General features: G+C 44.3%; 3 protein-coding genes and 5 non-coding genes across 8 annotated transcripts; 6 read left to right on the plus strand and 2 right to left on the minus strand.

The window, feature by feature from the left end:
* The first annotated feature begins 16,857 nt into the window (after window positions 1-16,857).
* On the plus strand, window positions 16,858-20,364 carry LOC123427203. The gene is made up of 4 exons (XM_045111194.1): window positions 16,858-17,039; window positions 19,537-19,598; window positions 19,936-19,994; window positions 20,084-20,364. The coding sequence occupies exons 1-4, from the start codon at window positions 16,963-16,965 to the stop codon at window positions 20,096-20,098; spliced, it is 213 nt and encodes a 70-aa protein (XP_044967129.1). The 5' UTR covers window positions 16,858-16,962; the 3' UTR covers window positions 20,099-20,364.
* LOC123433679 lies at window positions 17,460-17,546 on the plus strand. Its single transcript, XR_006625008.1, has one exon. It is a non-coding gene; the product is annotated as a small nucleolar RNA SNORD25 (small nucleolar RNA).
* Window positions 17,776-17,864, plus strand: LOC123433678. Its single transcript, XR_006625007.1, has one exon. It is a non-coding gene; the product is annotated as a small nucleolar RNA SNORD25 (small nucleolar RNA).
* On the plus strand, window positions 17,990-18,076 carry LOC123433680. Its single transcript, XR_006625009.1, has one exon. It is a non-coding gene; the product is annotated as a small nucleolar RNA SNORD25 (small nucleolar RNA).
* Window positions 18,629-18,723, plus strand: LOC123433729. The gene has a single exon (XR_006625056.1). It is a non-coding gene; the product is annotated as a small nucleolar RNA snR60/Z15/Z230/Z193/J17 (small nucleolar RNA).
* Window positions 19,183-19,267, plus strand: LOC123433840. The gene has a single exon (XR_006625144.1). It is a non-coding gene; the product is annotated as a small nucleolar RNA U31b (small nucleolar RNA).
* A 736-nt stretch (window positions 20,365-21,100) lies between the features above and the next one.
* Window positions 21,101-22,594, minus strand: LOC123427204 (probable carboxylesterase 12). Its single transcript, XM_045111195.1, has one exon. The coding sequence runs from the start codon at window positions 22,420-22,422 to the stop codon at window positions 21,292-21,294; it is 1,131 nt and encodes a 376-aa protein (XP_044967130.1). The 5' UTR covers window positions 22,423-22,594; the 3' UTR covers window positions 21,101-21,291.
* A 25,637-nt stretch (window positions 22,595-48,231) lies between these two features.
* On the minus strand, window positions 48,232-50,968 carry LOC123430497 (serine/threonine-protein kinase STY13-like). Its single transcript, XM_045114365.1, has 6 exons — window positions 50,563-50,968; window positions 49,567-49,688; window positions 49,133-49,341; window positions 48,880-49,054; window positions 48,648-48,785; window positions 48,232-48,513 (listed from the first exon to the last, which is right to left on the minus strand). Exons 1-6 carry the CDS (start codon window positions 50,897-50,899, stop codon window positions 48,301-48,303), a joined length of 1,194 nt encoding a protein of 397 aa, XP_044970300.1. The 5' UTR covers window positions 50,900-50,968; the 3' UTR covers window positions 48,232-48,300.
* Between the last annotated feature and the right edge of the window lie 21,121 nt (window positions 50,969-72,089).

The raw sequence follows: 72,089 nt of genomic DNA on the forward strand, positions 1-72,089 counted from the left end.
CATCCGCGTCAGTCTTCTTCTTAAAGATCCATTTATTTTCTATGGCTCACCGATCATCGGGCAAGTCCACCAAAGTCCATACTTTGTTCTCATACATGGATCCTATCTCCGATTTCATGGATTCAAGCCAATTGTTGGAATCCGGGCCTGCCATCGCTTCTTCATAGTTTGAAGGTTCACTGTTGTCCAACAACATGATTTCCATGACAGGGTTGCCGTACCACTCTGGTGTGCAACGTCTCCTTGTGGACCTTCGAGGTTCAGTAGCAACTTGATCCGAAGTTTCATGATCATCATCATTAACTTCTTCTCTAGCCGGTGCACGCACCTCAGAAACATTTGCTTGTGCTGCGCTACTCTTCGGTTCGAGAGGAGGTACAATTACCTCATAAAGTTCTACTTTCCTCCCACTTACTTCTTTCGAGAGAAACTCTTTCTCTAGAAAGGATCCATTCTTGGCAACAAAGATTTTGCCTTCGGATCTAAGATAGAAGGTATACCCAATAGTTTCCTTAGGGTATCCTATGGAGACGCATTTTTCCGCTTTGGGTTCGAGCTTCTCAGGTTGAAGTTTCTTCACATAAGCATCGCCGCCTCAAACTTTCAGAAATGACAGCTTAGGTTTCTTTCCAAACCATAATTCATACGGTGTCGTCTCAACGGATTTAGACGGTGCCCTATTTAAAGTGAATGCAGCAGTTCCCAATGCATATCCCCAAAATGAAAGCGGTAGATTAGTAAGAGACATCATAGATCGTACCATATCCAATAAAGTGTGATTACGATGTTCAGACAGGCCGTTACGCTGAGGTGTGCCGGGCGGCTTGAGTTGTGAAACAATTGCACATTTTCTGAAGTGTGTGCCAAACTCGTGATTCAAATATTCTCTTCCATGATCAGATCGTAGGAACTTTATTTTCTTGTCGCGTTGATTCTCTACCTCACTCTGAAATTCCTTGAACCTTTCAAAGGTTTCAGATTTGTGTTTCGTTAAGTAGACATACCAATATCTGCTTAAGTCATCAGTGAGGGTGATAACATAACGATAGCCACCGCGAGCCTCAACGCTCATTTGACCGCATACATCGGTATGTATTATTTCCAATAAGTTAGTTGCTCGCTCCATTGTCCCGGAGAACGGAGTCTTGGTAATCTTGCCCATGAGGCACGGTTCGCATGTGTCAAATGATTCAAAATCAAGAGACTCCAACAGTCCATCTGTATGGAGTTTCTTGATGCGCTTGACACCGATATGACCAAGGCGACAGTGCCACAAGTATGAGGGACTATCGTTATCAACCTTACATCTTTTGGTGCTCACACTATGAATATGTGTAACATCACGTTCGAGATTCATCAAGAATAAACCATTGACCAGCGGGGCATGACCATAAAACATATCACTCATATAAATGGAACAACCATTATTCTCATATTCAAATAAGTAGCCATCTTGCATCAAGCGAGATCCCGATACAATGTTCATGCTCAAAGATGGTACTAAATAACAATTATTAAGGTTTAAAACTACTCCCGAAGGTAGATGTAGAGGTAGCGTGCCGACGGCGATCACATCGACCTTGGAACCATTCCCGATGCGCACCGTCACCTTGTCCTTTGCGAGCCTCCGCTTATTCCGCAGTTCCTGTTTTGAGTTGCAAATGTGAGCAACAACACTAGTATAAAATACCCAGGAGCTACTACGAGCATTGGTAAGGCACACATCAATAACATTATATCATATATACCTTTGACGTTGTCGGCCTTCTTATCCGATAAGTACTTGGTGCAGTTCCGCTTCTAGAGACCGGTTCCCTTGCAATAATAGTACTCAGTCTCAAACTTGGGTCCTTTCTTTGGCTTCTCCCCAGCAACTGGTTTACCGGGCGCGGCAACTGCTTTGTCGTCCTTCTTGAAATTCTTTTTACCCTTGCCTTTCTTGAAACTGGTGGTCTTATTCACCATCAACACTTGATGTTCTTTCTTGATTTCCACCTCTGTTGATTTCAGCATTGAATACAACTCGGGAAAGATCTTCTCCATCCCTTGCATGTTGTAGTTCATCACAAAGCCCTTATATCTAGGTGGAAGCGACTGGAGGATCTGTCAATAACGGCGTCATCCGGAAGTTCAACTCCGAGCTGAGACAAGCGGTTGTGCAACCCACACATTCTGAGTATGTGCTCACTGACAGAATTATTTTCCTCCATCTTACAACTGAAGAACTTGTCAGAGACTTCATGTATCTCGACCCGGGCATGAGCTTGGAAAGCTTGTTTCAGCTCCTCGAACATCTCATATGCTCAATGTTGCTCAAAACACTTTTGAAGCCCCGATCCTAAATTGTAAAGCATGCCGCACTGAACCAAAGAGTAGTCATCACTTCGCGACTACCAGGCGTTCTGAACGTCCTGGGCTGCCGCGAGAACGGGAGGGTCACCTAGCGGCGCATCAAGGGCATATGCCTGTTGGGGAACGTTGCATGGGAAACAAAAAATTTCCTACGCGCACGAAGACCTATCATGGTGATGTCCATCTATGAGAGGGGATTTCCGATCTACGTACCTTTGTAGATCGCACAGCAGAAGGGTTAATAAACGCGGTTGATGTAGTGGAACGTCCTCACGTCCCTCGATCCGCCCCGCGAACCGTCCCACGAACCGTCCCGCGATCCGTCCCACGATCCGCTCCGATCTAGTGCCGAACGGATGGCACCTCCGCGTTCAGCACACGTACAGCTCGACGATGATCTCGGCCTTCTTGATCCAGCAAGAGAGATGGAGAGGTAGATGAGTTCTCCGGCAGCGTGATGGCGCTCCGGAGGTTGGTGGCGATCTAATCTTAGCAGGGCTCCGCCCTAGCTCCGCAGAAACGCGATCTAGAGGAAAAATCGTGGAGGTATGTGGTGGGGCTGCCGTGGAAAAGTTGTCTCAAATCAGCCCTAAAACCTCCGTATATATAGGTGGGAGGGGAGGAGATTTGCCTTGGGGCTCAAGAGGCCCCAAGGGGTTCGGCCGATGGGGGGAGGAGGATTCCTCCTCCAATCCTAGTCCAACTAGGATTGGAAGGTGGAGTCCTTCCCTTCCTTCCCACTTCCCCCTTTTTTTCTTTTCTCTTTGATTTTCTTATCTCCTCCGCAGGGGCCTCTCTGGGCTTGCCCACCATCCCACTAAGGGCTGGTGTGGCACCCCTAAGGCCTATGGGCTTCCCCGGGGTGGGTTGCCCCCCGGTGAACTCCCGGAACCCATACGTCATTCCCTGTACATTCCCCATAACTCCGAAAACCTTCCGGTAATCAAATGAGGTCATCCTATATATCAATCTTCGTTTCCGGACCATTCCGGAAACCCTCGTGACGTCCGTGATCTCATCCGGGACTCCGAACAACATCCGGGACTCAACGGACACCTTCGGAGATACCTGTAGAGCATCTTTATAGTCACCCAGTTACGTTGTGACGTTTGATACACACAAAGCATTCCTCCGGTGTCAGTGAGTTATATGATCTCATGGTCATAGGAATAAATACTTGACACGCAGAAAGAAGTAGCAACAAAATGACACGATCAACATGCTACGTCTATTAGTTTGGGTCTAGTCCATCACATGATTCTCCTAATGATGTGATCCCGTTATCAAGTGACAACACTTGCATATGGTCAGGAAACCTTGACCATCTTTGATCAACGAGCTAGTCAACTAGAGGCTTACTAGGGACAGTGTTTTGTCTATGTATCCACACAAGTATTGTGTTTCCAATCAATACAATTATATCATGGATAATAAACGGTTATCATGAACAAAGAAATATAACAATAACTAATTTATTATTGCCTCTAGGGCATATTTCCAACAGTCTCCCACTTGCACTAGAGTCAATAATCTAGTTCACATGACCATGTGATTCTAACGAATCTAACACCCATATAGTTCTGGGGACTGATCACGTGTTGCTCGCGAGAGAGGTTTTAGTCAACGGCTGTGAAACTTTCAGATCCGTGTGTTCTTTACAAATCTTTATGTCATCTTATAGATGCTGCTACTACGTGCTATTCGGAAATACTCCAAATATCTACTCTACTATACGAATCCGTTTCACTACTCATAGTTATTCGGATTAGTGTCAAAGCTTGCATCGACGTAACCCTTTACGACAAACTCTTTAACCACCTCCATAATCGATAAAAATTCCTTCGTCCATTAGTTACTAAGGATAACTTTTACTGCTGCTAGTGATTCAATCATGGATCACTCTCTGTACCTCTCAACGGACTTGAGGCAAGGCACACATCAGGTGCGGTACTCAGCATGGCATACTTCAGATTCTACGGCCAAGGCATAGAAGACGACCTTCGTCTATTCTCTTTATTCTGTCGGGGTCGGGTCTTGAGTCTTACTAAAATTCACACCTTACAACACAACCAAGAACTCCTTCTTTGTTGATCTATTTTGAACTCCTTCAAAAACTTGTCAAGGCATGCATCTTGTTGAAACTTCTATTAAGCGTTTTGATCTATCTCCATAGATCTTGATGCTCAACGTTCAAGTAGCTCAATCCAGGTATTCCTTTGAAAAACTCGTTTCAAACAACCTTGTATGCTTTACAGAAATTCTACATTACTTCTAATCAACAATATGTCAACCACATATACCTATCAGAAATTCTATAGTGCTCCCACTCACTTCTTTGGAAATACAAGTTTCCCATAAACCTTGTACAAACCCAAAAGCTTTGATCATCTTATCAAAGCGTATATTCCAACTCCGAGATGCTTGCACCAGTACATAAAAGGATCGCTGGAGCTTGCATACTTGTTAGTATCCTTAGGATCGACAAAACCTTCTGATTGTATCACATACAATCTTTCCTCAAGGAAACCGTCGAGGAAACAATGTTTTGTCTTCCTATGTGCAATATTTCACAAATAATGCAGAAACTACTAACATAATTCCAACAGACTTTTTAGCATCGCTGCGAGTGAGAAAGTCACATCATAGTCAACTCTTTGATCATGTCGAAAACATCTTTGCGACAAGTCGAGCTTTTCTTAATAGTGACTTATCACCATCATCGTCTGTCTTCCTTTTAAAGATCCATCCTTACTTAATAGTCTTACTACTATCAAGTAGTTCTTCCAAAGTCTACACTTTGTTTTTATACATGGATACTCTCTCGGATTTCATGGCCTCCAGCCATTTGTCGGAATCCGGGCCCACCATTGCTTCTCCATAACTCGTAGGTTCATTATTTCTCAACAACATGACCTCCAAGACAGGGTTACCGTACCACTCTGTAGCAGTACGCGACCTTTATCGACCTACGAGGTTTGTAGTAACTTGATCCGAAGCTCTAATGATCACTATCATCAGCTTCCACTTCAATTGGTGTAGGCGCCACAGGAACAACTTCTTGCACCCTGCTACACACTGGTTGAAGTGACGGTTCAATAACCTCATCAAGTTCCACCACCCTCCCACTCAATTCTTTCGAGAGAAACCTTTCCTCGAGAAAGGATCTGTTTCTAGAAACAAACACTTTGCTTTCGGGTCTGAGATAGGAGATGTATCCGACTGTTTTGGATATCCTATGAAGATGCTTTCATCCGCTTTGGGTTCGAGCTTATCAGACTGAAACCTTTTTCACATAAGCATCGCAGCCCCAAACTTTCAAGAAACGACAGCTTAGATTTCTCTAAACCTTAGTCTATACTGTGTCATCTCAACGGAAATACGCGGTGCCCTATTTAAAGTGAATGCGGTTGTCTCTAATGCATAACCCATAATCGATAGTGGTAATTCGATAAGAGACATCATAGTATGCACCATATCAAATAGGGCGTGGCTATGACGTTCAGACACATCATCACACTATGGTGTTCCAGGTGGCATGAACTGCGAAACAATTTCCACATTGTCTTAACTGCGTACCAAAACTCGTAACTCAGATATTCATTTCTATGATCATATCGTAGATAGTTTATCCTCTTGTTACGACGAACTTCACTCTGAAACAGAATTGAACTTTTCAATATTTCAGACCTTGTGATTCATCAAGTAAATACTCCTGTATCTAATCAAATCGTCAGTGAAGTAAGAACATAACGATATCCATTGCGTGCCTTAGCACTCATTGGACTACACACATCAAAATGTATTACTTCCAACAAGTTACTATCTTGTCTCATCTCAATGAAAACAAGGCCTTTCTCATGTGGTATGATCTGCATTTCTCAAGTGATTCGAAATCAAGTGAGTATAAAGATCCATCAGTATAGAGCCTCTTCATGCAATTCATACCAACACGACTCAAGCGGCAGTGCCACAAGTAAGTGGTACTATCATCATTACCTTTTATCTTTTGGCACCAATATCATGAACATGTGTAACACTACGATCGAGATTCAATAAACCATTGAAGGTAATTATTCAAGTAAATAGAGTAACTATTATTCTCTTTAAATGAATAACCGTATTGCAATAAACACGATCCAATCATGTTCATGCTGAACACAAACACCAAATAACAATTATTTAGGTTTTACCACCAATCCTGATGATAGAGGGAGCGTGCGACGTTTGATCACATCAACCTTGGAAACACTTCCAACACTTATCGTCACCTCGCCTTTAGCTACTCTCCATTTATACCGTAGCTTTCATTTCGTGTTACTAATCACTTAGCAACCAAACCGGTATCCAATACCCTCGCGCTACTAGGAGTACTAGTAAAGTACACATCAACATCATGTATATCAAATATACTTCTTTCGACTTTGCCAGCCTTCTTATCTACAAAGCATATAGGGTAGCTCTGCCTCAGTGACCGTTCCCCTCATAACAGAAGCACTTAGTCTTGGGTTTGGGTTTAATCTTGGGTCTCTTCATTAGTGCAGCAACTGTTTTACCGTTTCAGGAAGTATCCCTTCTAGCCCTTGCCTCTCTTGAAACTTAGTGGTTTTACTAACCATCAACTATTGATGCTCCTTCTTGATTTCTACTTTCGCAATGTCAAACATCGTGAATTGCTCAAGGATCATTGTATCTACCTTTGATATGTTTATAGTTCATCACGAAGCTCTCACAGCTTGGTGGCAGTGACTTTGGAGAACCATCACTATCTCATCTGGAAGATTAACTCCCACTTGATTCAAGCGATTGTCGTACTCAGGCAATCTGAGTACACGCTCAATGATTGAGCTTTTCTCCTTTACTTCATGGACAAAGAATCTTGTCGGAGGTCTCATACCTCTTAACAATGGCACAATCATGAAATCACAATTTCATCTCTTTAGAACATCTCTTATGTTCCGTGACATTTCAAAACTTCTTCGGCGCCTTGCTTCTAAGCCATTAAGTATTTTGCACTGAACTATCGCGTAGTCATGAGAAACGTGTATGTCGGATGTTCACAACATCCACAGACGACGCTCGAGGTGCAGCACACTGAGTGGTGCATTAAGGACATAAGCCTTCTACGCAGCAACGGGGACAATCCTCAGTTTTATAGACTTAGTCCGCAAAGTTTGCTACTATTAACTTTCAACTAAATTTTCTCTAGGAACATATAAAAACAGTAGAGCTATAGCGCAAGCTGCATCATAATTCGCAAAGACCATTAGACTATGTTCATGACAATTAGTTCAATTAATCATATTACTTAAGAACTCCCACTCAAAAAGTACATCTCTCTAGTCATTTGAGTGGTACGTGATCAAAATCCACTATCTCAAGTCCGATCATCACGTGAGTCGAGAGTAGTTTCAGTGGTAAGCATCTCTATGCTAATCATATCAACTATACGATTCATGCTCGACCTTTCGGTCTCATGTGTTCCGAGGCCATGTCTGCACATGCTAGGCTCGTCAAGCTTAACCCGAGTGTTCCGCGTGTGCAACTGTTTTGCACCCGTTGTATGTGAACGTTGAGTCTATCACACCCGATCATCACGTGGTGTCTCGAAACGACGAACTGTCGCAACGGTGCACAGTCGAGGAGAACACAATTTGAGCTTGAAATTTTAGTGAGAGATCACTTCATAATGCTACCGTCGTTTTAAGCATAATAAGGTGCATAAAGGATTAACATCACATGCAATTCATAAGTGACATGATATGGCCATCATCATGTGCTTCTTGATTTCCATCACCAAAGCACCGGCACGATCTTCTTGTCACTGGCACCACACCATGATCTCCACCATCATGATCTCCATCAACATGTCGCCATCGGGGTTGTCGTGCTACTCATGCTATTACTACTAAAGCTACGTCCTAGCAATATAGTAAACGCATCTGCAAGCACAAACGTTAGTTTAAAGACAACCCTATGGCTCCTGCCGGTTGCCGTACCATCGACGTGCAAGTTGATATTAACTATTACAACATGATCATCTCATACATCCAATATATCACATCACATCGTTGGCCATATCATATCACAAGCATACCCTGCAAAAACAAGTTAGACGTCCTCTAATTGTTGTTGCATGTTTTACGTGGTGACCATGGGTATCTAGTAGGATCGCATCTTACTTACGCAAACACCACAACAGAGATATATGAATTGCTATTTAACCTCATCCAAGGACCTCCTCGGTCAAATCCGATTCAACTAAAGTTGGAGAAACCGACACTCGCCAGTCATCTTTGAGCAACGGAGTTACTCGTAGCGATGAAACCAGTCTCTCGTAAGCGTACGAGTAATGTCGGTCCGAGCCGCTTCGATCCAACAATACCGCGGAATCAAGAAAAGACTAAGGAGGGCAGAAAATCGCACATCACCGCCCACAAAAACTTTTGTGTTCTACACGAGATAACATCTACGCATGAACCTAGCTCATGATGCCACTGTTGGGGAACGTCGCATGGGAAACAAAAAATTTCCTACGCGCACGAAGACCTATCATGGTGATGTCCATCTACGAGAGGGGTTTCCGATCTACGTACCTTTGTAGATCCCACAGCAGAAGCGTTAATAAACGTGGTTGATGTAGTGGAACGTCCTCACGTCCCTCGATCCGCTCCGTGAACCGTCCCACGGACCGTCCCGCTATCCGTCCCACGATCCGCTCTGATCTAGTGCCGAACGGACGGCACCTCCGCGTTCAGCACATGTACAACTCGACGATGATCTCGGCCTTCTTGATCCCGCAAGAGAGATGGAGAGGTAGATGAGTTCTCCGGCAGCGTGACGGTGCTCCGAAGGTTGGTGGTGATCTAATCTCAGCAGGGCTCCGCCCGAGCTCCGCAGAAACGCGATCTAGAGGAAAAACCGTGGAGGTATGTGGTCGGGCTGTCGTGGAAAAATTGTCTCAAATCAGCCCTAAAACCTCCGTATATATAGGTGGGAGGGGAGGAGCCTTGCCTTGGGGCTCAAGAGGCCACAAGGGGTTCGGCCGATGGGGGGGAGGAGGATTCCTCCTCCAATCCTAGTCCAAGTAGGATTGGAAGGTGGAGTCCTTCCCTTCCTTCCCACTTCCCCTTTTTTCTTTTCTCTTTGATTTTATTATCTCCTGCGCAGGAGCCTCTTTGGGCTTGCCCACCAGCCCACTAAGGGCTGGTGCGGCACCCCTAAGGCCTATGGGCTTCCCTGGGGTGGGCTGCCCCCCCCGGTGAACTCCCGGAACCCATTCGTCATTCCCGGTACATCCCCCGTAACTCCGAAAACCTTCCGGTAATCAAATGAGGTCATACTATATATCAATCTTCGTTTCCGGACCATTCCGGAAACCCTCGCGACGTCTGTGGTCTCATCCGGGACTCCGAACAACATTCGGTAACCAACCATATAACTCAAATACGCATAAACACAACGTCGAACCTTAAGTGTGCAAACCCTGCGGGTTCGAGAACTATGTAGACATGACCCGAGGGACTCCTCGGTCAATATCCAATAGTGGGACCTGGATGCCCATATTGGATCCTACATATTCTACGAAGATCTTATTGTTTGAACCTCAGTGCCAAGGATTCATATAATCCCATATGTCATTCCCTTTGTCCTTCGGTATGTTACTTGCCCGAGATTCGATCGTCACTATCCGCATACCTATTTCAGTCTCGTTTACCGGCAAGTCTCTTTACTCGTTCCGTAATACAAGATCCCGCAACTTACACTAAGTCACATTGCTTGCAAGGCTTGTGTGTGATGTTGTATTACCGAGTGGGCGCCGAGATACCTCTCCGTCACACGGAGTGACAAATCCCAGTCTTGATCCATACTAACTCAACGGACACCTTCGGAGATACCTGTAGAGCATCTCTATAGTCACCCAGTTACGTTGTGACGTTTGATACACACAAAGCATTCCTCCGGTGTCAGTGAGTTATATGATCTCATGGTCATAGGAATAAATACTTGACACGCAGAAAGCAGTAGCAACAAAATGACATGATCAACATGCTACGTCTATTAGTTTGGGTCTATTCCATCACATGATTCTCCTAATGATGTGATCCCGTTATCAAGTGACAACACTTGCCTATGGTCAGGAAACCTTGACCATCTTTGATCAACGAGCTAGTCAACTAGAGGCTTACTAGGGACAGTGTTTTGTCTATGTATCCACACAAGTATTGTGTTTCCAATCAATACAATTATAGCATGGATAATAAACGGTTATCATGAACAAAGAAATATAACAATAACTAATTTATTCTAGGGCATATTTCCAACAATGCCTTCTTGGAATCCATGAGGATGAGCTTCAAATTACGAGCCGAGTCCGCATAGTTGCTACCAGCATTTTTCAGCTTAGTTTTCTCTAGGAACGCGTTGAAATTGAATGGGACATGTGAGTTGGCCATTGGATCTACAATATAGATTGTAAAGACCAATTTTAGACTAAGTTCATGATAATTAAGTTCATCTAATCAAATTATTTAATGAACTACCACTTAGATAGACATCCCTCTAGTCATCCAAGTGATACATGATCCACGTCGACTAGCCCGTGTCCGATCATCACGTGAGATGGACTAGTCATCAATGGTGAGCATCTCCATGCTGATCGTATCATCCATACGACTCATGTTCGACCTTTCGGTCTCTCGTATTCCGAGGCCATGTTTGTACATGCTAGGCTCGTCAAGTCATCCTAAGTGTTTTGTGTGTGTAAATCTGGCTTACACCCATTGTATGCGAAGTTAGAATCTATCACACCCGATCATCACATGGTGCTTCGAAACAACGACCCTTTGCAACGGTGCACACTTAGGGAAATACTTATCTCGAAATTTAATGAGAGATCATCTTATCTTTTCTACTGTCGTTCTAAGCAATAAGATGAAAAACATGATAAACATCACATGCAAATCATATAGTGACATGATATGGCCAATATCATCTTGCTCCTTTGATCTCCATCTTCGGGGCACGACATGATCATCATTGTCACCGGCATGACACCATGATCTCCATCATCATGATCTTCATCATTGTGTCTCCGTGAAGTCGTCTCGCCAACTATTACTTCTACTACTATGGCTAACGGTTAGCAATAAAGTAAAGTAATCACAGGGCGTTGCATCTCATACAATAAATTAAGACAACTCCTATGGCTCCTGCCGGTTGTCATACTCATCGACATGCAAGTCGTGAATCCTATTACAAGAACATGATCAATCTCATACACCACATATGTAACATCACATCCTTTTGGCCATATCACATCACATAGCATACCCTGCAAAAACAAGTTAGACGTCCTCTAATTGTTGTTGCAAGTTTTACGTGGCTGATTCAGGTTTCTAGCAAGAACGCTTCTTACTTACGTGACATCCACAACGTTGATATGCCAATGTTATTTACCCTTCATAAGGACCCTTTTCATCAAATCCAATTCGACTAAAGTGGGAGAGACAAACACCCGCTAGCCACCTTATGCACCAAGTGCATGTCAGGCGGTGGAACGAGTCTCACGTAAGCGTACTTGTAAAGTCGGTCGGGGCCACTTCATCTACAATACCGCCGAAAAAATATTGGACTAGTAACGACAAGCAATTGACAAAATCATCGCCCACAACTTTTGTGTTCTACTCGTGCATAGAATCTGCGCATAGAACCTGGCTCGGATGCCACTATTGGGAACGTAGTAGTAATTCAAAATTTTCCTACGTCACACCAAGATCTATCTAGGAGAAACTAGCAACAAGCAATGGGTAGAGCATCTTCATACCTTTGAAGACCGCTAAGCGGAAGCGTTACTACGAACGTGGTTGATGGAGTCATACTCGTAGCGATTCAGATCGCGGAAGATTCCGATCTAAGCACCGAACAACGGTGCCTCCGCGTTCAACACACGTGCAGTCCGGTTACATCTCCTTCACCTTGATCCAGCAAGGAGAGAGGAGAAGTTGAGGGAGAGCTCCGGCAGCACGACGGTGTGGTGGCGGTGGAGCTATGCAGTTCTCCGGCAGGGCTTCGCCAAGCACCGTGGAGGAGGAGAAGAGGGAGAGGTAGGGCTGCGTCGAGAGGTGGTGTTTCACGTGTGTGCAGCCCTCCCAAACCCTCCAATATATATAGTAGTAGGAGGAGGAGGGCCGGCCACCCTAGGGTTTCCCCTAGGTGGTGTGGCGACCAAGAGGAGAAGGGGTGACACCCTAGGGGGTGGCTTGCCACCCAAGGCAGCCACCACGCCCTAAGGTTTGTTGCCCTATGTGCCTTGGGCCAAGGTGGGTGGTGCACCAGCTCATCTAGGGGCTGGTTCCCATCCACTTTTGGCCCACGTGGCTCTTTGGGGCTTGTGGCCCCTCCTGGTGGACCCCCGGAACCCTTCCGGTGGTCCCGGTACAATATCGACGATTTCCCAAACATTTCCGGCGATCAAATCTCCACATCCTATATATGAATCTTTACCTCTGAACCATTTAGGAACTCCTCGTGATGTCCGGGATCTCATGCGGGACTCCGAACATCCTTCGGTAACCACATACTATTCCCATTACAACTCTAGCGTCATCGAACCTTAAGTATGTAGACCCTACGGGTTCAGGAACCATGCAAACATGATCGAGACACATCTTAGGTCAATAACCAACAACGGGATCTGGATACCCATGTTGGCTCCCACATGTTCCACGATGATCTCATCGGATGAGCCACCATGTCGGGGATTCAATCAATGTCGCATGCAATTCCCTTTGTCTACCGGTATGACACTTGCCCGAGATTCGATCGTCGGTATCCCTATACCTTGTTCAATCTCGCTACCGGCAAGTCTCTTTACTCGTTCCGTAACACATCACCCCGTGGCTAACTCCGTAGTCACATCCAGCTCAGTATGATGATGCATTACCGAGTGGGCCCAGAGATACCTCTCTGTCACACGAAGTGAAAAATCCCAATCTCGATTCGTACCAACCCAACAGACACTTTCGGAGATACCTTTAGTGCACCTTTATAAACACCCAGCTACGTTGTGACGTTTGATACACCCAAAGCACTCCTGCGGTATCCGGGATTTGCACAATCTCATGGTCTAAGGAAATGATACTTGACATTAGAAAAGCTTTAGCACACGAACTACATGATCTTGTGATATGCTTAGGATTGGGTCTTGTCCATCACATCATTCTCCTAATTATGTGATCCCGTTATCAATGACATCCAATGTCCATGATCAGGAAACCATGACCATCTATTGATCAACGAGCTAGCCAACTAGAGGCTCACTAGGGGCATATTGTGGTCTACTTATTCACACATGTATTAAGGTTTCCGGTTAATACAATTATAGTATGAATAATAAACAATTATCATGAACTAGGAAATATAACAATAATCACTTTATTATTGCCTCTAGGGCATATTTCCAACACTTCCCTCTTCAAGGGAAAACCAACGCAAACTCAAGAAATAGCAGCCTCCAGCGCTCGTGGATGGCCAGCTCGCTCGCCCCTTCAGCGAGTCCGAAGCCAGACCAAAATCATTAACCGAAGAGTATATCTTTGAAAGACCACACCCACCTCTCAAGGTTGCGACAAGTGATGCACTGCATGCGTGACACTTATCATAACCTAGGAGGTTTCCCTTTTTCATATATTCGTATTTTCAAAACATATTTATCTCCTAAACCATGCGTCCAAATCTTGAACCGTTTTTACCGTTGGTTTCTTCCATCAAAATCTTCAAAACTAGATCCCATGTGTGATAGGTTTTGATGAAACTTTTTTTCACGAAAAAACCGTGTCTCTCACAACAGAAAAATAAAAAAACGCATTTTTTTCGTTTTCAAGAGGCACGACCGTGCCTCTTGCAGGAAAAAAATGGAAAACGCGTTTTTCCCTTTCTGAGAGGCTCTTGCGAAGACAAAACCGTGCCTCTCACGGAAGCAAAATCATGACTCCCACGAAAAAACCAGAAAACACATGTTTTTACGTGAGAGCGCGTGCGAAATCGTGTCTCACGCGAAAACAAACCCGTGCCACTCGCGAGAAAAAAAACAGAAAACACATTTTTTCATGCAATAATAATTGATTTTTTTTCGTTCAAAAGCTAAGAAAGACCGGTGAAAAACCGGAACACCAAAAAACCCTGCAAAACTCCAATCTAAAAAACCAAAAACGCGTGCGAAAAAATAAAAAATCTAAATGAAACGTTCTAAACATGACATGTGGTGTCGGTTGAAAACGCGCTGAGTGACGACATAGAAAGTGATGGTTAAAAGGCTTTTAAGAAAGTACTCCTTAACTAGTTACTCTCAAGGCAGACTAGGTGATGGCGAGATATAGGCGTGCCCATCATAAACACGTGGGGTAGACCCAGAAGGATCGGGTAAGACAAACCAATCCATGGTTGGATGGTTAGGAGGACTGTGGTATCTCCTGTCTATAAGAGTTTAAGTCCGAGACTTGACGTTGGTGCTTGCATTTTCCTGAATTTATTCCAGGTCTTCCGACGATGTGCTTTCAGTGGGAGGAGACGTTTCCGTTAATAACGAAGGCGTTAGTGACGACTTCGTCAATCTCAAGATGATGTGTCGGTTTAATCTTTCGAAGGTGCTCATAGAGATAGGGTGTGCGTGCGTGCGTTTATACCAGTCTCGATTCGTACCAACCCAACAGACACTTTCGAAGATACCTTTAGTGCACCTTTATAAACACCCAGCTACGTTGTGACGTTTGATACACCCAAAGCACTCTTGCGGTATTCGGGATTTGCACAATCTCATGGTCTAAGGAAATGATACTTGACCTTAGAAAAGCTTTAGCACACGAACTACATGATCTTGTGATATGCTTAGGATTGGGTCTTGTCCATCATATCATTCTCCTAATTATGTGATCCCGTTATCAATGACATCCAATGTCCATGATCAGGAAACCATGACCATCTATTGATCAACGAGCTAGCCAACTAGAGGCTCACTAGGGGCATATTGTGGTCTACTTATTCACACATGTATTAAGGTTTCCGGTTAATACAATTATAGCATGAATAATAAACAATTATCATGAACTAGGAAATATAACAATAATCACTTTATTATTGCCTCTAGGGCATATTTCCAACACTTCCCTCTTCAAGGAAAAACCAACGCAAACTCAAGAAATAGCAGCCTCCAGCGCTCGTGGACGGCCAGCTCGCTCGCCCCTTCAGCGAGTCCGAAGCCAGACCAAAATCATTAACCGAAGAGTATATCTTTGAAAGACCACACCCACCTCTCAAGGTTGCGACAAGTGATGCACTGCATGCGTGACACTTATCATAACCTAGGAGGTTTCCCTTTTTCATATATTCGTATTTTCAAAACATATTTATCTCCTAAACCATGCGTCCAAATCTTGAACCGTTTTTACCGTTGGTTTCTTTCATCAAAATCTTCAAAACTAGATCCCATGTGTGATAGGTTTTGATGAAACTTTTTTTCACGAAAAAACCGTGTCTCTCACAACAGAAAAATAAAAAAACGCATTTTTTTCGTTTCCAAGAGGCACGACCGTGCCTCTTGCAGGAAAAAAATGGAAAACACGTTTTTCCCTTTCTGAGAGGCTCTTGCGAAGACAAAACCGTGCCTCTCACGGAAGCAAAATCATGACTCCCACGAAAAAACCAGAAAACACGTGTTTTTACGTGAGAGCGCATGCGAAATCGTGTCTCACGCGAAAACAAACCCGTGCCGCTCGCGAGAAAAAAAAACAGAAAACACATTTTTTCATGCAATAATAATTGATTTTTTTTTCGTTCAAAAGCTAAGAAAGACCGGTGAAAAACTGGAACACCAAAAAACCCTGCAAAACTCCAATCTAAAAAACCAAAAACGCGTGCGAAAAAATAAAAAATCTAAATGAAACGTTCTAAACATGACATGTGGTGTCGGTTGAAAACGCGCTGAGTGACGACATAGAAAGTGATGGTTAAAAGGCTTTTAAGAAAGTACTCCTTAACTAGTTACTCTCAAGGCAGACTAGGTGATGGCGAGATATAGGCGTGCCCATCATAAACACGTGGGGTAGACCCAGAAGGACCGGATAAGACAAACCAATCCATGGTTGGATGGTTAGGAGGACTGTGGTATCCCCTGTCTATAAGAGTTTAAGTCCGAGACTTGACGTTGGTGCTTGCATTTTCCTGAATTTATTCCAGGTCTTCCGACGATGTGCTTTCAGTGGGAGGAGACGTTTCCGTTAACAACGAAGGCGTTAGTGACGACTTCGTCAATCTCAAGATGATGTGCCGGCTTAATCTTTCGAAGGTGCTCATAGAGATAGGATGTGCGTGCGTGCGTTTATAGGGGTGAGTGTACGCTTATGTATGTGAACGACTTCGATTATACTATATGCTAAAAAAGAAAAAAAGACCGGGCAAGTGGGCAATTGGGTTAACACGCCAGGAACGGCCCATTTGGCACCTTGTTTGGTTAAAATTGCCATTCTTACGAGTGTGGCATCACATCGCCGTTCCAATTGACCAGTCGCCTGCCTCCGCCCCCTTCGCGAAGTTTCCCCGCTCCACAATTCCGCCATGGCCGGCGGCGGCATCTTCAGCAGGGCGCTGAGCTACGTCGTCAACGAGTTCCTCGTGGAGGGCCTCGCAAACAAGTATGCTTGCCTCCCCCTTCCCTCCACCCCTCCCCCCAGAACTTAGGTTAGATCTACCCGTCGTCCTCTCGCGAGGGTTTCGTCGTTGATTTGGTTTGATTGATGTCATGCGGATTGGTAGCGCTTCGTCATCTGATCCTTGGGAGGATCGGCTCCCCGGTCGGTTCCCAGCGGATTCGTTCCCTTGAAGCCACATCATCTCGTTGTATCTTGGGCTTGCCAGTTCATCTGCCCTCGTAGGGTTTCCCCATGACGCATGGTGCAGCACAGCTCATACATACGTACATGCTACCGGTAGTGATTTTTTCTAGGATGCGTGCGGTCTGTTCATATTTTTGGGATTTGGGTTTAAATCATGTTAGGAAAAAGGTTAATTTTTTTTTACTTTGGTCTGAAATCTCCCAAATCCCACAAGTTGAAAGCGATGGTGTGAGCATTTGCAGACCTGTAATGGTTCTTGCGAGCATGATCGCTTGATTCAAAGAACATCTAAGGGACTGAGTCGGCATAGAGATTTCCCAAGAAGCAAGGGCATCTGGATTCATCCTCAATTTTGTTTCTTTAGAAATTTGTTAGCTTCATATGGAATGGCCATCTGGATTCTGGTGGATAGTTTCCCCTATATTGAATTAAACCAATGGGGTCCAGTTGAGGTGTCATGTGAATTCTGTTGCTAGAGCTATTTGCTTTGATTGGCTCATTTTGTTTAATGGTTTCATTGAAACGATGTATTCATGGTAGCAGTGATTGAGTTCTTACAGACCTGTAATGATTCTTGCGGAAATGATTGCACAGTTCAAAGAACATCTAAGGGACTGAGTTGTTATGCAACATTTGCATTACATTTGTGTGTTGTGTTTCATTCCCTGTTTGCCGAACAGTTAGTGTATGTGTTTGTGTCCTTTCTCTTGTTTGACGATTATGAGCTGGTAATCAATTTGATTTTTCATGACAATGAAGATGTGTTCTAGCAGACCTTAATGATTCTTGCGGGAATGATAAGACGATTCAAAGAACATCTAATGGACTGAGTGTACATGTAGCATTTGCACTAGGTTTTTGGTATATTATGTCTTAATTTTGTCTGACGTATATTTATGGTTTTGTTGTCCCTTATTAGAACAAAAATAGTATTCCCTTCGTCCCACAATATATGACGCTTTTGCAAGCTATGGTAGCTTTTTAAAACGTCTTATATTATGAGACGGAGGGAGTATTTTGCCCCTATCTGATGACCTTGGACACACCTCTTTTCTGGAGAATGAACACTTTCTCTTTTGCCGCTGTTCAAGAAAATTGTCAGAATTGCCATGAAGGATGGTGAAGATTGATATTTGGTCTTGTTCGTGGTAACTGACATTTGTTTGCCTTGCTGACTACCCAAATTCTTAGTCCTGCTATCACATTATGTTCTTTGTTTGCCCTTTTGTTTGTTTGTGTGGCCGATGATTAAACTAAAATGATAGATTATCTTGTCCCTCAACTCTCTTCAGGAATCTCTCTCTCTCAAAAGAAAACTCTCTTCAGGAAAGCATAATTATCAATGAGGCCGAACTCTATTTGTTTTTGTACTTCCTTCTATCGGTCTGCAAGCTCGAATGATAATTACAAGTGCATAGTTCAGATGACCAAACTGTGATTACTTGAACAAAATAGTCTTGCACTCCTAGCTGATATGTGCTGATTGACATACTTCTGCATCTGACTCTGTAAATCAATTGTTTTGATTTTTTATTTTAAAATTATGATTGCCTTAGCTCATCACGAGTTGGTGTGAGTTTGTGCCCTGTACTTTGGATGAGGCGGAGCTTGTTGAGTTTATCTTGTGCCGTCTTGTTAAATCAGGAACCACACTCTTGCAGCCTTCTGAAATATTTTTATCTGCTTTGTTGAGATACCACAGTTTCCGTTGTTCTTGGTTTCTGTTTTACCTGCCCTGTCGCTGTTCTTTCTGAGTAAGATGTTTTTGTATCTGCTTTATTTAGGTACAACTCTCTTGCATGTTGCTGATATCTACGTATGTGAACAAATCCATGCGAGGTGTGGCACTTAGCCAATAATTCATTTGGCCGATCTGCCTTAAACTTCTGCTGCTTATAACCATTGTATTAAACATGCCTTAGTGTCAGCAATGAATGTCCAAGAGGATGATGATTTCATATGTCGCCCCAGTCTTAGTGCCCGCTTTGGTGGATCTGTGCTGATTGACTTACTTCTGAATCTCACTCTGTAAATGATTTTTTAGACATTTCTTTTAAAATTATGATTGATTGATGTCCTTGAGCTGGTATCTGAGTTTGTTTCCTATGCTTTGGATGAGGTGGAGCTTATTCTTGTGCCATCTTGTTATATTTTACTCTGATGTCCAGTAACCACCCGGGGGTATTATTAACCGCTTTGTTTAGACACCATGTGTTTCCCTTGATATCCGTTAGTTTCTGTTTTACTTGCCCTGGTGCTGTTTGTTCTGAGCAAGCTGTTTGTTTTTACTGTGCAGCCGTGCCTTCCAGAGGTTTGCTGTGAGGACCAACAAGACTTTGGAGAATCTCTCAACCAAAGGTAGGGTCACTATACCGATTTCTTAATGCTTGAGTGTTGCTCATTTAATGTTTAACCAATTTTGGTGATTATTGGTTTGAGAATATCTTGTCTGAATGTTATGTAAAATCATTTTGTTTGTGGTAGAAAATGTGTCATATATCATTCATACTACACCACTTGCAGTTTATGTATTGAGTCTAGTTTATTTTCCTGTTATGAAGATGCTATACAGTATGAAGATATTATTTATGCACATTTGTGTTTCATTGTTTATCACATTATGTGAAACTATGGTTTTGATTTTAATGGCTCATTTGTGCTAAAAAGCCGACAACTTTTGCTTCTGTATCTTCAGCTAAACAAGTGAGGGAGGAGGTGTCGGAGCAATTTAAGGATGCTCGCGGACCCGATGATGTGAGTTAAACCAAACCTTTATGTGGTCCATTGGGAGTAGCTGTTGTTGGAAATGCAACAGTTAACTGAATAAATCTTTGTTCTTGCAGCGCTTCAAGCAGTGATACCTGCTATCAGCGCTCCTGGTTGTCTGTTCTTGTTCTGGTTTTGGATGCCATCCGCAAGCGTCCATTGTATAAAATCCGGATCTAAATTATCTTATTTTCTATTTAGAAATTGAGAACTAGACGCAGAGCACTGTTAGATTTCTGTAGCCTGCCCAACGGAACTAATTCTAGAGGAGAGACTCTCCTTGGCTGGGCCTTGGTTTTACAAATTTCTATGATGCTTAATGTTGTTTTATGAGTAATGCCATGTACCATTCGCAGTCTATCTGTTGTTATGCCCTTGCTTGGCAAATCTGTGTAACTGACTGCGTTCATAACCTGGAAAGTTTTTGACGCTCAGTTTGTCGTTTGTTCTTCTTGCGACCCATGAGTGTGCTTAAGTTTGAAAAGGGGCAATATAGGGATAATAATACGACCGCTCAAGTATAGAGATGGCAATGGGTTGGGTTTGGAGCGGGTGGAGCTGGTCCAAATCCAACCCATGACCCATATTCCTACCCTCTGCCCATCCACCAAAGTATCCATGGGCACAAACTGTGCCATGCCCAAACCCATTGACTTGGGGTTGTGGGGGATTAGGGAACATGGGTCACACTTTGAGCTCCATGGGCACAAAAAAATCAACATGAAGCCTTCCCAAAGATTAAATTAACTCATCATCGTTTGTTAACTAAGATTAGGTTTAGTAATTATGTTAGTGGAGTTGTGGGGATTAGGAAACATGGGTCATACTTTGACCTTCTCTGACTACGAATGAGTTGGGGTTGGACATTTTCTTAGTTTAATGTTACTATCATAGGGGCCTATTTGTCATATGGGTATCCACTAGATATCGGATATCCATGGAGCAAAAATTAAAACCGTGTCCAACTCAACTGTTCATAGGTATCCATATCCACGGATCCATGGACAGAAATGCGCTCTATACCCTTGCCCAACCGGATCGGGTATCCACGGGTATCCAGATACATGGATAAAATTGCCATCCCTACTCAAGTATTTAGTGAAAGCAAAGCGGAGTGCCTTCCATAAAAGTAAAAACTCATACTCCTACAATGGAAACGAGAACCATAGATCAAAACATGAACTATCACAATGAGAATTTAACCGTGTATGCCTGCTAATTTTACTTGCAACTGGATTTCCTTTTCTCGTTGTTCTTCTCCTGTCCTCCAGTCGTGCGAGAGTTCTTAAGAAATTTCTGTATATTCGGCCGAACCCTCGGGCTTCGTGCTCCCGACTGACCGGTCGCCGTTGATGAAGGCCACCACCGCATCCATCTCCTTGGCCGCCTTCTCCCCGTCTGGCTTCAACAGAAAGTAGACGTGGTACTCGCCGGGCGTCTCGTACAGCCGCACCTCGCCGCCCCACCCGCTCGCCCTGAGCGCCTCCACATAGGCGCGTCCCCTGGCGCTCAGCACGTCCAGCCCCGCCACGGTCACCAGCACGCGCGCGCACCCCAGCCGCTGCCACTCGTCTCCCGCCATGGCCACCGGGTTCACCACCGGGTCGTCCAGGCCGTACCTTCCCGCGCAGACGAAGCTCCATATACGGTCGTTCCGCCGCCGCTCCGCCGGGTCCCGCGTCTCCGACGGCACCGGGCGCTTCCCCCAGAAGTACGGGTCCAGCAGCGCTATGCCCCGGACGGCCGCGCCGCCGTCCAGGCCCTCCCTGCCGGCGCGCATCGCCATGTTGTGCGCCATGTTGCCCCCGGCGCTGTCGCCGGCCAGGAACAGCCGCGTCAGGTCGGCGCGGCGCGACAGCCAGGGCTCCGCCCCGGACCGCGCGCTCCGGAGCACCCATGTCAGCGCCGTCCACGCGTCGTCGTAGGCCGCCGGGAGGGGGTGCTCCGGCGAGAGGTGGTAGTCCACCGACACGACGACCGCCCCGGCCTTGGACACGAGCGCGTTGAGGTACCGCTGGTACGTCGGCGAGAAGGCGGACTCCGTGACGAACCCGCCGCCGTGGTAGAACACGACGAGCGGCAGCCTGCCGCCGCGCCCGCTCCTCGTGCCGTTGCCGGGGCTCGGCAGGTAGATGCGGACGGCCAGCCCCGCGGCGGCGTCGATGACCACGTCCTTGGAGGCCACGCCGGTGGCGGGGTCCACGGAGGCCGGCACGGTGTCCGTGCCCACGAACCGCTCGACGCGGCCGCTCTTGTAGCGCACCAGGAAAGGGAAGAAGAAGAAGTCGACGTCCCCGTCGTCATCGCCGGCGCCGGCGGAGGCCGGCAGGCTGTGGGGAGCGCGGGGAGAGGGGGCGAGCAGCGCACCCGCCATGTTAAGCAGGAGCAACAGCGCGGACGGGATGCTCCCGGCCATGATCAAATTACCTCACTACCAAGATGATCGAGCAGAGCCAACCCTTTTATGTAACAAGTGCTCCTGCTAGACTCGCTCCGGCGGGGACGGCAGCGACGTTGGGGAAGTTAATTAGGAACAGTGTAGGTCGACAAAGTTTAATGTATTTTTCATGGTGCCGACAGTGAATCAGCTCGTGCCACAGGCTACGTGTGTCTGTCAGAGAGCCCCACGTCCCGGTCGGAACGCGACGCAGCCACGTACCTTCCGCGGATCCATTGGAGATTACTGAAAATGCTGCGGCCGGGGCGGAGCTCGTGAGCTCGAGACAGCGTTGCACTGGCCGGCAAGCTCGAGAATCTCAACGCCGTGGCACGAAGAATACTCACTCCGTTTCTAAATTTAAGCTATTTTAACGGTTGGGAAACCACGTATGAATATACATACTAACATACACATATTTTAGAATATAGATTTACTTTTTATTTTATTTTATGTGTAGTCATCTCGTAAAATTTTAAAAAGACTTATATTTAGGAATGAAGAAGTATACAACACTTGGAATCGGGATCTGAAGATTTGTTGACTTTTGTGCTTTCTTTGAAAGCAAACGTAGAAAATTAGTGTTTCAACTCCTGTTTTGTGTTTTAATTTCCCCGAGTATCTTTCGAACGTCATTACACGTCGACAGTAAATTCTCCATATCCGACAAGACTGTCGTATTGTCATCTTGATAGCTTCTTCCAAGATTTGTGTTAGGGTGAGCAACTTGAAAATTGGATGCGACATATAGGCCGGTCGTACAATTTGAAGGCCCGGGACAAAACTAAAACTCAGGACCCCTTGACTAATATCCACATTCTAACACTGATAATGGATACGAGAATTACAATAACCACAATTACACTTGTATATTCGCCACCATAATATGGCTTTTGCCGTTGCGTGAGGGTGATCCTCTTGTGAAATCCACAAGTTTGGGATCAGGATGAGTCCTCATAATTTTGGCACTATGTGCTTGACATGGTACTTTCATTGTCTAGGTTTATTAGTCCCCTTGGAGTTTTGAGCCTATTCTTGACCTAGAATTTGACAAATAAACCATGTGTTACATATCATAAAATACATATAATTGAAAAGATCTAATGATACTTTTTTGGCATATAAATCATTATAATGAGTTAAATCTAACCAACTTTAATGTCAAAAATCAAGCGGTCTTTAACAAATCCAGACAAAGAAAGCATGGATTAGCGCCGTCATCGCATTGTATTCGAGTTCTAATGAATATAAAAATATATAAAATGGTATGAACAAACTTGTAAATAAACCCTCTCATCAAAAAAACAAAAAAGAACTTGTAAATAAACCCTAAAGCCATATTTATATGTGGAATGGTGCAAGTTATGTGGCGTGTATGCAAAAGTAAATTAGTTAGTTCAGGCGAGGAACGGTAACATGGTGTACCTGGATCGGCTGATCAACGTCGGTAGTCGGACGACTGGCGCTTGACAACGCTCGATGGTAACACAATATGGATCGGCGTCAAGCCCTAGCGCTTGTGCTCAACTATTTGTGTTGGATTCCAATGACCGCGGCCCGGGAATAGGAATCGCATCGGTCTTGGAGAAAACAAATCTATGGGCACTAATTTACGCCGGCGCGTCGGCCGAAACTTTCGGCCGGTCGTGCGCGAGTCGTCAGGTCAAACTCTATTGACTGTCATATCGAGTCATGCAGCAAAAATCATCGATGATAGAAAAACACAAGTAGCGATGTAGCAAATTTTGACCACGGATGCAGCAAAAACATGGTTGTAGCAAAATCATTGCCGTCGTCGCGCGAGGTCGCAACACTACCTTGATGAATGTAGCAAAAAAGTTCGCTGGTAGTAGCAAAATGCAACTACGGTTGTATAAAAAATTCGCCGCAGCCGTCGCTAGGTCGCAAGTGCACCTTGATGAATCTAGCAAAAAAGTTATCCGGTAGTAGCAAAATGCAACTAAGGTCGCAGCTTTCCTTGCTAGGCAGAGTCGATTGAAGCTTTCTCTGTCTATGGTTGAAGCTTTTTTCAGCAACGTTTGAAGCTTTTTTAGATAACGGTTTCAACACCTATATATCCATGACAGCAGGCGACGAGGACGACAGGCGGCGGCTGAAACCGGTGAAGCGGGCGGCAAACAGGGCGGACACCGACGATGCGGACGGTCGACGGGGGCAGCCACTGACGATGCAGACGGCGACGAGCAAGGGCAGCAGCAGCAGGGACGTAGGGTCGCCAGATCCAGATGGATCGCGCAGGTCGCACGCAACCGGCTCAAGCGTTTCGCCAGCGCACAGGTGGTAAACGTTTCCCCAAATCTATTGGTCGATCGCTACTTGCAACAGAAACAGGAAGAGCGAGATCAGGAGCTGTTTCATGGGAAATACGGAACATCGATATGAATTTTGAAGGAAAATCGCGGTACACATCGATCAGGAAAGTGGCGATCGTAGGAAGGTTTGCGTCTATGCGTGATCGACGGAAGCGCTGCGTGTGAAGATCATTGCGTCGCTCACCAGCCTCGTTGGATGTGGCCCATTGGCTACGTGCGCACACCTTGGAGGGGGGCCTTGATCTTGGGGTCCCGGGACGGGTCCTGCTGCCCCCCGGGTTGGCCCTGCATATAAAAATTTCTGGACTCACCGTTCTCCTTATTGTTTACAACATATCTGAATTTGAAAGAATTCTTTGTTGCTCTTTATGTCAAATTCACAGCTGACTCATTCTTTTTCACATAGTCTTTTACACGTCCCATGATACAAAAGTTCATCTCATCTTTTTGTCATTAGTATTTCATCATGTGCATTAAACATCACAAAAATGCGACCATGTACTTTTTAAGCTTTGACATTCAGAATTTTCATCAATTTCGCAAATTCTTCATTGTCATCTCTCATTCATATGATACGTTGATAGATCTAGTCGCCAACATGTACGGATGTACGTGGTACTCGTCAACCTACTTCAGCATCTGAATCATCCTATTTACACTTAGTCTTACCACATGTCTGACCGTTAGCATTTTGGCCCACTGTCGTGTACCATGATTATCGCACGCCTCACCGTTATCACCGTGTTGAGCCTCTATTGTCTCGGTCGAGTATCTTGGGCCAACAAGCCACACCACCTCAACCCCACTACAGGAAACCGTCGATCATCGGCGACTCATGCTGAGTTTCACTTATCCCTCGGAGCACTAGATCCTATCCCGAACAACATGTCCCACTTTTCCCGTTGAAATAGGCTTAGATTGTCTGTGCACTTACATCGTAACCCCTCTACTAATAGAGAGTGAAGTCTTTCATCAAACTATCGCTTCATCGTCAACATGACGTGATGGTAGATAATTAGTTCACCCATGCATCCATTGATTTTAAGCTCCCATGTGTACACTCTTGAATCAACCCAATCCATCACCATCATAAAGCACACAAGCCCTCAGGCATGCGCTATGTGTTACCACGCCCAAAAGTCGGCCATCATCAACATCACACTCCTATGTTATGTCGCTGAAATAACCGTCGTCTTCTACATTTTTCTCAAAATGACAGTTATATTGCATTCATTAAGAAGAGAAGAGTTGCTCGATTAATTAGGGAAAATTGAGCAAAAATCAAAATTTTCAGTTAATTATGGAAAATCAGACGAAAACCGTTACAACCATTGAGCGGCACACATAAAAGGCCCACGCACATCACTCCAAAAAGGGTCTCAGTGAGACAACACGCAGGCGTCATCGTCATCATTCCTCCCCTAGAGGCGTCATCGTCATCCCTACACTCTGAGAAAACGACTCCGACTCCGCTGTAGGCGATCGTCGACTCAACCCTCGGTGCAGCGGACACGCGAACCTGCATGAAGATCTATGCCAAAATCTCAACCCCCTGCGGCCATACCGTCGGTGATATACCCCGCGGTGTAACCCGGCTTTAAGTATGATCCGCCAAGGACTTGGCGACTCACCGACGACTTAGCAGTGACCTGGCGGGCGACTCATACTTGACCCCACAGGCAACTCAGACAAATGACGAAGGCCCAAGGCCCGACGTACACCCTAGCATAAGGCGGCTCATAGAGAGGCCACGAGAGCTGGCTCACAAGAGAAGGTCCAAGAAGAGGAGAGACTCCCTCACAAAGGAAACACGATCCGGATTAGGATTCAAGAGAGACTAGTCCTATTCCTACTCATAGTAGGATTCTACATGTAAACTTATCCCTTCCACTTATATAAGATGGGGTAAGGCGCCCCAAGAAGGACAGATTCACAACTTAGGTCTAGACAAGACAAATCATGAGATAGACAGATTAGACACCCACGAGATTAGAGGTGGCGGGTCTGCACCCTTGTAATTGAGATCATCATCTTCATCAATGAAACATAAAGCAAGACGTAGGCTTTTACCTGCATCGGAGGGGCCGGACCTTGGTAAACTCGCATCTCTCGATTCCGACCAACCCCTCTCAAGCCGCCACATGGTTGCGATCGCCTCACACCTAAGTCCTTACACGAGGACATATGCCGTGACAAAACCACGACACATACGACGCAACACAGACTCTGACGGAGAACTTGTAGGACAAAACCACGCACAGTTGGTGCCACGGAAGATCCCAGAACGGGCTACCTGCAGCCAGTCATCGTATACCACAGGGCCCCGTCGCAGCACTTTCAACTCCATAGCAACAAATAAATCAAGGCAAAACCATGGACACGCCGTACAAGAGACGACTACCACAACCATTGCCGCATCGCCGACATCACTCCCACCATCATCGTTTCCACCAAAGTCTGGATGCCACACTCGCCACCAACCGCCATCAACCGCTCCTGCTCGTCGATGCCAAGCTCCCAAGGCGAAGCCCTCAATAGGGAATACGACACCAAGGCGCCACCATCGTCCGATCACAAATCAAGGTTTCTCCCGGAGAGGCCTAAAAGGCCAAATCCGCGGAGGAGGGTGGGAGAATAAAGCAACGGTGCCTCCACGAAGGTCAACGACGGCCACAGCCGCCGCCATCGTTGGTCATGACACGAGGTCAAGACGTGATTTTCACCCAGCTCAACACCACCTCAGCCACACATCATCTCGCATTGGCGCCGGCAAGCCCATCAAACATCACCACCATCGAAGCTGTCAATCGACGAAGAAGCACCAAGATCCGCCGCAGCCAACCGCACCTCGCGGAGACCACGGACCACCGGGGACCAGATCCGCATCACATGCCGCCGGAGTGCACTTCCTTGTCGCCGTGGGCCTCCGATCTGTGCAGCCCAAAGGCGTCCACGCGATGCTAGACCACGCAAATAGGCTACGCCCCTCGCGGCCGAAGCCGCCGCTCGAGCCCTGTACATGCCGCTCAAGCCCCTCTACCATGGGCTCCGCTAGATCCACACTGCCCAGAGCCCATCTACGCTCTCGTAGCGCCCTGCGCGCGCTCGCCGCGCCATCGTGCGCGACAACGCCTGGCCGCTCGTCTTGGCCACGACGTGCCGCCCCGCGACCGAACTACTGTTGCTGCTCACTCCCGCCGCCCGCCAGACCCGCATCGGCCTCGCCATCCCGCGCGTCCGCCCACGCCTCACCATCCGCGCCCACGCTGCTGATGGATCCGGCCAAATGTGACCAAATCCAGCCGCCCCCGCCACCACAGCCACGTCGAAGATGCACGAGGCCACCACGCGAGCAGCGAGCAGCGGACTCCCCCACCCCATGACCATCTCGCTGGGTGCACCTGGAGACGAGCGCTACCAGCATCGATCCCCCAAGTCCCTTCGCCCCACTGCACAGCAGCACCCACGCAACTCCTTGCCATGGACGCCTCCTCACGCTGCCCCGACGCCATCTCACGCCAGGGCACAGAGCCCTAGGAGCACCGTTCTCCGGCGAGCGCGAAAAACCATCAGATACGCTCCCGCCGCCCCGCCAAAAAGGCCCCACCGCCACCGAGGCCGCCCCGGCTGGGAGTGGGGTGGCCCTAGGCGGCCGGATTTAGGGTGCCCCGGTGCGGCCGTGGAGCCACACGGGAGCGAGGCTGCCTCTTGGATACCGTGCTCCGTCTTCTACATTGACTGAGAGCAAGTATAATAAGGCTGATTCAGCCGGCTATAGTCCTTGCCACGTCATCAAAATCCTAGTTGGAAGAGAAAGAAACGAGGAGAGAGAGCGAAGCCAGCGCTAGATCTGTCGCCCGGCTCTAGCGCAGACTACGATGGATAGGAGCCCGCTTGCAGCCCGTGTGCCGGCGATAGGCCGACGCTTCGTTCTTCCTCTCGATCCCATGCGCCCCCGCCCTCCGCACTAAATCTTTCGCGCCAAATCGAGCTCTCCGCGCCAAATCGAGTCCGCCCTCCCCTGAAATTGAGCCGTCCGCGCCAATCCCTCACCAACACCACCGAAATCGCCCCCAAATCGGAAAACCCTGGACGCCAAGCACGCAGCCGGCGCCACCCGTGAGATGGTCGGCCAATCGAAGAGGACAAGTGCACCGGCTCCTCTGGAGCTTCCATGGCCAACGGCTCAGTTCGTCCCGCCACCAACCGCTATGCCCGTCCCTCCGCCGGCCGTACTATCAATGTCCGGACCCGGCGCCTGGCTACCACCACGGCCACCACAGTCCATGGCGGCCTCCTCCCCACTGCGTTGGCTCCCCGGTGTACATTGGCCAGGTGCGGGCAGTTCATCGGCGCAAGGCCCCTCGTGGACACCGCCCGCTGGAATTGGAGGCTCAGCACCCACGGCTGAGAATCTTGAGGACCACGATCTGCAAGCATGGTACGTGATTTTGGCTCCAATCTTTTCTGCTAGCTTACTGCATCTAGCACGCATGAATAGTATTGGTATTGAAAGTAATCTCTGTAGCTTTGTACTGTTGATTGTTTTGTAGTATTGATTCGGACAACGATGCCTTTATTGTACAGGATAATTCTTCTGGTCTTGCAAATTACCTACAGTAGCGAGTAAAATAGATGAGAAGAAGCTAATTTTTTGATCATCTGTTGCTTGAGCAGGGGATTAGATTCTCACCCACCAGGTGGTTTCCTAAGTTACTTTAAGAACACATCAAGCCACGCGCAAGGGACTTCATGGCAACCAATCAATGTTGGTGATGTCACAAACGGTGATGATTGTTCAAGGACTGAAAAACGCTTGACATGGACAGAACAGGAAGATTGTAGATTGGTAAGTTTTTTCTTTGCGTGTTGGTTCCATGAATGTGTTACATTACTAGCAAAACAATAAACTCTTGTAATAATATTGTAGGTCAGTGCTTGGTTGAATAATTCAAACGACCCAATACAGTCAAATTTTAGGAAGAATGACCAATATTGGAAAGAAGTTGCTGCTGTCTACAATAGCACCACCCCAAAAAACAGGGCAAGAGAAGTCAAGCAAGTGAAGGACCGCTTTGCAAAAATTAAGAAAAAGGTTGCATGGTTTTGTGCTAGCTGGAAGGAGGCTAATGCTTTGTATGCTAGTGGCGAATCTGATGTGGATTTAAAAGATAAGGCACTGAAAACTTATAAGGAAGATCACAAAGAACCATTTATGTTTGAGCATTGTTGGAAGGCGCTAAAAAAGGAACCAAAATGGGATGCATATTTGGAACGCCTAGAAGATGTGGAGCCGGACAAGAGGAAGTTTAGTGTTGACGTTGAAGTGAGGCAGCATTTCAATCTTGAAGAAGCTCGAGATGAACGGCCAACTGGTGGAAAGAAAGCGAAAGACGAGCGAAAAAGAAAAAGAAAGGATCAAGATTGTATAACTGATCTTGACGATGAGCTTAGCAAGCTTGTTGATGTTCAGAATGCAGCAAACGAAGGCCGTAAGGAGATATTAGAGACACAAAGGCGTGTGTCCAGTTAGAGACACAACAACACCCCACACAAGAGGATGTCGAGCGTTTGCTTCAGGTTAATGAAGCTCGTGGTTTTCCTGGAATGCTAGGTAGTATTGATTGCATGCACTGGCGATGGGAGAAGTGTCCTTTAGCATGGAGGGGGCAATTTACTCGTGGTGATTATGGAGTGCCAACAATGGTCCTAGAAGCTGTTGCTTCCCAGGACCTTCGTATCTGGCATGCTTTTTTTGGAATTGCTGGGTCAAACAATGACCTTAATGTGCTCAACCAATCCCCACTATTTTTTGATGCATTGAAAGGAGAAGCCCCTCAAGTTCAATTTTCAGTCAATGAAAATGAGTATAGCACTGGTTACTACCTTGCTGATGGTATATACCCAGAATGGGCAGCTTTCATGAAGACTATACCACTTCCCCAAAGAGAGAAGCATAAGTTGTTTGCCAAGTACCAAGAAGGGGCAAGGAAGGATGTTGAGCGTGCTTTCGGGGTATTGCAGTCACGTTTTACCATTGTTCGCCGGCCTACACGACTATGGCAAAGAAAGAGTGTTGGAAGAATCATGCTAGCTTGTGTGATTCTCCAGAATATGATAGTTGAAGATGAGAAAGAGCACGCCACCGTTCATATTGACTTGAATGTGAATTCAGGAGCCTCATTTGCTCTACCTCCTGAAGTGAATGTTGGTGGTAATCTCTGTTTCGCCGACGTGATGCGTAGAAAAGCTACTATTCGTGCTCGTCCACAACATACACAGCTTAAAAATGATTTGATCGAACATATTTGGCATAGATCTGGAAATAGCCATCTTAACTAACCATGGTGGGATACGATATCAACATGTTCATATTCCTTTTTTTCCTGTAACATTGAGGATCAACCTAGCTGACATGCATCTGTATTTCAGGACTGAGCTATGATGTGGTGATTCTATAATCTTCAAGCTTTACTCAATTCAAGTGAGTATTGTAGCATATGCATGTTCTGCTATAAAATGTTACTACTTATCCGATCGTTCTTCCAACTGAACTTCAGATACTAATTTGCTAGCTAAACTTTAGATTCTAATTTGCTATCTTCATATACTATTATTGCACATGTTATAAATTTTCATTGACAAATTATTTACCCCGTATCTTTGTTTCTTTTCACATACAGTGACCGAAGGCTATTGATGCAAATGGGTGGTGTTCCTTTCTACCGAAGTTCCAACTATGCTTTGTGACTTTTGTCGACGCCTAGCTCAAAACTAACGGCTTTCTTGCCGGAGATCTTATTTAGTATTATGTTTGGCTGGTGTTTTCTTATAAAGATTCGTGTATGTTATGGTGCTATGTGCCATCAGTTTGTCACTTATCATCGTCTAGATCAAAACTTACGCCTTGTTTGCTGGAGTTCTTATTTCTTATGTTTGGTTGTTTAAGACTCATGAAGACTTATGTTTAAGCGTGGATGTCGTGTTGCTACATGTCCCTTGTTTTTACTTGCTCCAAATCAGTTGCTTGAATATTAATCATCATGTTTTATTATATCCTGATGACATGAATGGCATATATATGTACGATGTTTGAAATGGCCACAAAGATGCAGTTCACACTAGATCACAACAGCTGATATGCACCTACAAACATTGAAGTACTTAAATATTCTTTAGAGCCAACCTTATAGCCAGCCTATTATATGGATGCTTATTTATGTTGGCTTTAGGTGACATGACATTAGCTATAGCCAACAGCTGGCTGTAGCTATTATCCTTGCTCTGACGTCCACAACGATATGCCAGACTGTCCAAGCTACTACCTTGTATGTCTGTCCCCATCCAACCTCGTGCCATATCAACCCAGCACATCAATATGCATTGCTCGATGCTCCGCATAACATGGTCCGCTGCACACACACTTCAGGCTCGTCCGAGGCTTTTGTGCATGTCTTCTGTCCTTGCCGTACGCACTCCAAAGCCCTCCAGCGAACTTGACCCACCGGATTTTTTTTAGTGCAAACCTGCACTCAGTGATCCCTCTGCACATCCCTTCTCTTGTCTTGTAAACTCATACCTTCTTCATACACGTACAAGAGCATCATTTTCACACTTAGCCTCGTATCAGCGTCCATCTTTTGTGATCCTAACATTGCTCTTGACCAGCCTTCTCGCGTGTGCACTTCAGCCACCATTTCCTAGAAACTCCAGTTCCTAGAAACTTGGCTTGCCTAGAGGGGAGCTCCTATTCGGCGCTTCATGCGTCAGGGAAGTTCTCTGGCGTCCATTTAGATTTTCCATTTTTTGCCTGGTTCGCTCAATCACATTTGGCAAACAAAATAATAATCATAAATTCAAAAAGTTCATGGATTTTGAAAATAATAATCAAGAACCTGAAAAAAAAGTTCATCAAATTTAAAAAACAGTTCATCAACATTAAGAAGAGGTCATCTAATTTGAAAAGAGTTCATCGAACTTGAAAAAAGTTCATCGAATTAGAACATAAAGTTCATCTGTTCCCAAAAATGTTCATCGATTTTGAAAAGAAGTTCATTGATTGGAAAAAACATCAAATTTGAAATAAAATTAATAAAATTTGGAGAAGTCATCAATTTTGAAAAAGTCCATTTATTTCGAAGGAAAGTCCATCGATTATGGGAACAACATTAACTATTTTGAGTAATAGTTCATGGATTTTGGAAATAAGGTTCATCTATTTTGAAGAAAAAAATGCAGTAGACCATTGCATGCAAGGGAGACATGGTCCGATTCGGTCCCTCCTGCATGCAAGATTAATATAATTGAAAAAATATTAATCTTGTAATTGAAAAATGCTAAACATTTATCAAAAATGTTCTTGATGTACACAAAAAATGTACATTTTGTATGAATATAAATTAGACATGTGTTTGTAAAAAAGAAAAAATAATAAAAATCCAATGGAAATTGAACCAAAAAGGAAAAAGAAAAAACATAACAAAACCGATGCAAAAATAGTGAAAACCCTGGCCACAAAGAAATATCATAAATCCCCTATTCGAAGCCCAAAAACAGACTTCAGATAGGACCTCTGAAGAAATAACAGAGATGACAGCGCCTCCATATCTTAAAATGCGTCAGATTATTTCTATGATTTTTTCTACGATAAATGAGATCTATAGGTGGAAGAATCGTCGTAAGGCGGTGCCCGGGGGTCCCATGCGGCCGGTCCACATGGCCGGGGATGTGGAGGCCCGGTGGCTACCCTCGGTCCTTCTTCGGTCCTCCGGTCTTCTTATTTTATAGGAAAGTTTCTCAAAAACCCTCGTTCAATTTAAATCACTTTTATTTCTTCATAAAAAATAACATTATAACAATCCTATTAGAAACATCATTCGTCTTGCTTAGTTTCATTTAAATCATGTAAATTAAAGATTAAAATAAAAAAATATATTAAAAAAATAGATACGTATTGATACGTATCACTGGTCATCCCAAGGATTTATAGCCAGTCATAAAAAGTTGGATATACATCATGATTCCACACGTCATCGAGTTGTCGGCCAAAACGACCTATAACTACGTGCAAGTCTAGAACTTCTAGGAATAGATTGTGCTGGCACTGATGGGGGAGGGAAAGTACGTCACCCTTAAGGGCATCTTCAACAGTTTGTTGGTTAGCTTGTTGGTAAAATATGCCATGTCATCAGCCAACACCTTAACATACAACTACTCCAATGGATTGTATCTAGTTTGCCCAATAAAATGTGAGGTAATAAATAAGGTGTTCTCTCATTCTACATTGGAGCTTGTGCAAGAGTGTTGGTTAATTTACATACAACCTTGTTCTCTTTTCTCATTTATTGCATGACACATCATCAAAAATCATATGTGTCAAAATTTACCAACAACTATCTTACAATCATTGGAGATGCCCTGAGCACAAGGTCAGGGCTCACGAACCTTCTCGTCTTCAAGTTCTCGAACCTGGGCTTCAAGGTCCAGATCTGCAATGGTAACAACTCCGTCATCTGCAGGTATATATGTCACAAACCGCGTTTCAAGGATACGGTGACCTGGACTTCTAGCAGCCCTCCTAAGTGTAAACTTGCCTATATTCTGTTGATATTTTTTTTGAAACGTAGTCTCTTAGGCTCTGATATTTTATTGATATTGTGTATTCTCCCCGGCTATCTTCAAACTACCCTCTAGGTTTGTGGTTATGGCTGTGTTAACCGGCTATGTTAATCTGCTCTGTTTTGCTCTTCGCTAGCTAGTGTAGTGTTGGAAATTTGTTAGTAGCCCTTTGGTCTAAAGTTGAACTAAAATTTAATATTCTCATTGCATATTCTTTTTGGTTGTATGTGTGATATGATGGTTTTTTTCACTCTTCTAACCCACGAGACGAAAAAATACATAAAATGAACTCGATTTAAAACTATTTCACGATCTGACCCCTTTTAAAAACGTCAGAGCCCGTGACGTTGTTGGTGTACATAGAAACGCCAGTCTACATTGACATTTCTACTCCACATTGGTGTTTCTGGCGGAGTAAGAAACGCCACAAGTAATGGCGTTTTCACTCGTTACTCCAACGCCAAGATATATGGTGTTGCCGCCCGGGGCTGTTGCATGCACGCGCCGCCCGTCGTTGTCCGCATGCAGCCATCCCCTCTGCAGCCATCACTCCCGTCCCTGTCCGCATGCAGCCATCACTTAGCCTTGCCGTCGTTGTCCGCATGCAGCCCGCAACCATCACTCCCGCATGCAGCCCGCAACCATCACTCCCGCATGCAGCCGCCCGCATGCAGCCACTCCCTCGATGCCCTGGATGCCTGGAAACGCCATGGTTAATGGCGTTTGCCGCCTGGATGGCAACGCCAATAACATTGGCATTTTGACCTGGGTTGCAACGCGAGTTAGACTAGCGTCTGAATGTAGATCAGAAACGTCACGGTAGAGTGACGTTTTTACATGCAGCAGCAACGCCACGGGTTGTGGCGTTTTTAAAAGGGTCAGATCGTGAAATCTTTTCAAACTAGGTTCATTTTATGCTCAACTTCAAACAAAAGGTTAGGACAGTGAAAAAATCCTGATATGAGTGAGATTAAAGTTTAATCTCATATCGTTAGTTGGAAGAGAGTTGCACCTTTTTATAATGTGTGTTCTTATAACACTTGTACAAGCAAAAGATGTGGAGACCTACATGCGCGCTCCTCCTCCTCCTCACCACGCCACGCGACATACGCGCTTATTTTTTGCTGGTCGGGAACGCAAAATCCGTAACAGACACACCACGGTTCGAGACGTCAGATCGTGGGCTGTTAGAGCAACTCTAGCAGGCCCCGCATCCCGCCGGTCCGCAAAACGCGTTTGCAGTTCGCGCAAAACAGCTTTTGCGGGCTGGCCCGGGCTGGCACAAATGCAGACCCCCCAAACGGATCCGTAAAAAAGTATATTCGTGGAATATACCTTTTTACGGATTGGCTTTGCGGGGTCTGCTCTTTGCGCAGCTGCATCCCGCATATCATCAACCCGCAAATATCAAATACAACATAATTTAACAATCGGAAACAAACTAAATTATTTGAATCAAACATAATACAATAATCATCCGCATTACAAATAATTATTCAAATAACCGTAGCAAACTTAAATAGTGCAATACAAAACTTGTCATGAATACAAATGGGTACAAAAATAAGTCACTGTCCAGCCCTTTGCCAATGGTGTTCAATGAGATCTTTCTGAAGTTGAAAGTGGGTGTCTGCATTTTCAATCTCCTTGTATGTCTGAAGAAAAGCTCTAATGCAGTTTGGGTCTCTAGCTGGTTTGACACGGCTACCCACATCGTCGTAAAAGAATTCTAAGTTCAATCCTCTCTCACCTTCAAGAATCATATTGTGCAGGATAACACGACATGTCATGATGTTCTTCAAGGTTTTCTTATCCCAAAAACTAGCAGGACAATGGCAAACCTAGATTGCAAAACACCGAATGCTCTTTCAATGTCTTTGCGGGCTGCCTCTTGCACCTTTGCAAATTCACATTGTTTTTTTTTGTTTTGGGTTCTTTGATGCTCTTGACAAATGTGCACTAAGGAGGGTACATACCATGTGCAAGATAGTACCCCTTTGTGTATTTATGTCCATTGATAGTGTAGTTGCAAGCAGGAGCATCACCACTAGCAAGCCTAGCAAACAAATAAGACCGTTGCAACACACTGATATCATTGAGAGTGCCCGGCATACCAAAAAAGCAATGCCAAATCCATAAATCATCGGATGCTACGGCCTCTAGCACAATTGTTGCATCACGAGACTTGCCACAATACATTCCTTGCCAAGCCTTGGGATAATTTTTCCAATTCCAATGCGTGCAATCAATGCTACCTAGCATGCCAGGCCAACTTCTCCTCTCATTAGATGCCATCAATTTCTTTGTGTCATCTTTATTGGGTGCCCGAAGATACTCAGGACCGAAGACACGAATGATCACTTTCACAAATCTACGCACAGACTCATCGGCATAGTCAGCCGGAACGCCATATGCAATCACCCGCATAGCTGCGGAGATTTTTTGATATGCACTAAATCCCTTTAAGCCCGCGACATTCCTTCTTTGAGTAAAATACCGGCAATTTGCCTCGCAAGCTTGAACAATTTTCAAAAAGAGGGATCGACGCATTTGGTACCTTCTTCGGAAGAGGTGCGGAGGATATGTAGGATTCTCCCCGAAATAGTCTTGCATCAACATATCGTTCCCAAGATGGCGATTCCGAGGAATGCACAAACGCCCGACAGTCGACCATCGCCTCCTCTTCCGGTTCTCGTCTTCATGCTCCTTCACGGAAAGCGCCATGACTAATGTTTGCTGACGAAAGTTCGCAAGCATGGTCTCAACATTCGAGCCGTCTGAATCGGATGAATCGGATAGTAAGAACTTCTCGCACGGGGTCAACTCCATCTTCTCGCACAGCTCGGAAAAATCACAAAAAAGGGACTAACCGGCGGCGGGTGATCCCGGGCGGCGACGAGGCGGTGGTCGACCCCCGGCGGCGGGGGCGGCTCTTCTCGTCGGATCCGGAGGGGCGGTGCAGCGGCTCACCTGCAGATATGGCAGGAATCGCCGGCGGCGGGCGGACGGAAGCAAGGGCGGGGCGGGGCGGAAGGAGGGGGAAAATAGCGCGGGCTGAAATGTCCCTCCCGCCAACTGCTTCTCTGTGATGCGGGGCACCGTAGACGCGAGGGGGAAACCCGCATTTTCCCAGGTTGGGGGCGGGAATTTGCCGCGCCCCCCAAAAATTTTTGCGGGCCGGGGCGGGATGCGGGTTCTGGTCGGGCACGCTTTCCGTTTCGCACCCGCATTTTGACAGTTATTTTGCGGGTCGGGGGCGGATGCGGTGTCTGCTAGAGTTGCTCTTATTGACTCGGACGTGGCTCCATTCCATGTCCCTCCACCTGGAATAAAAAATATGTATATATATATACATATATATAGAAACTCTATTTATCACCCAGGGTGCAGAATAGGTTATTCTTCACCCGAGGTAATCTTACGAGCTTTTCATAAATAAATTACATTTAAAATACGAATAGTTACATTCATATTGACCCACTATGTAAAATTTGGCATAAAAAATATATAAATATAGGTTGTAAGACAAGAAAATATGCATTTTATGTACATTTTACACTATGTTTTTACGTTTGTAATTTTACGTAACAAAAATATTTTTTACGGTGATTATACATTTTCTTACGGTCTCTTTTTACGTATGGAATAAGAAAAAAAATTATGTAACGTAAAATTACGATGCATTGATGTTAAAATAGAGGGGGTGAAGAATAACTATTCCTCACCCAGGGTGACGAATAGCGTGACCCTATATATATATACATACATATATATATACATATATATATATATATATATTTCTATACAAAGTAAAGAATAATAGAAAATGTGATCTTAATTCTTTTTTACTTTCAGGAATGTACGCATGCATGTTCATACCCACACATTATTATTTTTTCACACGTGACTATAGTTGCGTATGAAGATACTCAAGGTTATGTATATACCAATTGAAATAAAAAAGATATTATATATACTGTTTGATTTTTAAGGCATCATATACGGCCAAATAATCGGGTACATCATCCAAAAGGTTTGTATGTATAATCAGGACATCTCTATGTATTTTTGTAATATATTATTTTTCAAAGTATCTAGTATTTAATTTTGCAAAAATGGTATCTAGTATTTTAAAAAATAAGGTCGGATCACACTTTTTGACGACTAATTTTCCAAGGTATCTACTCCCTCCGTTCCTAAATATAAGACCTTTTAGAGATTTCACTTTGAACTACATATGGAGCAAAATGAATGAATGTACACTGTAGAATAGGTCATATACATTCGTATGTAGTTCATATTGAAATCTCTATGAGGTCTTATATTTTGGAACAGAGGGAGTAGTACTTAAAAAATTAAGGCCGGGTATGCTAATTAATGTGACCGAATAGTATAAAATGGGATCTTAGTTATTTTTTATGTTGTGATGTGCATACCTCGACCCGCAAGATCAATACATTATTTTGTAATATTATGAAACAATCTTGACATATTTAAATTCGTGCTCACTTTTTTCACTAATTTATTAACCAGTGGATAGTATACATTGCAACGGGTATGGAAATTACTTAATTATGACTCTCTCACACTAGGGGCAATTAATGGCCTGCATCATTACATATATTTGATCGCATGCACCCATCTTTGAAAGGTTGACAATTAACAAGCAACATTTTGTTGGAATGTCATCAATGCATTTACGTGATTGTACAAAGTATGGAATGTTATTTTGTTGCCATATGAGGTATGCATCCAACGATCGCAACAACAAATCAAGATATAATCCAACGGTATCTAGGCAAGGTGCATGTACACCTAGGTGTCCCAAACGTCGTCCTAAATAAATTATATAATGACAAATTTTATCTACAAGCAGTCGTAGTTACTATCATCTTCTTTGACATCGAGGTGTCCCTCTTCCCCCTCCCTCAAACGTGGGATCAAGTGAGTCGGGTAGAGGGATTCATCAGCGGATGTCCCTCATCCCCCTCCCTCAAACGTGGGTTCAAGTGAGTCGGGTAGAGGGATTCATTAGCGGGTGCTGTACAATCCAATAGGCAACAACAGAATTAGTTTACGAATTAAATATTCCGGCAATGTAGGCGCTGGTTGAACTACCTCCTTGATTCTAGGCTACGTGGTACTAGTATAGAACAAACTTCTTTTCGATATTTTTTTCCTGAAAAGAAATTTGTTAGTCAGAGTACATACGTAGTTCTCCTTACAAAAACTATGTACTTCGTAACATTTTCTAAGTTAATATCGTATCAAATATATTGCTTTTTAAAACAGTATGTGTGCTCTCCTGTATAATTGGATTGTGGAGTATTAACATGTACTCTTGTTTTGCATCACAGCATTTACATATACTTACTGGCGATGGAGTATGGAGTATTGACATGTACTTCTCGGATCTGATGTATGGAGTATTAACTTAAAATTAAAGTATGGAGTATTAATATTTGTTTATCGTAACATCTTAAAATATAAACTCCGAACCTTGAGAAAAGTAGTACTCCTTCCGTCACAGTTTATAAGACATGCACGTGTACCTAGGTCATCAATTTGACTTATATAAAATATATTGTTTAACATAAAAATTATATCATTAGAAAATAGAACATCTAAAGTTTTTAATGAAATATTTTTTGTAATATATGTCTTTTATTAAGTTGGTCAAATTGACGACCTAGATACACGTGCCGGCCTTATAAACTGAAACGGAGGGAGTATATAGTATGTGGTTCTTTTTAAAGCACACACCATGCACACCCTTAGTGGTAGTATGGAGTATATTTACGAATTTTAGTATGGAGTATGTGTGTATGTTTTTTGGTACAGAAGTATGTATTTTTTTTCTTCTAGAAAGAAGCAAACATATATACTTTGTCTTTGAACCAAGATATTGAGTGTGCATCTGTACATATCCTTAAGTAGTGGCCTGGACTTTATTTTTTATGCTAATGAGGGTATGTCAAGTATACAGTCATTTGGGAAAGGAGTACTTTGTGCTGAAAAAAAGAGTAGCATGAAGAATGTCAATGACAATACAGTAGAGTAAATTTAGTTAAGACATTCCACATAAAATAGACTATATGCACATAGTATGTAGTATGTAAAAAGAGTAGGTAGCAGTATGTGGAGTACATATATAGAAAAAAGAGTATGAATATAAATATACAAGGAGTTTGGTGGACATGATCTACAACAGATCATGTGCATATGCATCCAGCTGATGCATCCGAATAGTACATGCCATATACGTACATCATGCAGACACAATGTCATTTACGCATCATGTGAACTAGCAGGCATTGATCCAGGTATGCAGGCGGTCCGACGGTGAACGATTGGCCTGCCGTTCAGCGATGATGGCCGATGGATGATGTCCCCGTGCAGGAGAAAATCAAGAAGACAGCCATGGACACTAAAACCATGTTGTCGATGATGTCGGAGCAGGTGTATATTTGTTCATCATCGTTGCCCCTTCCACGAAGTTGGAGCAGCCATTTGTCGCCCTTTGTTGTCAGTGAGCAGAGCCTTTACTCATAGTCTATGGTTGTGTTAGGGATGAAGCCATACTTCTTCATCGTCATGCCTTGTCGAAGAATTGAACCATCTATGCATCTGTAATGAGTCTTAGGATCATGGATACATGGACGTGACCAAAGAAATGAGGCAAGAAGGAAACAAGAAACCGATGAGAAAGAGTATGAAAGATTTCTTATAGAAGATGTACCTTCCATTCTCCTGATCCAATTGGTTGTAATCACCATTGGCGGCCGTAACTGCATTTGTTGAGATTGAGACGTCCAACGTGTATGCATGCATGCGGCTGCCCAGATCTGAAAGCTAGCACGTCGTTGGATAAGGCCGGGTAATTATAAATAGGATGCATGAAGATCGGAAGCATCAGGCTGCATTTTTTATCGGGTGCTCGAGAGCGGAATTGACTATATTTACAACCTAACCCGTTAATCAAAGCTCAGAGTGAGACGAGATCGGACGACAACTAGTGTGGGGGTAACTATCACCGGAGGTAGAGTGTATTTTCCCTACACGCACACACGCATGCACACACGCACACGTGAGATCCCTGCCAACCCTAACCGTCGTCACAACATATGGTTTCGCACTGTTTCAGATTATTGCGCCGCCATTCAAGTCTTCTCCATCCCTCCTTGCGACGTACACCATAAGAAGGAACAACATGCCTCCAGAACCCCGCCTTGCATGATCCTATAAGAGAGAGGGACGATCAGTTTTGGATTGTTGAATATATGAGCAAATTACTACGAGATTTAAATAAGTTTACCATATTTTAAAAAGGTGAGCAGAGCATCTCTTTGCATGCAACCAAACAACTGTGTGCTGCATCTGATCACCGCTAAAACACACATGCATTGCGTCTAAACACTAGGGATGTTATCGTTTACCCGCATGAGGTCCAATCAAACCCGCGCGGTCTGAGATTTAGGTGTTTAATTATCCATATTCACAGTTTGTCCCACATAGCACAAAACTTAAAAGCACCTCTAGTGGGCCTACGCACGAGGGAACGATCGAATTGTGGCCGTTTCGGAAAGTTGGGCCTGAGCGATGCAATCCAATGCACGTGGGTGGCTCTCGTGGTGCAGAGCTCGTGTAGTTTGGGTGCATCCTATACTTGAGTTTGCACGTGTTCTCGTGTAATCTCGCCTTCAATCTTTTTCACAGAGCTCGTGGTTGGGGCTTTTAAACTAGGGAAAATTTGCTATAAGACACCGTTATTTTCCGGCGTTTGCCAAAACACACTGCTCAATTGTGGCTTTGCCAGGTACCATTATAATTTCGTGCCAGGTTTGCCAGAACACACCGTACATCCCCAAACGGAAAGGTTGACTTTTCTTGTATGAAATTCCATGATGAGACAGTCCTTGATCCTAATGCACCTCAGCCAGCATCACCAAAACCAAAGAGAGTGAGAAACAAGCGCAAGAAGAAGGCAACTGAAGTTCAAACACAAGCTGAACATATTGAAGCACCAGCTCTGGTTATCTGCACTACACCCTCAAAGGCCTCCACTCCAGCCATGCACAATAGTAGCCCAATGACAAGAAGGTGATTAAATCTGCAAGTTTTTACTCAATTTACATGCTAACAAAACAATTTACACTTGTCTCCATAATTTTTGACAGCCGTAAGCGGCAATTAGATCTTGATTTAGCAGCTATTCATGGAATGTGCACACCAACAAAACAGGTTGCTTCTACTATTGATGACAACAGCCCAATGACAAGAAGGTAAACCAAAACAGCAAGTTCCGTGCAATTATTACATGACTAATTGTTTCCCAATGTGATTTACATGCTTATGATTAATGCAGTCACAAGAAACAATTGGGGTTGGATGATGCTATGCACAAGGCGTCAAAAGTTGTCGCTAATCCTAAAGCCATGAAGAAAACAACTCACAAGTTGGAAAGCCATGAAGAAAACAACTCGCAAGTTGGATGTCAGAAAGGCCAAAAAGCAGTGTTCAGTTTTTCCATGTACAAGATCTGTGCTAGTGCTAGCTAGGTGAAACCGTATTTCTTCATAACATGTTATTTTGTGGGCTGTTATGTTGAGCCTCTAGTTGGTTAAATCGTATTGTATACCTACAGCGAAGCTTCTTGCTTGTTGGCCGTTATGTTGAATTTGATATAAACTAGTAACAGTGCACGTGCAACACACGTGTAATCAAATGAATTTCCTCATTCATTAGGTTGTCAACCAGGTGTGTTTGATTGCTGTCATGGAGAGGAATGTCACGGGTCAAATCCGTTCCCATGCCTCGTTCCAGCGGTTGGTTTAACAAGCAGAACAGAACCCACTCATTCCACTTTTGGAAATATTCCATCTAGATCCGGAATGTGCCAATACCACCAAATCGACGGAATCACGCGGAACCATTCTCTCCCTCGACCGGCTCCTTCTTCCTCTCGTCCTGCACCGCAGCACAGGTGCGTCGCCGGCCTCTCCCTCCCTTCCCTGCGCCGCCGGCGTCTTCCTCCCTTCTTCCCTGCGCCGCCGGCCCTCTTCCTCCCTCCATTCCCTGCGTCGCCGGCCCACTTCCTCCCTCCCTCCCTCTGCCGCGCCGCCGTAAACCTCGAACTGCTGCTTCGTCGTGCTGTGCCGCCGTTCCGGCGCCACCTCTCCCTCTCCGGCGCCGCCTCTCCCCTCCGGCGCGCCTCTCCCTCTCCGGTGCCGCCGCTCACGCGCCGCCTCTCCCTCTCCATCGTTGCCTCTCCCCCTCCGACGTCGCCTCTCCCTCTCCGGTGCCGCCTCTCCCCCTCCGGTGCCGCCTCTCCCCCTCCGGCGCCGCCTCTCCCTCTCCGGCGTCGATGCAGATCTCCATGGGCTGAAGGTGGATCACCACAGGCATATCTCCATGGACTGAAATGGAGCCGTTCCACTACACCTAATTGCCAACCAAACATAGGAACGGAATCAACCTATTCCAGTGGAACGGAATGTCATGGAACGATGACATTCCATTCTACTTCGTTCTTCAACCAAACACACCCTATATGGGATGAAAACAATGAATATCTAGCATACACAAGTAATGAGCTACCCTAGAAATTAGAAACTTAAGCCTAATGAAAATAAGCCTAAAAAGATGCATTGTATTAACATGAGGGACCCCTACGAAGGCTTCAGTGCAGCAGGAAAATTTTGAGTTTTTTGGAGCAGCATGGGGGAACCTTGGGGCCTCATGGGGATCACCGATTCCATTATAGTGGGTGTCGAGAACGATGGAGATGGGGGCGACAAAGATGTAAGATATCTGAATTTAAGTACAATTATTTTTCCCTTATATCTTCTGCAACAACATGCATCATGTAGTCTGAAAATTACTGCATTTATCTTTCAATCAGGTGAATTAAAATATGGATGAAAATAAGAAATAAAAAGAAGAAATAAACTAAAGAATGCACAAACTTACAAGCGGGGCACCACGACCCCATAATCCCCAATGCACTATAACGCTTCACATCATAGGAGCTTAATAGTGGAGAGGGCACATCCTGAACCCATGGGTATATGAACTCTTTTTTCAGAAGATGCATTTTAAGCACGTTTTAAAATGCCAAAAGATTTAAATAAAAATTCCACACATACATGTTTGCAAATATGGGTGCGCGCCACAAAAGGAATTACCTGCTGCAAATCGAAGCTGCTATGGCCAGATCTCCTGCAGTCTCCGACAGCACGAACCCACTCACCTTAGTGGTGATAAACAACCTGCATCCAAACAGAAGTTCAGTTATGCAAATATTTAAGGATTATAACCTAGTATTGACAAGAAATCCAAATGATTATTAGCAGGGGATTTTACTGGGTAGGTTTTCGTAAAACACAAGTACACCCTTCGTTATCATCATAAGAATACACCCATGGAGTGCTTTTTCTGTTTGAGTGTGTTAAGCATGGCAGAAGAAAATGAAGCATACAGATATCATAATATGACCACCCAACTACCAGAATAAGAACTTAATCCAGACATGCAAATATTTCAGCCGAAAATAATACCAGAATGAGAACTTAATACCAGAATACGAGTATTGAACTTAATCCAATTGAACAGAAAATAATACCAGAACATGGAGCAGGACATACCTCACCTTTCCGCCGGCCGGTGTGGAACCGCCGTCGCTGCTGTCCCTTCCTTTGTGGTGGGCGCCGGGAGGAGGCGCGGCGAGCGGGGGAGGAGGCGCCTTGGACATACATTTGTAGTTTCATAACTTCAGAAAGGCACATAGATAAAGGATGCAAGTGTATCTCTTGGAATGAGCTACAAAATGCTTATGTAGTAACATGTTGAGAACCGGTCTGAATTTTATGCAGCATCATTTAGATATTCTAGAAAGAAAATACAGTAGATATAAAATATTTCTCACCAATTCCTCCAGCAATAAAGTGAGATCAGTGACCTCTTAGATTGGGATTAGTGTGCTTCAGCCATGTCTTAGTTGAATCAATGGCAATAACAACAAAATAATATGTTGCGGTTATAGCAAGTAAACCAGTAACACCTGGACTAATTCCTTTGTAAAAACCTGCAAATAAGTCAACAGTAGAAAACATCAAGAAATAATAAGTTAGGAATACTATGTTCAAGATTATTGCTGATGTTGTGAACAATTTCAATCAAATGGACATTCTCAACCTCAGGTCTCTGGCAGTATGAATTTTTCCCAATTACAAAAGCTAATACTGCAGTGTTTCAGATTTCACCCCAAATTGTTCTCACGGCCTAAAAGCATTCTTCTGAATCTGTTCCAGACAAGAAAATAAAAAATACGGCATCCATTTGTCAAGACCACTAGACAAAATAAGTATCCCTACAGTTTGGGCCCATGTCAAGTGATCAAAAGTTTTTAGGGAACGAGCTCACACTTTTAGCCCCTGTTATTATAGCTTGACTCCAAAACCTTCTTTTTTAGGAGTCAACTGGATGCGTCATGCCTTTTTCAATTGAGCCTGCAACTGCACCCCACACAAATTCTTTCCATAATGCACCATAAAATTTATTTTGGTAATAGTGTAGGGCACAGTTTTGTAACTGTGTGGCTTATGTGAACTCTATTACAAATCATCACATAGTCTATAGTCAAAGTGGAGCTAAACTTCGGCGAAAATTAAACATCATAAAAAATTGTGGCTACAATATTTAAATATATAACTCGTTCTACATTTTTCAAACTATTTCTCGACATCATGAATAGACAAGGATATGATATATGAATTGTCAATTTGCCTTGCACAATGTTAACCATTTCTTTGCTTGTTCTTGAGGTCCCAAAAAGAAAGACTATTGCATAGCATAAGTACTACAATGTTCAAGTAAAAGTATCATTGTTGCCAAGTATATTATGGATTGCATTGTATATGAGACGGCTAACAAACATTTGTTGCAATATGCAAGCTCGAACTTCTGAATTCTTTGGACACCATGAGAACAATCATGTTATCGTTGTTGAGGCATTAATAATTACAGTGAGGTAATTTGACAGCAACCATGTTATGTAGTTGGAACTGTTGTTGGAAGCGAGGCGGGGGAGGAGCAGGATCTGGGACGGACCTGTAACTCGCGCCGGCGGGCTTCTTCCTGGACAGGGACGTGGCGAGCGGGGGAGGCGGATGGCGTCCTGCGGCGCGAGCGGGGGGAGGCGGGGCGAGCGCGGCACGTGGCGAGCGGGGGAGGCGGCATGGCGTCCTGCGGCGCGAGCGGGGGGAGGCGGGGCGAGCGCGGCCCGGCCGGCGAGCGAGGCGAGCGGTGGGTCGAGCGCGGCGAGCGGCGGGGGGAGCGGCGCGGCGAGTGCGGCGAGCGGCGGGGGGAGCGGCGCGGCGGGCTGGCGAGCGGGGACGGGCCGAGCGGGGAGGTATAGCGAGAGGTTGCGGCCGGGATTGACGAGACGAGGTGGGGGCGTGCGATTAGTTTAGCGCTAACGAAAACCGTTTTTGTAAACGAGGTATCCAGAACGTTGATCAATGTTTAGACAGTCCAGATGCAGAGTTGGATCTGCCTTCTCTTACTTTTATTGGTGGAGATGATACTATGTATTCCTTATTAAATCTGTTTGTTCCCATAGTGCTACTCCTGGTACTCAAAAGTTTGGTTTAATATGTGTACTGTTGTTTTGGTACTACAATCTATGATTCAAATTGAGGCCAAATGCTGTCCGATTTTTTTTGCATATAAATGTCCTAAGTTTAAATGTACAAACTCTCCCTCATTCCAAAATCAGAAATACAGGCAAATAAAATGGTTCAAAACCGGTCATAGAATGGTCATTCCAAGCACAAGTGTCAAACTTTCCGTTTTGGGACATCCAGTGTGTTCTGGCAAACGTGCCACAAAATTATAATGGTATCTGGCAAAGCCACAATTGAGCGGTGTGTTTTGGCAAACGCCGAAAAATAACAGTGTCCTGTAGCAAATTTTCCCTTTAAACTATGGTTGCAGCATCGAAGCTTGTCGTCTCCACCACCGGCAGCTGCTGGTTGCAGCAACCATGGCCACCGATGACGGGAGCTTGTGGTGGTTCATGAGCAGCGTGGAGAGAAAAAAACATGGTTGTGGAGAGCAGAACATGTCGCGGAAAGGATAAGGATGATAGAAGGGGCGGTTGTGCAATGCCCACCACATACACACGTTTTGTGAAAGGGTGGTTCCGTGGCTAGGCGCACGCGTGCTGGCTTCTGGACTACACATTTGGGGCTAGTGGCATAGCCACGGGGTGGACAGGGTGGTCCATAGACCATCCTAAAATTCCACCATAGCCAATATATAGGATAGAAAAAAGATATAGATTTTTACAATGCATAAAATTACATAAATTTTTTATTATTGGATCACCCTGGCTCACCGAGCTAGCTACGCCACTGTTTTGTGGCGTCGGGTTGTGCGCGTCGGATTATGACCGCTGCAGATGGGACCGTCAAATTGGGCGTCATATCTTGATGTGTCTGTTTGAGCAAACATTCTCCGGTTCCTTAAAAACACTATTTCGATGCTGAATAAATTTTTTAACGCGTGTCTGTTGGAGATGCTCTAAGGATGATCTGGTTGAAAGTTCGACCCACACCCCGGCTCTAAACGTTTTCCTTTGTTCATCGTCTTTGATGAGATATGTGTTCAACTTCATAAGAAAAAAATTGTGTGCACACAACATAAAAAGGCAAGGAAAACCAGCGGCTCAAGCCGACATGAGACAACATGCGACCATGAATCAAGTGTCGAATTAATCGTGGGTCGTAAACTTTAAGTTACAATCCCCGCAAAAAAATAAAAAATAAAAACTTAAAGTGCACCATCACACCTGCCTGATTTAAGCTAACGACAGAAATCTAACATACTGCTGTCCATTGGAGACTATCTATGGACCTGCACGACGGGGTCTCAAAAAGCAGAAGCATCCGGGGGTCTTCTCTTCCGGAATCATGCCTCCGCCCTGGGTTGTGTCAAGACCGTCCAGGAGTTGCACAACGTCCAACATGTCGGGCCGCTTCTCAGGGTCAGCCTGCCAGCAGCTCTTCATGATGTTTGCCATCGGGGCCGGGCAGCAGCGTGGGATCTTAGGTCGCAGATTCTGTGCACACAACATAAAAGGTAAAGTTGTGAGGAAAAACTGTATTATTGCATAGGCTTATTTAACATGCATGATTGTCCATGCAACGAATTTTGGGTATAATAATGAGGGAGGATCTGACGGTTGAAACAAACCTTATGAACAATATCAGATGAGGCTTCTCCAAAGCTCTTGTTTGGGTAGTACGGCATGTCACAGCAATAGATCGCCCATAAGCATATCCCAAAGCTGTAAACGTCACACTTCCTGTTGTATGGCTTGCCTAGAATAACCTGTATATGAAAACAACAACAAAAGATTGTTTTTAAGAATTGCACGAATTTGAGCACCAGAATCCTAGAGGGATTGGTTGGGAACGAGTAATACCTCCGGAGCCATGTAACCGGGCGTGCCTGTCATGCCTGTCATCTCTTGTGGATTCTTTGCTTGCACACGCGCGACCCCGAAGTCGGCAATCTTAAGGGTCCCCTTTGAGTCAAGCAGCATATTTTCTGCTTTGACATCCCGATGCACGATATCTTTCGAGTGCAGATAGGCCAGTCTGTAAAACGAGTATATGCGATTATTGTTATCCCTGGATTAATTAAGATTGGAAAATAAGTGAAAGTGATTTGCTTACCCTCTAGCCAAATCCAAGGCGAGCTCAACCACAGCTTCATATGTAAGCTTATCATTCCTGTTCGCATATAGATGTTGTCTCAGTGTTCCTCCACTGAGATATTCGACAACGACACAACATGCCCTCTCCGGAGGATCAGGGGGTGCGGTACACTCCCCGCTCTCAGGTGGAATAGTAAGGTCAATGGTACCCATTGATGCACCAATGAACTGCAAGGAAGAAAACATTACACTTTTAGAATGTACTCTCGGTCTGTTTAAGTCAATTCTAGATGTGATTTGGCAAAACCTAGCACACAAAGAAAACCTCTAAAGAAGACAGTTGTGCACTGCCCACTATTGTTAGTCCTGAGCAAAGAAAAAGAACTAACATTGCTACTACCCCCCAAAACAACATTCAACATTAATGTCTTCACGGGGAGCAAAAATATTCACCTTTGTGATATTTGGGTGGTCGAGTTCCTTCCAGACAATAACCTCCTTCCTCAGTGCTTCGCGCTGAATAGCAATTTCAGTCTCTGGCATAAATCCATCTTCTCCCCAATCCAATAGTTTGGCTTCATACACGCAGGAGAGAAAAAATAATATTAACTACAATCTCTAGATCCCCGCAAAAAAATTATAATCTCTGGGAAGAGCAGGGGCTCGGGGCATTGCAATTATTTTGGGCTAGAGTATCTCAATAAAACTTCACAGAACTTGATGTTATGCCATGAATAATATGAGCTAATAATATAATGATTTATTATGTAACGGCCTAACATGTTTAATTAGGATATGTAAACACTTGGACCAGCTGACTGAGAAACAAAAGTGTAAAAACATTTTTTTAATTTTAATATTATATTATTCAAGCAGGACACTAGACCGGGAGAAATTAATGTACGAATCCAAAGACCAACAATGTTGATGTATCAATGGCAAGAATTTAAAAAAAATCAAGAATATGACGGTGGGAATACAAGAAAAATAGGAAACACATTATCTAAACTAGAGTTCATAGATGGGAAATATGCATATAGCATGCTAGTAATCCAAACTGTACGGATGATGATAAGCATGGCGCATAGAACATAATCCATCCTGATTCGAAAAAATAAATAAATCAGAATCCATCCGATTTGGCAAAACTCATCAAATAATTCACGTCTGTTGGACTTCATGATTTTGCAAGATAAAACACGAAAAGTTGATCTCGGATGGATACCATCGCCTTATAGCAAAAGGAAAGAGAGACTAGCTAGTACCTCGATCTTAAACCCTAAATACTTTCCCTCTGAAAAAAAAATCTAAAGACAAATCTACCCGCAAAAAAAACACAACCAAACCCTAAACCCGAGCTTAAACCGACGCTTGCTTCGTAATTTTATGCATGCACAGACATCGAAACGAGGTCGGAAGAGCGTCGAGAGATAAGATCGCAGCACGTACCTAGGACGTCCTTGCCATCGTAGGTAGCGCGATACACAGAGCCGAAGGTCCCGGGTGCTATCCGGCGGTGGACGGTTAGCTTCGCGAGGTCGATCTCCCAAGGCGCCATGGGCCGATGGTTGTCCTTCTGCCGCTGCTTCTCCAGAGCCAGAGTCTTGGCGATGGACTCCCTCTGCTTCTCGAGGTCTAGCTCCTCGAGGTCGATCATGTCGGCCCGGATGTACGTCTCAGCCTCCATCTTGCCGCCGCCCCCGAGAAACCCCGAGCGCTGCGCCATAGGCTTCTCCTTCTCGACTATCTTCGACTCGACAGCGACCTCCTCCTTCTCCGCCGCCATCGAGGTCGCTGCACGTCGAGCTTGCCCAACAGATCGATAACGACTTGGAGATTTTGTAGTTCGGAAGTATATTCCACGTCCACGTAAACTACATGCCCGCTATATATAACGCGTGGGATCGGATATGGTCCCCGCGCGTCGAGGCTGTAAACGAAGCTGGCACGGCCCAAGAGTCCCGCCCGATATATCATACACGTTTTTTGTTGTTCTAGGGGTTTCTTTTAGGAGATCAATGCACATACGACTAGGAAAAAAATCCAAAATAAACCTTCAATTTATAGGTGAAAGCTAAGTCAAACCCTAAACTCTCAATCCTTAAAATTGGCACACCAAACTTTCTTATCCCAGCCTATTTTGAACATTCACAAGATTTAGGGGGGATTCGCTGAACTGGGCCACCCCATTAATGCAGTCGCTCGCGCTGGTCTGGTTTTCATTGATTTTTCTCTGGTATTTTCCATCGTTATACTTTACTTTTTTGCCGACTTTATCTGGTTTTTCTTTCTTTGTTATACGTTTGGTTTCTCTTGTTTCTTTCTTTATTTTCTTCATTTTTTTACTTTTGTTTTGTTTCTTTACCAGTAACCGCCTTTCTTTTTTACACATGTCTAGTTATTCTCAATGCCATAGTAAATTTTTAGCACAAATATATTTTTAATACATTGTATTTACATTTTTTTGGATGCTAGTTTTTCAAAAAATTGAATACACGCTAATATTTTTCAAATAGACGCTTTACATTTCTTAACGAAAATATTTTTTTATAAAATTACATGATTTTTTTAAATTGTTAGACATTTTAAAATTATCTACACTTTTTCAAACACATGTCACATATATTGTTTTAAGGGTATGACACATTTTTTACATCATGATTTTTTTTACATTGAATACACTTCTTTCTGAAAATGTCACGAGCACATTTATTTAAACTCGTGAACAATCTTGAAATGCAACGTACTTTTTTCTAAACTCGTGATATTTTTTAGATGTCACAAACATTTCTTTACAGATTTGTTCAGGTTTTAAACTTTTTTCCCATTTTTAAAGTTTAGAAAAAGTGTTTGCACTTAAAAAATTCTGGATTAAAAATAAATATATTTCAGAAAGTGTTTGCTTTTTCGAAATTGATTATTTTTCAAAACAATAGCTTTTTTGAAAGTATTCAGAATTTTCAAAAAGTTCTCACACTCTACAAGATGTTCGGACATTCCGAAATAGTTTACATTTTGAATATTTGTTTGCCCAAAAAATAAATTCGAAGTTCATTGCTTCAGCTTTTTCCAAAACACAAATAATTTACAAAATTGCAAAAACATTATTTGAAAAATGTGACACAATTTTGGAAAATCGGCATCATTTTTCGTAGCATGTGAAAAACTGTTGGAAGTCTGAAGTTTTTTGACAAATGTGGTTTTTTTGATATCACAAACAGTTTTAAAAAATGTGAATAGAATTTCAAAATTCTGAACTTTAAAAAAAAGGAATTGAGTTCTGCCAAAAAACAACATTTTTTAACTTCTGGACAATTTTAGTAATGCGTCAAAAAAATTAAACTTCATGAATTCTTGTTCTGGTAAAGTGGGCTGGCCCAAATTCTCATCCCGGAGAGTAGTACGTAATCCCGGTCGGGATTGTAGTATTCCTGACGTGTCAAACAGATCTAAGGTCTAAAATAGACCGGGATTACAAGTTCAGAGTGTCAATTTCTGGGATTCAAAGTTCAGGGTTTGATTTAGCTTTCGTCTATCATTTCAAGGTTTGTTTTGGACTTACACGAGTGCATGTATGATTTTTTTTACAGTACGTATGACTTACTAGGAAAACTCCTCGTGCACTCAACGGGAGATGCATGATTAAAAGTCTATCATGACGATGACAACGGACAAAGAACAAAAAACATTGAACTTTTAACACATCTACATATATGCACATTCGGCTATTTAAGAGTTCTTTTTTAGTTTTTAACACATTCACGTTATTGCATACACATTAACACATCTAGATATATACATCAGGACAGTAGTACGACATTTACATGCATTGTGCCCCTAATTTATTTTTTTCATGTACTTATAGATGGCGATGTCCTTGTTAGTTAACTATGAAGAAAGCAAAAGTGTCAACCTATGAATTGGATTACCAGAATTAAAAGCTCAAAAAACTCAATCATGTAGTACTATTTTGTGAGAGAACTTGCTTTGTTTTTTATGAGGAGAGGAAGCTTCTACCATGCTCCCCAAGGCACTTTTTGGGGCTTCACTGTGTTGTACCACAAGCAGAGCACATTCTGATGCCGATGTCATTCATGGAGCTATAGTTGTTGTTCACCTGTCCATGGATGTTGTGATGCATCTCAAGACCTCATGTGTGGACATTGCTTGGAGCCCGAATCACGTGTTGTGGCGGATGCTATCACGGCTTTCCGGATAGCTGCTCCCTGGTGAGGTCGCCCATGCTACCCGGTGAGGTTGCCCATGCTCCCTGGCGAGGTCGCCCACGCACCATGGAGATAAGCGTTGCTCAACGGTTGTGCTGACAGTAGCATGAGGATCTCATCGATGAGCAAGTCTTCATTCCCCGCTCGACGATAACCAGATCTTGAAATTTATCGGTGCATTACCATCCTTTGCATGGCAGGTCGAGTCAATGTTTTGACAAACATACTATGTCGACGGATTCACACCGTGTGTGCGTATATACAAAGAAAGTGTAAGCAGCTTTGAGCTCCGATCTTAATATTTGATTCGTGTTTGTAGAAGGATATCAGATAGTCCAAACAAAAGTAGAGACGTGTATCCATCTTTATCACGCTATGGAAGACCTGACAAACAGAAATCATGCAACCAAAACCGAAAAACGTACAAAAACCAAAAAATGTACGCTTAGTAAATAATTGCTAGCGTGAATATTTGTTAGAAGAAAATGACGTTGGATGCAAATCAAACTCATATACAATTCGGTCCGTGGTATAATGTGTAAATAAGATACAACTTGTAATTCTCTAAAACAGACTGGTTGGATACTCACGTTATTATGGTGTACAGGAGCTTGAGTCTGACTTCAGTGCCTTTTTTCAATAGAAGTTTGTGCACCTTAAGAGGAAGGAGAAGGAGATGTGCGTGTGTACGATTGCTCGGGCACATTCGGATATTATTTTTTATCAATACCGACACAAAGGCCCAATACCAATTCCAAGAGGATCCTATAGGCTCAATTTAAAGACTCCCTTTAGAGTGAACGAATGGCTATCATTTGAATGAAAGAAACTCTAGTGTTCAAACAGGAAATGCACCTGGCTTAGGTGGTTGTTTGCTTGGGCGCGTACACAGGTTGTTAGTTCGAGTACCACTCGGCCTTTTTATAACCAGTACAACGACTGTAACATTCCATAGCAAGACAACATCCCAGCGACATCAGATCAGAGCTCCGTCGGAATGTGCCGGAGTGGCGTTACGCGGTTTGCAGCACTGCCTCGCAGCACAGCGACGCCATCGGAGCACATTGCCGGTCATCGCAGCATTGCTCGAAGCACGGAAGCATCGTCACAGCATCGCCTTGCAGCACGGAGGCGGCCATCGCCTCATCACAACACCGTCTCGACGCACGGTGGCGCCATCGCAGCACTGCCTTGCAGCACATCGTCGGTCATCGACTCTTCGCAGCACCGTTCGACGCATGGCGGCGCCACCTCCGAGCACGTCGTCGGCCATCGCGACACCGCCTCGCAGCATGTCGACGGTCATCGCAGCATAGCGGCGGCGTCGCCGCACCGCCGTTAGATGCATACTATTAGTCATCGTGTTCACCTAGCTATGTTTTTTCAAAAGAATAAAAATACAACGACTGTAACATGCCATAGCAAGACAATATCCCAGCGACATCAGATCGGAGCTCCATCGGAATATGCCGGAGTGGGGTTACGCCGTTGGATGCATACTATCAGTCATCGTGTTCACCTAGCTATGTTTCCTCAAAAGAATAAAAATACAACGACTGTAACATGCCATAGCAAGACAACATTCCAGCGACATCAGATCGGAGCTCCGTCGGAATGTGCCGGAGTGGCGTTACGCGGTTTGCAGCACTGCCTCGCAGCACAGCGACGCCATCGGAGCACATTGTCGGTCATCGCAGCATTGCTCGAACGGAAGCGTCATCGCAGCATCGCCTTGCAGCACGGAGGCGGCCATCGCCTCGTCACAGCACCGTCTCGACGCACGGTGGCGCCATCCCAGCACTGCCTTGCAGCACATCGTCGGTCATTGGCTCTTCGCAGCACCGTTCGACGCATGGCGGCGCCACCTCCGAGCACGTCGTCGGCCATCGTGACACCGCCTCGCAGCATGTAGACGGTCATCGCAACATCCACTCGTAGCATAGCGGCGTCGTCGCTGCACCGCCTCGCAGCACGCCCTCGCCGTCGCAGTATTGTTGGTTTGATGAACAACAGGGCATCGACTCGTAGCACGTCAATGTCGTCGCAACACCGCCTCGCAGCACCAGGGCCGGCCGTGAGCAGGGGAGCCGGTGCGGTGGCACAGAGCCCCCGGCTGCTAGGGGCCCTATCCAGGCGCGTACATGCATACATATTATTCTATCCGTTCCTAAATATAAGACCTTTTAAAGATTACACTATGAACTAGATACGGAGCAAAATGAGTGAATTTACATCCTAAAATATGACTCTATACATCCGTATGTAGTTCATAGTGAAATTTCTAAAAGGTCTTATATTTAGGAACGATGAAGTATTAATTTAGAAAAAAACTATAAACAGAGTCAGCCCAATTTAAAAAGTAGCTATCTCTAGAGTTTTCTAAAAAAAATGCTATCGTTAGAGATGTAAATCATTGCGTCCTCGTCCCCTCCCTCGCTGCTTAATCATCTCTCGCCTCCTCGTTTTTTCCAACTCCCTTAATCACCGCCTGTAATGAGTCCTACTCTCCCGTTCAGTTTTCTAGCCATTTTGAATTAATTAATGGAGGACGAAATCCTAATTTGTTGAATCTCTGAAAACAGTATGTTTGGTTATGAACAGCAGAACAAGAACAAGAGAAAATTGTGTTGCATAAATTGTGGACTGATTTTTTTAAAAAAATTATCGTATATAAGTTGTTATTAGATATATAAAAATAGCTTTATAACAATTCGTGTATAGGGGCCCTATTTTTTGTCTTGCACCGGGCCCGTGTCATTTCAAGGCCGGCCCTGCGCAGCACACCTTCGCCATCGGCTCGACGCACAGCGGCGCTGTCGCAGTACCACGTCGTAGCATGTCGCTGGCCATCGCATCATGGCACCCCCACAACTCTAAATTGTAGCACGGCGACGACCCGCAGCTTTGCATCGCAACGCAACGAGCCGCATCTGGCGTGTTCTATGGGAGGAGAAAATGGATAAGGAAAGAGCATGGAAAAGTGGATAAGGAAAGAAAGGGCACAGGAAAGGAGATAAGGATGGAGAGGGGGCACGTGGGGTGGGCCCTTCAGGCCACGTGTCACAAGGAAAAGGCGGCTGGCATGCAGTTATTTGCATCCGACTGCTTTAAAGTATTTTTCATATAAAATACCGATCCTTTATACCTACTAGTTGATCGTCCGTGCGTTGCCACGGGACACCATACCCTACGAACAAGACAAACGCTCATGCGTAGGTATATGTTTCTTTTATACGGTATGTTAACGTTTACGATGACATGATATGTTACCGACTTAGCGTTTACGTTGTGTCTTGCTTTTTGTATGGATTAATAATGCTCATGAATGGTGAGTTGTTTCCCTGAAAATTCATAATTTTTATTAACCAAACAGTTCAAACCAATGCTTCATGTATTTTCCAAACCTGAATTTATTGTGATAACTTATCAAAGGGAGTAAGGTAGAAGAACACCGAGTTGGGAAGATGAAAAAAGACCAAGACATATTAAATTATGATAATGATATAAAAAAATGAACATAATTTGATCAATGTATGCTTGCCCACTAAAAATAATTTGAATCGCAAAGAGATATGTTTAAAATAATCTAAGTATATATTGGTAGCTAGATTGTTTATATACAACACATGTTGGAATTATGCCCTAGAGGCAATAATAAATATAGTTATTATTATAATTCATGTATCAAGATAATCGTTTATTATCCATGCTATAATTGTATTGAATGAAGATTCATTTACATGTGTGGATACATAGACAAAACACTGTCCCTAGCAAGCCTCTAGTTGGCTAGCCAGTTGATCAAAGATAGTCAGTGTCTTCTGATTATGAACAAGGTGTTGTTGCTTGATAACTGGATCACGTCATTAGGAGAATCACGTGATGGACTAGACCCAAACTAATAGACGTAGCATGTTGATCGTGTTATTTTGTTGCTACTGTTTTCTGCGTGTCAAGTATTTGTTCCTATGACCATGAGATCATATAACTCACTAACACCGGAGGAATACTTTGTGTGTATCAAACGTCGCAACGTAAGTGGATGACTATAAAGATGCTCTACAGGTATCTCCGAAGGTGTTCATTGAGTTAGTATGGATCGAGACTGGGATTTGTCACTCCGTGTGATGGAGAGGTATCTCGGGGCCCACTCAGTAATACAACATCACACACAAGCCTTGCAAGCAATGTGACTTAGTGTAAGTTGCGGGATCTTGTATTACAGAACGAGTAAAGAGACTTGCCGGTAAACGAGATTGAAATAGGTATACGGATACTGACGATCGAATCTCGGGCAAGTAACATACCGAAGGACAAAGGGAATGACATACGGGATTATATGAATCCTTGGCACTGAGGTTCAAACGATAAGATCTTCGTAGAATATGTAGGATCCAATATGGAATCTAGGTCCCGCTATTGGATATTGACCGAGGAGTCTCTCGGGTCATGTCTACATAGTTCTCGAACCCGCAGGGTCTGCACACTTAAGGTTTGACGTTGTTTTATGCGTATTTGAGTTATATGGTTGGTTACCGAATGTTGTTCGGAGTCCCGGATGAGATCACGGACGTCACGAGGGTTTCCGGAATGGTCCGGAAACGAAGATTGATATATAGGATGACCTCATTTGATTACCGGAAGGTTTTCGGAGTTACCGGGAATGTACCGGGAATGACGAATGGGTTCTGGGAGTTCACCGGGGGGGCAACCCATCCCGGGGAAGCCCATAGGCATTGGGTGTGGCACACTAGCCCTTAGTGGGCTGGTGGGACAGCCCAAAAGAGCCATATGCGCCATAGGAAGAAAAATCAAAGAGAAAAAAAAGAGGAGGTGGGAAAAGGGGGAAGGACTCCTCCTTCCAAACCTAGTTGGACTCGGTTTGGAAGGGGAGGGCTGCCCCCCTTGGCTCGGCCAAAACCCTTAGGGGTCTTTGGACCCCAAGGCAAGGCTGATTTGACACAACTTTGTCACGGCAGCCCGACCACATATCTCCACGGTTTTACCTCTAGATCGCGTTTCTGCGGAGCTCGGGCGGAGCCTTGCTGAGACGAGATCATCACCAACCTCCGGAGCGCCGTCACGCTGCCGGAGAACTCTTCTACCTCTCCGTCTCTCTTGCTGGATCAAGAAGGCCGAGATCATCGTCGAGCTGTACGTGTGCTGAACGCGGAGGTGCCGTCCGTTCGGCACTAGATCGTGGGACTGATCGCGGGACGGTTCGCGGGGCGGATCGAGGGACGTGAGGACATTCCACTACATCAACCGCGTTCACTAACGCTTCTGCTGTACGGTCTACAAGGGTACGTAGATCACACATCCCCTCTCGTAGATGGACATCACCATGATAGGTCTTCGTGCACGTAGGAATTTTTTTGTTTCCCATGCGACGTTCTCCAACAACACATAGTGAAGTTTTTTGACCATGTATTGAAACCGGAAGGTCTTTAATTTCTTTACAGGGTCGTATGTCTTACTCCCACTGGAATCCCTATCAATCACCATGTCCATCTCTCCAAACCTAGGTGCCACCTGAAATACAAGAAGATAAAGTATGATGATGATGTCTCTCATGCTTGGCCACTTCTGTGTCTGGTCCTTATGTGTGGGCTCGTAATAGCTTCTTTAATTATTATGTGTGCATTTCTTCCGAATAGTCGCCGAGCTCTTGTTGTTTCCTACAACAAATAGTTACATGTGAAGGGCACACGTTAATCAAGGAAGACATGGGACGCACACAATCGGATTTGTTTCGGGCTTCACATCAACCAATGCCTCGGCAAGGGTGAAAGGATTGGGAAAGGTTTAATGTAAACCAAACACAACTTAGAAAGAAAAAGCACAAATCATCCTATGAATCTGGCTTTGAATTTGCCTTATTAGCACTATTACTTTGTCATTTCTGTTTACGGAGCTCAAAAAGTTTTAAGACCATGGATACTCCGCTCCATGGTAAGCTTATGAATTCATCATCATGCTATATTACTGTTCCCTAAAAGTAAAAAAAAGGCTAAGATTATGGTCAAAGTGCACCTAAATTCTGGTGAAAATGAATCATCATAAAAACACGTAGCTAATATAGTGAATTATCCTGTTCTCAAAATTCTGAACTAATCATCGGCTCCAATTTGCCATGTTCTAACCTAAACAATAACCAATTCGATGCTATTCTTATGAGAATAAATATGTGACTTTCCAAGAGGATAGCAACCAGAATTTGTTCTTACCAGAAAGGAAAAAGGAGACCCGACTACCAGAAAGGGCGGATTTTTTCTTCTTCCGCACAAGCTCTCAGACCAGATTAGCACAACAACAAAATAAATAAATAAAAACGCACAGGCGCAGGGGGATCTCACCTCGCGGGCCCGGCCCGATCGGAGGGGAGGCAGGCCGAGGCGAGGTAAGTCCTGGGCCGGCTTGGGCGATGGGGTCTGCCTCGGCCTGTTCGTTGGGCCGTATCGGTGGAAGGCCCAGGCGGGCGAGGGGGGCCCAGGCGGGCGCTGTGTTGCTGCTCGTCTCCTCCCGTGCTCCCCAGGAGCACGAGGGCACGGGAATGGCGGCTGGTCGGCGGCAGGAACACCTCCTGCGGGCACCACGAGGCCGGCGGCGGCGGGGCTTCAACAGATCTGGGGATGGGGAATCCGTTCCCAGCGACGGAGGGTCGAGGCGTCGCCGGAGCGAGGAGATCGAGGCGACCTCCATGGCGGCGGGCATGGCAGCGGCTGGGGAGCTGCAGCGGGCGGCTGCCCGCGACGGTGGGCGCACTGGAGGTGCTCGGGACCGGCAGCGAGGGGAGGCTGCACGGGCCGGCTGCCGGCGATGGTGGGCGCGCTGGCGGAGGGGAGGCAAGGCGGCGGCAGGAGCTCGGGCAGGGAGGCTGCTCGGCTCGGGCTCGGGAGCCAGACCGGGGCGGCGGCGGCTCGGATGGGCTCGGGCAGGCCGCGCGCGGGCTCGCGGGCCCGGCGGCTGGTGGGTGGAGAGAGGAGGTGGGAGAGAGCTGCGGGCACAGAAAACGATGGGGGTTTAGGGTTTCCTAAAAATTAGGGGGAGGCCTATTTATAACAAATGGGGGGCTAGGTTTATCCGAATCCGGTCCCTTTTTCGCCCACGCGATCGGAATCATATGAACTCGAACGCGGGGTCGGCTAAGTGAACGTGTAGAGTAGGCTAGCCGGGGAAGAGAGGGAAACGGTGCGGTGCGGCAACGCGATTTTAAAACACCGGAAAACGTCCGACGGTAGACCGAATACGATGCCGCTACGGTCGACCGTTCGGGTACCAGATGGTCTCCGATCGCGACGAAATTCGACAGGCGGCCTGGCTATACTAATAAAGACCGCGCGTCAAATCTCAACCCGATCAGAGGAAGTTTAACGCACACTTTAAAAACAGGGTTACGACGGTGCCGCGGGCGCGTGCGTGAGCGGTCGGACTCGGAACGGACAACGACGCGAACCGGCAACTAACAACGGATGCAAGTTTTGAAAACTGGCGACAACGGGGTGCCGATGCAATGCTGATGATGCGCATGATGCGATGATGATGCGACAAAAGAAAATAGACACACGACGAAAACGGAAAGAATAAGGGGAATCTTCTGGAACGTCGGCATCGGGCTGTCACATGGACCCCGCTGCCACGGGAGGGATGGACAATAGATGTCATGCAAGTTCTTTTCCCTAAGCACGTATGATGACACACGGAATGCATGCCTGCATCACATTGACAAACGGGAGCTAGCCACATATCTCTCCATGTTATAACTGTTTAATGATGAATATCATCCAAACAAATCACCGACCCATCGCCTACGAGATTGTCCTACTGCTGTCACTTGTCTTGCTCTGCTGCTGTTACTACTGTTGTTGCTGCTGTTACTTGTCTTGCTCTGCTGCTACTGTTGCTACTATTGTCGCTTGCTACTGTTGCTACTTGCTACTGTTGTCACTATTGTTGTTCCTTGCCGGTCCTATTACTCGTTACACTGTTGTTACCTGCTACAATTTTGGTACGCTGTTCGTTGACAGGAACACACAATTTTCGTCAACGGGGCAACTTGGCGCCATTGATACAATCGTTCGGAGTAGTCTGTCGTTAACAGATCGTTTCTGACACTGTTGTCATCATACTACTTTGTTGTTACTACTTTGCTTGCAGATACTAATCTTTCAGGTGTGGTTGAATCTGATACATTTAGCTGCTAATACTTGAGAGTATCCTCTCACCTCCTGCATGGCGTATCAAAAAATTTGGATCGAATACTCTACCGTCGAAAATTGCTGCGATCCCACGCGCTGGTGGCCGTCAACAACATTCTTCTAGTTTCAATTGCCGGAGAGTGCTAGTAGCATTCTTCTGGTGCCGTTGCAGGGGAAGGTCTGCTGTCACGGAGTCAGGGGCTACTGAGTGAGTCCGGGGTTCTGGGTCCTCGGGCTGCCGGTTAGTCAATGTCAGGTGGGCCCATTGGGCTGGACCATAGAAGACCGGGTCTTATGATGACCTCTACTCTGGAAGGGATATTCCGAAGATTGGCGTGTACTTCAAGCTTAGAAGGACTAGGTCTGCTCATCTATCCCCAACTAATAGTCGGTAACTTGTAAACTCTAATAAATCAAAGACCCCTATCCGTGCGGAGGAGGCTGAATCATCTAGGGTTTAGCATATACGATCTCGAGTTAGATCTACTCTATAATCATCTTCATCAATACAATCAATTAGGACATAGGGTATTACCTCCATAGGAGGGACTGAACCTGGATAAACCGTTGTCTCCCCCTTCTTCCTACAACCCATCGATCCAAGGTCCACAGTTTGGGACCCCCTACCCGAGATCTGCTGGTTTTGACACCGAAAACGGTTTGGGAGGAACAAAGAGAGACCCTGATCCACCCTTATCCACCAAAAGAATCTCCTTCTCTGAGGTCGAGACCACATCCATAATGACTAAGACATCATCACTATTACGTTTCTTATTTTCGTCCAACTCCATCCATGTCTCCTCTGCGTCCCCCCTCACCGAGATCGTCATTGCCTTTCTCCTGCGGGTCAGCTTCTGATGCAAATTTCTGATTTGTTCGGCGACTGCGCTTCCCCCAACTAGTGGTAGCCGGAGCTTTGAGGTTCTTGAAGACTAGTGAAGTTGGAGGGTGTATCCCGTCTCCTTGTTCCTTGAACACATGCCCCATCATCCCGCACACTTGACACCAATCAGGTAGACGCTCATATTTGACCGCAAAGATTTCCCTCTTCCCTCCTCTAATCAAGGACGTAGCCTTATTCAGAGGATTACGGACATCCACCCGAAGTCTCACCCGGTAGAAATTCCCCTCGAAATCAAAGGAAGGGGGTTCAGCATCAACGAACTCACCAATCTTGGAGGCAAGCTTCGACACAAGGCCATGGTAGGCTGGCGGGAGTTCAATGGTTCTAGCCTAGATCTCAAAGGTGAACATCTCGATCTGGGACGTCTTCGTGTAACCATCATAAGGGGTGATGATCACCGGGTTGCCCCTAAAGTGTCACGACCCTCCTTGGGTGACCGTCTCCGAGTCCCCTAGGTAGTTGAATTTCATGATAAGAAGATTTTCTTCTAGGGTTTTGATCTTGACACGCCTCGCGAGATCCCACGCGGCACGCATGTTGCGGAAGAACCAGTAGTTGTTGAACTCTTTATCCATATGAACCCTAACCGGTATCATCCATCGCAAGTTTTCCTCCCCCGTTACGTCCGTGCCCTCGAAGATTACATCATCGAGGTCGCCTTCCTCCAGCGCCAGTTCCTTCATCAGGTCCTCCAGATTGTTATCCTTGATCTTCTCTCCACGAGAAGTTTCGTGGGCTTGCCATCCTTCGATACAGGTCACGATGACTGTCTAGCGAACTCCAAGGTCTCCCGATCTTGGTCCTCGTTGCCTCCGCCGGAAGCGAAGGAGTGGTAGTCTCAATGTCGCTCAAGACGGCGAGAGAAACATAAACCCTAACTAAAGGGAAACACCTCAACTTCTACTCTTTTACATTCGAAATAGAGATAGGTACATGATGGAGTGCGCCATCTGATGACAGAATAAAGTTTAATGTCGACGAGGCTTTCACTCCCGGAAAGGATCATGCGGGATGGGGTGTTGTTGCCCGGAACAATCATGGACAAATTCTTCATGCTAGCGCTGGTGGCACTGCTGCAATACTTGACGTTTTTAGGGCCGAGGTGGAAGCACTGGAGCATGTTGTTGCTATTGTTGCTGATCTTGGTGTGCTGCGTGTGATGTTTAAAACCGACTCCCAATTAGTAGCAGAAGCCTTGGACTTTACTAGAGCTGACTCATTGACGTATGCTCCAGTCATTGAGGACCTGAAGTTTCAAATGAAGATTCAGTTCTCTTTTAATGAGGTCGTAGCGTGTTATTGTGAGGCAACTGTAGCTCATGAGTTAGCTAAGATTGGGTACGAGTGTGTTAATTCTGAACCTCTGTATTGGGAGGCTGATGTTCTGAAAAGACCTCGATGACGCCTAGAGGGGGGGTGAATAGGCTATTTAAAAAAACTTCTTCGGATTTGGCTTGAACCTAATGCGGAAATAAACTAAGAGGGTACTTGTCAAGCACAAATCCTATATGCACTAGGCACTGCAACGTGTATCAACAACACGATCTACCAAGATGGACACAATATAGTTACTAACAGGCACAAGTAAGTTACACAAACTTACTTGAGCTATATCACACGACAAGTAGGTGAACGACACAAGATACTAGATCACACTATATCACACGATATGTCAAAAGATGCAAGTGTGAACGTGTGGATATAGAGGGTATGCTTGAATGATTAATCTTGTACAAGAAATAGCCAACACAATATAATGAGCACAACCAATATGCAATGTATGTATGCTCAAATAACACAAGTAAACCACAAGTAAGGAGTTAGGGTTAAGGATAACCAAGGTCACTGAGACGAAGATGTATCCCGATGTTCACTTCCTTGGAAGGAAGCTAGTCACCGTTAGAGAGGTGGATGTTACCACGAAGGCACACCAACGCCACGAAGGCTCACCCTATTCTCCCTTTGAGATAACACCACGAAGGCGTTTCTCAACCACTAGTGGTAAGCCTTTGAGGTGGCTTCCAAACCCTCACAAACTTTTCCGGGGGAAATCACACAGATTGATTCCTCTCCGAAGAACTCCTACCGCCTAGGAGTCTCCAACCTCCAAGAGTAACAAGATCACGGGGAATGCTCAAAACTTGCTCAAATCACAAATAGCTTGGGTTGAGAGAAGGAGAGGGAGACGATCTATCTTTTGATTGGAACAACTCTCAAAGGGGCTCACAAATGCTCTTGGGATCTAAGATTTGGAGTGAGCAAATGTGTTCTTATGAGGATAAGGCTGTGTTGGGCAACCCTCTCACGAAGTGGGAGGGGGGTATTTATAGTGGGGAGAGAAAAAGAGCCGTTGGGGACACTTTAAGTCACACAGGGGTCGGACGTCCGACAGGGGTCGGTCGTCCGAGGCCTGTAGATATGACTGAAACTATTTTGAATTAAACAGCGATCGGACGTCCGACAGGGGTCGGATGTCCGAGGCCTGTAGATACGACTGAACCTATGTTGAATTTATCAGCCACCGGACGTCCGGAGAGGACCGGAAATCCGAGTAATACAGCTCAACTTCTACTGGTGGTAGATTCCGGATTTCCGACGGGTGTCGGACATCCGACGCTCGGACGTCCGGAGGGAGCCGGATTTCCGAGATATAGAACTCAACTTCTACTGGTGCAGGCTTCCGGATTTCCAGGTCTTGGCCGGACATCCGGGCCTCGGACGTCCGGAGGAAGCCGGAAGTCCGAGTTATATGGCTCTGATTTCTCTGGTATAGGATTCCGGATTTCCGAACTAGTCGGTCGTCCCGTCCTCGGACGTCCGGAGAAAGCCGGATGTCCGAGGCACTGGTTCTGTTTTCAGATAACAACAAAGCAGTGGAGATGTGGTCTGAGCAGAAAGTGATGATGTAGTTTGAGCAAGTTCATCGCAAAACCTGTGATCCCCTCTTAATAGTGCGGGATCCCTAAGGACTCAAGAATCATAAAAGAGTACTGATGATCCATACTTGAGTGTATACTTTTATTCGCTGATCATCACTCCGCACAACTAACGTCAAAGGGACTGATACCTTTGAGTTAGCCCTTTCACCTAAGCTTGATGTTGTTGTTCCTTCTTGGCTCAAGTTGAAAGCAAGACATGATGAAGTCTTCAAGTAGCTTTCCCATACACAATGCGGAAAGCCTAGCTTATGTATTCATCTTCATTTGTCCACCATGTGAACATCCACAAGAATCAAGCATGTAGTGCTCAGGAATGTTTATCTTGATCTTGTCCTTGTTAGCACATGAGATTGTCCTTATCAACACATGATCATTGACAATAGTTTCAATGATATATTCGTGTTGATCCACTTGAACTTGCACACCACAATCTTGATGACGATCACCACTTGACGTCATCCTTCATGGGTTGTATGAGATCTTGCTTTTGACGCAAGCCCAATGGAAACACACCTAACCCCCACATAGGAGTCTCACAAAGACCATGGGTTAGTACACAAACACGTAATGGACAATGCTTACCATACCATGGGATCACTTGATCCCTCTCGGTACATCTTATCCGCTTTGTGTGTTGATCATCTTGATTTACTATTTGTCTGAGATCTTGATCAACCTAGTGTTTCCATGACCATTCTTTGAATAATACCTTGAATAACATCTTGGTCAACATATAAACTCCTTGAACCCAACAGATGGACTTCAAGAAGTGCCTATGGACAACTCCTATAAATATAACTTAAGGCAACCATTAGTCCATAGGAATTGTCATCAATTACCAAAACCACATATGGAGATATATGCTCTAACAATCTCCCTCATTTTGGCAATTGAAGACAACCACTTCAAGAGAGTTTATATAAGGAAATAAGCATAACCAAGCGCACACATACAAGGTAATAATGCATGTGAGCAAGATGTAAATGCTTACGAAATAAAAGCAAAACCCTCTAAACATATCCAAAGTAAACTCTATAAACTTCTCCCCCATTGGCATCGATTGCCAAAATGGACAAAAAGTTTAGAAAGCCAATATAGTAGGTGGTCCTCCAAAAGGTGTGTACTTCTCAGCAAATGAGCGCGGAAAAATACACAAATACAGTAATAAGTAGTTGGAGGAAAACACACTATATTGAGGACCCAAAGATTGCAAATAAAAGGATTGTATGCCACAAAGACATATAAAGATAGAGGCAAGCAATCAAAAGATTCCAGATGGAACAAACAATCATATGGTCCTTCGAACCACATGAATAGAAGATATTATGATAAAGGCAACAGAGTGTTTTATCAAAAACTTAGAGAAGCTCCCCATGATTTGTGCACTAATATGAGATTTTTGTATTTGATACATGTGCACAAAATAGGATCGTTGCTCCCCCAAAATTAATAAAAACACACAACGAGTGCAAGAAGATAGATGAGACAATAGGCATATCAATTGCACAAAACAAATGGTTGAGCAACATGTAAAGGAAGCAACTTAAGAATAAGCTCAACCAAAGTAATGTGTATGAGTCATGGCAAAGCACTTGAGAAGACTAAGATAAGGATGAGCATTACTCATCAACATAGTCTTGATGAAATGAGATGCAAAGTGCAAGACATATCATTCCCACACACACATACTAGAAAATGGGTTCACAAGTTTACTAATAAACAAAATAAGAACCAATGCTTGTGACAACCGATTGTGAAGATAGGAAGTAAGAACCTTGTCAAGAGGAGGGATACTAATTGAAAATGGCAAAAACCCTCATCAAGACAAGCATGAGGAAAAATAATCTTCACGGCCAAAGAGTGCATGAAGATGTAGGAAAATAAGATACGCACTCAAAACAAATCCTTTCACGAAGCCACCAAAAACTGGAAAAAGGAAATGCAATGATGGACGTGAAAGAAAAGAGCATATCAATTAGAGATGTAACTTCTCTCATGTGTAAAAGATTCTAAGTAGAAGACAATCATGATGATATTTATCCACAAAGAAGGATATACACACAAAATGGTTATAAGAAGTAACAAACTAGATATCCAAAAAGGAAGTCATAAATATATCAATGAGATCTTTTGCTTGGAAGCATAGCACATGGCCTAATATTTTCTTATTGTATAATATGAACTTCCAACATACGTACATCAAAGACATCCCAACTAGTAGTAAGACATCATCGTTCGGATGCTTTGAGAAAGCAAACAAGTACTACAAGAACGAATCAAGAGATTCATGCCATGATGCAACCTGGAGAAGAAAAGACAGGTTGGGTCCTTTGCAAGAAAAGAATGCATGAAGTGGATACTTGTTACCGAGACAACATTGGATTGATGTAGTAGATAGTTGTTCTTTGATCATCCTAACTTGGCTCCAATAATCACATGGTCTCAACATCTTCCTTATAGGTGAGCCGAGCATCCAATGCATCTCCAGTTGTTCCTGGAACAACAAAACAAACAAAATGGTGCCCAAACTCATTGGGACCAAAGAGTTAGAAAACCAGCAATACAGAGGACAAACTCCACACACATATGTGCATATAGATATGAATTTGAATTTCATGCACACCTTAGCCAATTTATGACAGGGTGGAGTTTCCCTTATATGTTGGGTCAAAGGAGGAAAGCAAGCAAAAGAAGTTGTATGTAGTAGCTAGATACGCATGCTCAAGACTCTCAAGAATCAACTCAACACAAAGTTGATAAGTCATCAAACGACAAGGTATCAAGTGATAATAAGATCCTAAAACAAAAGAACTATCACTTGAAGGATATCAATTAAAAGATACATCAAGGAATGAGATATCCATTGACACATGCCAAATAGAAGGCAACAAGAAACCAATTGAAGGAAAACAAACACGAGGTATCTAGTTTCCAAGAGAGAGCTAGGTTCCAACAAACAAAACCCTCTACAAATTTTCATGATGGCACAAAGCATCATAAAGAGAAAGACTTGCCTCCCATCAACACACACTTGATGGGGATCAAATGATTTTATGATGGGTGAATAAAGAGAGTGTTTTAAAGAGAATAAGATAGCTCCCCCAAGGGACGTGCATTATATAGAATTTGCATTTGAATACAAAACGCACAAGATGGGATCATCACTTTCTCTATATCTATAACCACACTAGACATGTTAAAAATAGATTCATAAGAGGCAAGAAAGACAAACGAAACACAAAATCCAATGTAAAGATGATTATCAATTCCAATCACATGATGGGAATACCAATTGTCAAGGACAAGAAGTATTTTTGAAATGATACTCATTGGTAGATCACAAATATATCCAAGATCATCTTTACCCATAAAACGCAAGCAAGTGACACTTGTAGAGCTAACATGCTACCTAGGAACAAGATAATTTACAATATCAACACTAAGTGACAATACATCAAATGTACACATTTTCTAGGTTTGTAATATGCACATAGCATATTACTCCCCCATAATGTGATAAACCAATAACATTAACAAGTGGCAAATTAAAACCAACAAGAGATACTTAATGGACCATATAGAATTTGAATTTCTCACGAGTAAGACATACCACATAGACACTAGATAATCTTGAAGCATCAAAACTAAGTGGTATTCCCCATGTATACACATTTATAGGATTGTGAGGTGTGCAAAGCACATAACTCCCCCACACTAGGATAATCCATTAATCTCTCACAAGAGCCAACAAAAATACAGACAAGATGCAAATAGGCTCAATACAAGACTCACATGTACATGATGTGCAAACCAACATACACATACTTGATTACTTAAGATAAGCAAGTTGGAGGCACAACATATACAAACGCATGCAAGGTACAAAACCACAACATGCAAAGGGGCAAGCATCTAACAATGTAAACAGTTTAAGTATAAGTTACCGTAAGGAGGCACATTGGATATAAGATAGAAACTTGATAATCCAAATGACTTGGCTTGAGATAATATGAATGATGAAGACCCCTTAGTTCTTCATTAGTATCCAAGTCTCTAATGTCCTCCATAGTCACCTATTGATCAAGTTTGAGCTTGTTGGTCCCCAACTACGTTGGGTCCTAAGAGGTTAATCACAATAGGCTTGGCAACCCAAATGGTTCTTTTCTTGACACCATTTTGAGTACCAACAAACTTGGCAAACACATTGCCAACCTTATCCTTCCCAAGGTAATAGATATCATCAATAGTGATTGGGTTGGATAAGTTACCTCTTGTGCAAGACAGAGCGACGTGACCCTTCTCACGACATTAGTAGCAACATCTACCCTTTGATTTCTTCCCAGTTGATTTATCACCTCAGGGAGTGTTGGCTTGGGTATTATTGGGAAGAGGCCTTCCTTCAACTTGTAGTTGAATATGTGATTGAGTTTGTGTCCGCTTCCCTTGTTGCTTGTGACTTTGAGACTTCGTCTTCAGAGGGCAAGATCTAACATGGTGCCCTTTAACTTTGCACTTGAAGCAAATGATTTTGGCCGAATTCTTGACTTGTTCTAGGCCCCTCTTGTTCTTGTTTGAGTTTACTCCAAACTTATTCTTGTCATTCGGAGATGTTTGCTCACACAGGACGTTGTTGAGTGTGGGCATCCCTTCATGACACTGTTCCAAGTCTTTCTTCAAAGAAGTGACTTGGGCCTTGAGCTCTTTGATTTCCTCTGCACGGTTAGTATCAATGCAAGTACTAGAGTAAGTGTAAGCTTCAATGTTAGAGCAACAAGGCAAGGAAAGTAATTCATCACACGAGGTAGCAACATTATGAGTAGACGAATTACGAGGACTAGCACATGGAAATATAGTACTTTGACTAGAAGTAGTGCCATTGTCCACATGAGGCTCGCTTGATGTTACCTTGGTGATGATAGCCTCATGAGCTAACTTTTGCACATTATGGGATGTTAGAAGATCGGCATGAGAGCTTTTGAGCATTACATGGTTTTCTTCCAACTTCCCATAATTGCTAGTTAGTAAATCAAGTTGAGCACGTAGCTCAACATTCTCCTTCAATGTTGATACTTCAAATGAGGTAGAGTTAGATGTACAAGTATCATCAACAATATGAGAGGAGTAAGTAGCAAATAGAGACTTCTCATGAGTAGATTGAAGCTCCTCATAGATCTCTGAGGTTTTGATGAGCTCTCCCTTGACATTATTGCATTCAAGGAGAAGGACCTCAAAATCTTTTTTAAGTTTATCATGAGCAACTTCAATCTCTCCTTTTGAAGATCTTAAGTCTCTACATTCTTGATGACTCTTCTCAAGTTCATGTTCAAGTTGTTCACTTTTAGCTTGTTCATGATTAAGTGAATCATTACAATTTTCAAAGTAAGCAAGAACATCTTGGAATCTTTGAAGAGCGTTATTTTTAGCTTTATGAAGAATTTTACTGATCACATAGATATTTTCAGTCAAGTCATCATCATCATCCTCATCGCAAATATCATCGTTATTGCACAAGGAAGATGATACCTCATTATTACCTCTTGCCATGAGGCACATGTGAACTGGAGGAGTTGATGATGATTCTTTTGGTGAATCAGATTCTTCATTAGTCAAAAGTACTTCATATTTCTTGATATCCCCTAAATGATTAGTCATAGAGCAACTAGGGAGAAACAAGATATTTTGATCAAGAGGACACGAGGAAGCAGGCATATCACCACAGACATTTGTCGAGGAATCTTTAGGTGAAATGCATGACCTATCAGCACAATAATTTACAATATGTGTGGTGCTAGATATGCTCGTGTCCATAGAGGCTATGACATTTTCATCAACATATATTTCTTCACTCACCATGTCATTACCTTGTGAGATTGAAGATGCTGAGGTGTGCAAGCAATCGGATACGGAAGTAGTGGTGGACTCTTTAAGATCGAAAAGAGTGAAGAGCTCATGCACCAACTCCTTCATCATAATACCGTCTTCATCAAGATTGGACCCACCATATATATCTTCAAGTTTAGTCCAAACTTCATGAGCTGACTTGCAAGTCGAGATAGACTTAAACACTTCACGACTTATGGTTCGATGAATGGCAAGAAAGGCCTCACAATCAAGATACATTTCATTAGTAGATGAAGATGCATCATCCTTTTTGTCGGCAATCCCTACAAGAACAATTCATAAAGTATTTGGGCCCATGGCCCAAAAGTGATGAAGCATACGAATTCTCCATAGGGTATAATTTGTGCCATCACAGTCAAAGATGCCATTGTGCACTAATCCAATAGTCGACATCGATACTCTCTAGGCCGTGAAACCTAATTAAAGAGAGACCTAGCTCTGATACCAATTGAAAAGACCTCGATGACGCCTAGAGGGGGGGTGAATAGGCTATTTAAAAAACTTCTTCGGATTTGGCTTGAACCTAATGCGGAAATAAACTAAGAGGGTACTTGTCAAGCACAAATCCTATATGCACTAGGCACTGCAACGTGTATCAACAACACGATCTACCAAGATGGACACAATATAGTTACTAACAGGCACAAGTAAGTTACACAAACTTACTTGAGCTATATCACACGACAAGTAGGTGAACAACACAAGATACTAGATCACACTATATCACACGATATGTCAAAAGCTGCAAGTGTGAACGTGTGGATATAGAGGGTATGCTTGAATGATTAATCTTGTACAAGAAATAGCC

The sequence above is a fragment of the Hordeum vulgare genome, chromosome 2H (genome assembly GCF_904849725.1).
Source record: "Hordeum vulgare subsp. vulgare chromosome 2H, MorexV3_pseudomolecules_assembly, whole genome shotgun sequence".
Lineage (NCBI taxonomy): Eukaryota > Viridiplantae > Streptophyta > Magnoliopsida > Poales > Poaceae > Hordeum > Hordeum vulgare.

What these genes read in the sequence shown, in the direction of transcription:
- LOC123430497 (XM_045114365.1), bottom strand. Translation starts at nt 50,899, where the DNA reads ATGGCGGCGGAGAAGGAGGAGGTCGCTGTCGAGTCGAAGATAGTCGAG. An exon ending in ACCACCCAAATATCACAAAG is followed by an intron (nt 49,342 to 49,566) that starts GTGAATATTTTT and finishes TCTTCCTTGCAG; the next exon opens with TTCATTGGTGCATCAATGGG. An exon ending in CCGGTTACATGGCTCCGGAG is followed by an intron (nt 48,786 to 48,879) that starts GTATTACTCGTT and finishes TTTCATATACAG; the next exon opens with GTTATTCTAGGCAAGCCATA.
- LOC123427203 (XM_045111194.1), top strand. Translation starts at nt 16,963, where the DNA reads ATGGCCGGCGGCGGCATCTTCAGCAGGGCGCTGAGCTACGTCGTCAAC. An exon ending in GTGGAGGGCCTCGCAAACAA is followed by an intron (nt 17,040 to 19,536) that starts GTATGCTTGCCT and finishes TTTACTGTGCAG; the next exon opens with CCGTGCCTTCCAGAGGTTTG. An exon ending in GGAGAATCTCTCAACCAAAG is followed by an intron (nt 19,599 to 19,935) that starts GTAGGGTCACTA and finishes CTGTATCTTCAG; the next exon opens with CTAAACAAGTGAGGGAGGAG.
- LOC123427204 (XM_045111195.1), bottom strand. Translation starts at nt 22,422, where the DNA reads ATGGCCGGGAGCATCCCGTCCGCGCTGTTGCTCCTGCTTAACATGGCG.